The sequence below is a fragment of the Populus trichocarpa genome, chromosome 2, assembly GCF_000002775.5.
Source record: "Populus trichocarpa isolate Nisqually-1 chromosome 2, P.trichocarpa_v4.1, whole genome shotgun sequence".
Classification (NCBI taxonomy): Eukaryota; Viridiplantae; Streptophyta; class Magnoliopsida; order Malpighiales; family Salicaceae; genus Populus; species Populus trichocarpa.
Window position 1 is genome coordinate 15,325,026 of NC_037286.2, and position 72,089 is coordinate 15,397,114.

A 72,089-nucleotide genomic window follows, 5' to 3' on the forward strand; every position below is an offset into this window, starting at 1 on the left:
TGCTGACTTTGAATCCTTAATCAACAGGGAAACTTTGACGATTAATTTCTCCCTTTGCTGCCAATTTGTCCTTATTGAATATGGAAAAACTACCACCTATAAGATGGGAATTCTTGTTTTTTCATAAATCCATAAATTAAAAGAAAATATAATCTTACTCTAACTATAACTAACTAGAAAATTAATATAATTCTTGGATAATAACTTCTAAACTTTATTGTAAAGTTTTTTTGAACTCTGAGTATTACTAAATTTTAACCTTATAGCAAAAAAAAGACCTTTAAAATATTTTCATAAAATTTTAACATGATCTGTCAATTAGATTAAAAGTTATACTTGTTAATCAAAACTACCTATTAGAAAAAATTAAGCCCAAAACCTCCTATTTAATCTTCTTATCTTTTGACATTGTAATTGACTCAATTGACACCTCTAATAGCTCCTTTCATGGTGTTTGTTGGTTCTAATTATAGCTTCTTGCTCGGGATGGGTATCATGAAGATCTTGATCCTGTTTATGATGAGATAGGTGTGAATTGATATTTTTCATCAATTTATAATATTTATTTAGATAATGATTATGTTGATAATGATATCATATACAATGACATAATGGTAGTGATGATATCATTAATGGTCTCCTCGCTAATGATTTAGAGATTTAGTGCAAAGAAAATATGGAAGGTTCTCAACAAAAAATATTATTGATTTAAATTATATTAATATTTTTTATTACAAGTTTATTGATATCACATAGGTAGATATGTTCAAGGGCTATGTGGATATTGTTAAAATAATTAAGCTCAAACACGAAAAGGAGGCTAGAATTCTGAATAATATGTATATTATGAGTGCTTAGTCTTAACCTAAATACAAACAAAGTATATATAGGTTAAACTGAAAGTACTATTCTACCCTTAATAAATAAGACTACATAAATATTATTTAACATCTCCCCTCAAACTCACGATGCGGCAGCTACAAGCATCGAGAGTTTGCCAACCAGAAAACGAAAACGAGAGATGGAATGCGCCTTGGTAAAGAAATCTGCAATCTGCAAGGAAGAAGGAACAAAAGGCAAAGCAATGGTGCCATGTTTGAGATGATGACGAGTAAGATGACAATCGATCTCAATGTGCTTAGTGCGCTCATGAAAAACCGAGTTATGAGCAATCTGAATAGAACTCTGGTTGTCACAATACATAGGAGTAGGATGAGAAAAGGAAACTCCCATATCAGCAAGTAACCAACGTAACCAAACAATCTCTTTGGTAGTAGATGCCATGGCACGATATTCTGCTTCGGTGGATGATTGAGAAACAATAGATTGTTTCTTGCTCTTCCAAGAAATAAGAGAATCACCTAAAAAGATACAGAACCCGGTAACAGACTTGCGATCTGTGGGATCACTACCATGATCAGCATCAGAGTATGCACGCAACTCCAATGATGAGGTGGATGAAAGTAAAAGACTCTGAAAAACTGTACCCCGAAGATATCGCAAAATACGAAGAACAGCTGCCCAGTGAACAGTAGTAGGAGAAGCAACAAACTGACTAACAACATGAACAGCATATGCAATATCTGGACGAGTAATGGTGAGATATACCAAACTCCCAACAATAGTGCGGTATAAAGTAGGGTCTATCAAAGGTAAACCATCAGAAGAAGAGTACCTTGCGTTAACCTCAATAGAAGTATCTACAGTCTTGTTATCAGTAAGTCTAGCCCGCTCAAGAATATCTGCAACATATTTCGACTGAGAAAGAAGGTAACCTCTAGGTGAGTATGCTACCTCAATACCCAGGAAATATCGAAGATAACCCAAATCCTTCATTTCAAATCGTCTAGCCAACTCTGTCTTCAAAACTGAAATACCATCAATATCATCACCAGTAATAATCATGTCATCAACATATAAAGACAGAATGATACGACCTGCATCAGTGCACTTAATAAAAAGAGCAGAATCATGACTGCTAGAAACAAAGCCAAGAGACGAGATCACAATAGAGAATTTCTCAAACCAAGCACGGGGTGCTTGTTTGAGACCATATAATGCTTTCTTAAGCTTACAAACATATCCAGAGTCATGTGAAATACCAGGAGGGGGTGCCATATAAACTTCTTCTTGAAGATCTCCATTCAAGAAGGCATTTTTAACATCAAGCTGATAAATATGCCACTGACGAATCGAAGCTACGGCAATAAGAGTACGAATAGTAGTCATTTTTGCAACCGGGGCAAATGTCTCCTCATAGTCCATACCATACTGTTGAGAGTATCCTTTTGCAACCAGCCTAGCTTTGTATCGCTCAATAGACCCATCAGAATTAGTCTTGATCTTATACACCCAACGACAACCAACAACACTCTTACCAGGAGGTAGAGGAACCAGATCCCAAGTATCTGTCTTATGCAAAGCAGAAAGTTCCTCATCCATAGCTTGCTGCCAAAGCGGATCAAGAATTGCCTCTTTATAGGAAGAGGGCTCAAAGAGACAATGAATAGAAGCTAAAAAGGAAGTAAATGATGAAGAATAACAAGAATAAGCAAAATCTGGTAGTTTTGTGGACTTACGAATGCGGATGGACTGACGTGGAGGTGGATCCACAATCTCAGATGAAGCTTGAGGGGCTGTAGATGAGAATGGAGCTTCAGGTGTGCCAGAGAGTAAAGTACCAGTACCTGCAGAGTTATGAGTACAAATTGATCGAACATAGGGAGAGGTATCATTACCAGAATCCTCAGAAAAAGGATCTATATGAATAAGATCAGATTTTGTCAGGCTATGAGTAGTGGATGGAATAGAAAAGAAAGGTATATGCTCAAGGAAGACAACATGACGAGACACATAAATTTTCTGAGTTATTGGATCAAAACAACGATACCCCTTTTTACCTTCACCATAACCCAGAAAGACACAAATAGCGGATCGAGAGGATAACTTACTGCGTTCTACATGAGGACGAAGAACGAAACAAGTACAACCAAAGACTCTAAATGAGGAATAATCAGGGACATACCCATATAACTTTTCGAAAGGAGATAGACCCGAACTATGAGAAGATGGAATTGTATTAATCAAACTTACAGCAGTAAGAACAGCTTCTCCCCAAAACTCACTAGGAACAAAACCAGACAACAAGAGAGAACGAGCAGTTTCGACAATGTGCCTATGTTTTCTTTCAGCAACACCATTTTGCTCAGGAGTATCTGTACATGAAGTTTGGTGGATGGTTCCATCTAAGGCAAGCATTTGACAAAATTTATTAGAGGTGTATTCCCCACCCAAATCACACCTAAAACATTTGATCACATCAGAATGTTGAGTTTTGATAAGAGCTCGAAAAGCTGCATATATCTCAAAGAATTCAGAACGATGTTTCATTAAATAAACCCAACAATAACGAGTATGATCATCAATAAAAGAGACATAATATCGAGACCCTCCTTTTGTGGCAACATGAGAAGGTCCCCATACATCAGAATGAATCAAATCAAATGGTGAAGATGAAACAGAAATACTTCGATTAAAAGGTAAAGCAGAAATTTTTGCCAGTTTACATCCACTACAATCTGAAATGTCACAAGTTTTCAAATTTTCTAAAGCTCCTGTGGATGCCAAAAATCTCAAACGAGAAGACGAAACATGACCTAGACGGGAATGCCATAAATAAAAACTAGAAGATGAAAGACTCAAACGAAAGGAAGACAAATCAACAGTAGTAGTAGCAGCGGCAGCAGCAACAACTGGCACTTTTAACTCATCCAGAATATATAGTCCATTCTCCCTACGGCCTGTCCCAATCAGCTTCTGAGACTGCAGATCCTGTACATAACAAAAAGAACCAGAAAACATGACTAAATAATCACCAGAATCACATATTTGACCAACAGACGCAAGATTCAATTTGAGTTTTGGAATAAGATAAACATTAGGGAGAGACAAGTGAGGTGTGACAACAGAACCAACACCTGCTAAGGGCATAGGAGTGCCATCAGCAGTCATAACAGGAATGGAGGACAAAGGGGACACAGAGGTAAAAGATGAGGAATCTGGAGACATATGATGGGAAGCACCAGAATCCAGGACCCATTCAGAGTGTGACATACCTGAGGAACTATGAGGCAACTGACCTATGGAAGAAGCGGACATTGCTTGTGGCTGCAAGGAGAGAAACTTCTGAAATTGTTCAGCCAAAGTATTAGGATCGGTAATAGAGCCTGGTGAAGCTACTGCTGCAGTATTGTGGTGTGGTGGTTTATAACTCTGAGGTGGTCGATGAACATTAGATTGTGACTGACTGCCAGACTTCCAAGCTTGATTCTGTTGTCTCAACTTAGGACACTGAGCCTTCCAATGACCTTTCTGCTTACAGAAACTGCACTCATCGAAGCCAACCCTTGTGTAAGGCTTATTCTGATGATTAGATAATGGCTTAGAAGGTACTGCTAGTACAGAAGGATTTGAAGCAGAAAGAATTCCCTTTTCAGAATAAGACTGAAGACGTAGTTCTTCAGCCAATAACTCACTGACAACAGAGTCAACAGAAGGCAGTGGAGAACGATGCAGAATTGAACCTCTAAGTCCTTCAAAATCATTGCGAAGTGCTGTTAAAAACTGTACCAATCGTTGCTGCTCTCTACGTTCAATATAAGCACCACATGCTTTTAATTCTGCCGATTCTGTAAGAGCTAATTGATCCCAAAGATCTGTCATGGCAGAATAGAACTCCTGAATACTCATATTCTTCTGGTGAAGAGCTCGTATGTCATTCTCTAACTGATACTGTTTTGCAAAATTTGATTGCGTGAATAACCTTTGCAGATGATCCCAAACCTCCTTTGCTGTCTCATACTTCGCCAACTGTGTACCTATAGAATGCTCAACAGAATTGTTGATCCAAGTAATGATCTTTGCATTGTTTGCTTCCCATGCATCTATCGAAGCAGTATCTCCTTCTTCAGTATTCTTAGGTACCACATAAGCTCCACTGACATATCCCCACATCTTCTTACCCTTAAGAAAATTTCTCATTACATAGCTCCAATACGAATAGTTCTTCCCATCCAACCTCACACTCACAGACTGAAGCGAATCATCTCGTTCAGTAGCCATAATCAACAATCACAGAGAACCAGAATGCAAAAGCAGCGAAAAACAAAATACCAAATTGCAGAAACTGAACAGAGATTGCAGAAACTAAACAAATATCTTCTCAAAATTATACGATTACTCCAAAACACAGAACAAATTTGCAGAAACTGAACGCAAATACCAAATTGCAGAAGCTGAAGGGAAGACGAAATACCAAAATAATTGCAGAAACTGACGAAATATCAAAATAGTTGGATCCGCGAAGCTGTGTTCAGGATTAAGCCTCGTTCCATAAAACCAGCTCTGATACCATGTTAAAATAATTAAGCTCAAACACGAAAAGGAGGCTAGAATTCTGAATAATATGTATATTATGAGTGCTTAGTCTTAACCTAAATACAAACAAAGTATATATAGGTTAAACTGAAAGTACTATTCTACCCTTAATAAATAAGACTACATAAATATTATTTAACAGATATAACATATATTGATGAAGCAGGTTTGAGGTTTGTAATATAATACTATAGAAACCAATAGAAGCGAAATAATTTGTTAATTGTTGTTTCCTATACAAATTTTAAGATGAAGAGAGTAAAGTTAATGTCTAAAATTATTGTACATTTAAAGAGATTGAAAAAAAAAGAGGTTGAAGAGTCTTGATTGAACATCAACAGGATCAAGGCAATAGTAATTTAACAGGAGGATACAAAAGGTTTTTTTAAAAAAATATTTTTATTTTTTTCTATTTAGTTTACAAAATTAAATAATATACTTCTAGTTTGCGTAGGATATTCATTACTTTTTCCTTTATTTTCAAGTTTTTTAGTTTGTTTAGTTTAGTTTTTTAGGTTTATTTAAGAAATTATAAACCTTTTAGAGAATCTAACAACTTGAAAAGAAATATTTTGTAATAAAATTATGAATTAAAGTCCCTATATAATTTTTTTAAAAAAATCTTATATTTTTATGGTTGTTATCTTTCTTGTGTTGTTTATGTTTTTCATAATCTCAAAACTAAATTTATCATAACCATCCAAAAGACCTATAACTGAGTAGCTCATGAATGATTAGAAGACAGGCATGGAAATAAAAATAAGGATAAAAAACTATATTCCAATAATTATTAAAAATACCAAGACAGGCATGGAAAATAGTGATTTTTCTTACCAAAAAATAGAAACAAGTAGCAGTTCCTTTTCCCCTCTTCCCTTCACATGCGTGCTTACTGTCCACGGTTTCTGGCCAAGGCAGTGGAAACCCCAATTATTACAAAAATAGAAATGTTAACAGATGGCAGTACTGTATATATCCACGTGAACCTAATTTTCCAAAAACCTCGCCAAAGAACAACCTTGGCCACAAGAGAACTGATAAAACCAAAGAAATCACAATCATTGGGGGGGGGGGGGGGGGGGGGGGGGGGCATTTGAAATACAATTTCAAATGTTTTTTATAAAAAATATTTTTATATATATATTTTTGAATAGTTTTGATGTTTTAATATCAAAAATAATTTTTCATAGATAAAAAAATTATTTTAATACATTTCTAAATAAAAAATATATTAAAAAATAATTGTTATCACATTCTCAAATTCATGTACTTCACTTCTCTTTAAAGGTGTTTGAGAATGCAGTAACGATTGTTTTTTATAATGTTTTTCGCTCGAAAATACATTAAAATAATTTTTTATTTTAAAAAAATTATTTTTGATATCAACATATTAAAATAATTTAATAACACCAAAATAAATTAATTTGAAGTAAAGAAAAAAATAAAAAATAAAAAAATTTTAATTTTTTTTTAAACATAAAAAAAAAAAAACAGGGTGTTCAACTAACTAGCTCCAAATTAAATCCAGGAAACAGCTTATAGTAGTTCTAATGAAGTGTCAATCAATAATTAATAATACTTATTGGCCAAATACCGCTTACAAAGAAGAACGCAAGGAGAGCGAGATGAAGCGTGAACTTCCCTCATCTTCTGGACAAACAGTAATTCCCAAGGTGCTACGTTTCATGATTTCTTGCTTGTATCGCTTCAGTCGTCTCGCTTGCTTATTCTTGCCTGGTCCCTTTCCATGAAACGTATAAGCAAGAGCTCCAAACGCTTCTCTTGGAGTCATAATCCTTCCGAGCCCATCTCCCCTTTTGCTCGAAGTATTTTGTCATGTCATCATCATAATCATCGAACTTTCGTTGCTTTTTCTTGTCCAGAAGCTGAAGTGCACCTGCTAATCCCTTACCAATGGCAACGTCACGAATATTAAAATTATCGCCATCCTTAACCTGCGCCAACTTGCTGCTGCATAAGGTTGTCCCGCTTGTCAGCCATTGCTGCTGCGTCCCCGAGACGAGGATTTGTGGGTGAAACTAATTGAATCAGGACTCTGATTCTTCTTTGTTTTGAATGCTTGGAGGGGAATGAGAAAGTATACAGGCGTCTGTAAATCCATAGGGGAGGAGGGATAGCTACCGCCCCTGCGCCAAAAGGATATCCCCAACTGAACAAAATCCGGTGACGTCCCGAAAGCGTTGTTTTAATAGAGAGGGCAAAAAACAATGCGGTGAGCGTGGATCGAACACGCGACCTTCAGATCTTCAGTCTGACGCTCTCCCAACTGAGCTATCCCCGCTACTTGTATGCCTTGCTTACCTTTTATATCTATTTTATGTATATGCTGCTGCCTTGTTTTCTTTCACACACTCTATAATACAGCCGACTTTCCAAGGGAAATTACTATTAGGGTGCTGCATATACATGACAGATATCTTCAGCTCATATGCACTCAAGAATTGGCAGGCATTTTTCCTAGCATGAAAAGAGTTATGGACATTGAACTACCGTGTTCTAACTCCAGATTATACGCCCAGCTTTTGTGGGTGTAAAGAGGTGGACTTCGAACTCTCCAATCCCATTCAACAACCATAAGGGCTTTTCCAAGGTGAATGTGGCCAGGCAGACAATTCCAAACTTCCTCTTACAGCACAAGAAATTATTTCTGATCATATCTGTTGTATCATGGATTTCTAACTCAAGTTCATTGCCTACCGAGTATTTCACTTTCACGGCCATGCTTAAAACAACATAAGAATTATCAAATTGAGCCTCTTTCAATAGGTCCATTTAGGTCACAAATATCTTTCTTTTTTTGTTTCAGCACAGAAAAATGTTAAATCTCGAAGTAGAGCAGCTTAGTTCAGCAAACTACAACTGAACTGCCCATCTGCTAGAACAAGCTTCTCTGCTTTGATAACTACGTCAAGAGGGAGGGGACTGAAACTCCGAGAAGGGCCATAGAAATGAGGGAAGTTGTTGGTACCATCCACGACTTCATATATCAATCCATCCCCGAGCTGCAACAAACACGCACGTTAATTAGATTACCTATATTTCAGCGTAGAACTGAAATCATGAGACATTAGCACTGCCAAGGATTAACATTGCAACTATGCAATCCGAATTTTGGTATTATTGCTATGCAACTTCATAATCAATTCAACCAAAGGAAACTATAGATGCAACCAACTGATTCATGTACTCCAAAATAGGACCTGAAAACATAGTATTGCTCGCCATTCAATCCTTATTCCTTTCAAATCATGGCCTGAGGTCTGAACTGCTAAAACTCCCCACTCCTAATTCTACACGTTCCTGTTTTGACCGCTTGTCCTTCCATTAGCACCTTCAAGTCTCAGTAACTTGAACCTTCTGAGACTTCATTGGTGAGTTTGGAAGTAACCCTCAGGAAGCAATACCTAACATACGCTATTCCATGAATTCTGATAATAAAAGTGCAGTCCAATATCTGATTAGTATTTCTTTTTTTCTGCCCAGCTGATTTTTTCAATTATAACCAGCAAAACAAAAAACTTGGGATTAACCTCATCTAAAACTTTTATTACGGGGAAACTTAAATTTGCTTTATCCAAAATTGAAATATAAACCACTTATCATATTGTTGATTGAGTTCAACTGCCAAATAGAGTACAGTACAACTTAAAAACTTCAAAATGGGTTAAAAGTGTTAGACATGGAGCAGACTGGGCAGAAAAGCTATAACCTTTTTATCAGAATGTATCCTTAGATGCTAGCATTCATAAAGTACTTCTACACTTCCTAGTTACAATTGTTCATCATTCCCTAACATGAAATTCAGTGTGCTATACATTGCATCACATGGAAAATCTGTAGTCTTTCCCTTCCTATTAATAGCTTAATTATACCTCTGTCGAATCAATGAAAGACATAATAAACATAAAATGATAAAGTGCAAACCTTTTTAGCATCAATTTGAAGCAGATACAAATCCACCTTAGTATTCAGGAAAAAGTTTTGCAATGTTGACATCACCTGCATATATATATATATATATAAAGACCGTCCCATAAATAGTTGAGTATCCGTAAATCATCCCTCACTAAAAAATGGATAGATATCAGAAAATATAAATTGTCATCTTGGGAAGCAAGCCGCAGTTTGGATACTGAATACTAACAAAACCACCAAATATCTCATTTCATCGACTGAGTATTTTTGATCAACTAATCCCGCATTAAAATAAATCATAAGATTTTCCATAACCTCTACCAGTTCTTGGAAAAGCACATAAATGAGTAATTAAGAGCCTGATTTCTGTTTTTGTTTCCCGATTCTTGCCAAGATCAATGCTATGATGAAAATATGAATATGGAGAGGTTACAAAATTATTTTTAGACAAGTAATCGAAGCACAAGAGCAATATCTATAGAGAGAAGGGACGGAAGTGGAGGAGACCTGGTCGAGCTTGCTGAGATGGATGAAGCCAGAAGATTTGTCAAGTTGTCCACCAAAACAAGATCCATTTCTCTGCAACTCTTCCCACTCTTTGTCTGTGCTTATCCTATACACATGCTCTTCTTCTTCACCTTCCCTTCCACTCCTAATCCCCTCCTTTGCAGCCATTTTTCTAACTTACCTTTCAACAATCACCACCGCCAAACTGTTTATAAGTCAATGGAAATGGGAAGTGAGAGGATGTTAAAGTATGGATTAAAAAATATGTGAAGAAAACTAGAAATAAAATTAATAAATAATAAAATTAAACTAAGAAGAGGCAGGGAAGTTACTGTTATGCCACTGTTCATGCATATACGAGCATGTTCACCCAACTTTATAGAAGGGGTGTTACAAAATCAGCTTATATGTAATATTTATATTATTTAATTTAATTTAATTAATCAAAATTAGATAATATCAACATTACAAATAATAATAATTTAAAAAACTTAAAAAATAGATATTACGAGTCAATTGGGAGGTTATAATTTTTAAAATATGGTTAATCTCGTTCAATTTGTATATCCTATACAATTTACTAACAATTTAACCTTATATTATAGAAAGTTCTTGGTATAAATATTATTTTTTTCCTCTTTATTCAGTTTTTTCTTTCTCGTCACTTAGCCTCTCATTCTCTTATCTTCTTATCTCGTTGATAATAACAACATCTTCCGGATACCATTTTAACAAACTAAAATTATCAATCTCTTTTTTTCATCTTTATAATCAAAAGTCTAAACTTGATTTTAACAAACCTCATCTATACCTCCTTGAAAATCAAATCTTTTAAAAAAAAAATCAAAACCCTACCTATGAAGTCTAAAGTTTAATTTGATCGATTCTTTGCAAGAGACAAAAGTAGTTGACAACGATCTTTAATACTCCTAGTGGTTTTGACGAGAGTTAAAGGTATGGAATGATTCATATGTCTCACCTTTGTTGTTGCATCCTTAACTAACCAGTTCCACATCCTTGACATCCTTAAAATAAACATTTTTTTTACCCTAATTCAGACTTTACAATTTAGAAATGGTGTAATTATATATAATTTTCTTTGTATTTATATTTCGTACCCTAATTCCTTAACATCCTACTATTTATGTATACATTTTTAACATCCAATTTTAGCAATAAATGAGAGCTTAAATAGTTGCAGGACTTTTTTGTTATTATTTTATCTTCTTATGAATAAAGGGATTTGTATCAATATTAAACTGAAATTGACTAAATTTTTGTTGTTTTAGATGGAGAATATAAGACCTTATGTTCAAGAAATCAATGTTGATCCATCAAACTATCCTTTAATGAATAATGTTGTTCTTCCTTCAGCGAATGATGTTGTTGCTCTAGTAAAGACCAAACATGTTTCAGCTACTCTTGCAAATACTATTGTAACAAAGGTAACAAGAAAAGAAATATGGCCTTTAGAACTATATTTAAAGTTTGGCATCACTTCGATATAATAGAGGGTTTTGATCCATCATTAAGTAGAGTCGTATACAAGTATTGCAAACAAGATTATCTATATGCCTCAAAGACTCTTGGCACTAGTAGTAATTTGTGGACAAAGTTAAATAAATTATGTAAACATTTTCTTGGCAGGTTTAAGTTTGATGATAAAACAACAAAAGACATTGGCTCAAACTTTTAAGGGGGTTAAAGATGAAACTGTGAATATTCTTCATGTTATTAATTTTAATCAAGAAGCTTGTAGAAAAACACTTTGTAGGATAATTATTTATGATGAGTTTCCTTTTAGGATTGAAAAAGATTTAGGATTTAAATAGTTTTGTCTAGCCATGCAGCATGGATTTTATGTCCCCTCTCAAATCACTATTACAAAGAGATTGTCCAAACCTTTATGCTAAAGAGAAGAAAAAGTTAAAGAAAACCATAAAAAAAACAAGTATGTGTGTCTTATAAGTGACACTTGGACTTCCATCCAAAATATCAATTGCATGTGTGTCATAGCTCATTGGGTAGATAGTGATTGGAAGTTGCATAAAAAAAACTTTAAACTCTTATCAGTTCCAAATCACAAGGTTGAGACCATTAGAAAAGCATTGAACAATTATTTGACTAATTGAGGTATTGGTATAATTTTAACAATCACATTAGATAATGCAAGTTCTAAGAAGAGTGTGTTACTTTTTCGAAAAGAATGACTAACGATTGGAAGATAATGAGTGTATCCATGTTACGTTTTGTGCTTATATTATCATTCTTGTTGTGAGTGATGAGTTAAATGAGATGGATGAGACATTTATTAAAATTAAAAATGATGTTAAGTTTGTAAGATCTTCTCATGCTAGGCTTATGTCTTTTAAGAAATGTATTGAAAAATTAAAGGTTCAAAGTAAAATTTGGGTTTTTTTTAGATGTCCTAACTCGTTGGGATTCCACTTATTTGATGTTAGATACAATTGCAAATTAGAGAAAGTGTTTGATAGATTAGAGGAGGATGGTCTTGGATATTTGATGTTATTTTCAAAGGTAGATTCAAAGGGGGAAAAAAAAACACGTAGGGCATCCTAGTATTTTAGATTGGTAAAATACAAGAATCCTCGTAAAGTTCCTGAAAATGTTCTATGAAGTATTTTAATTTTTTTTTCGGATATTTGCATGTCACATGCAATTCTTTCTTTCATAAACTAGTCTCTATACAAACATATATTTCTAAGTTGTCTAAGAGTGGAGATTTCTCAACAGGTGAAATTGCAGCCGATATGATGTGCAAGTTTGATAAATATCGAGGAAGGATTAAGGATATAAATTCTCTTTTATTTGTAGCAATTATTTATATCCTTGTTACAAATTAAAATATTTGAAGTTTTATGTTAAGTCAAGTGTATGAGTTTGTTTCCATGGTTAAAGAGTTGATGGAAAAGGTAAAAGATATACTTATAAGGATTTTTTCCTACTATTCTAGCCAAGATATTAAATATGTGGCAAATTCTTATGTTAAAAACAATCTTTCTCGAGATTTGAATGCTAATAAGGTGGGAAAAGATGTATATTAAGCATTAGTCTTTCAATTCAAGAAGCATTTAAGGGAAGAGGATAATGAGGAGAGTAGATTTGAATTGGAGAAATACTTGACAATTGATACAAGTGATACTTTATTTGATATTTTAACTTGGTGGAAAGTTAATAGCTATAAATATCCAATACTTTTTATAGTTACAAGAGATGACATAATTATTCATAGGTCTACAATTGACTCTGAATCAGCCTTTAATAAGATAGGTCAGGTCATGTACTAGATACGTTTAGAAGTTTATTAAATCTAGCAACTATTGAAGCTCTCATTTATTGCTAAAATTAGATTCGCTCTTCTCCAGCATCAATAGATCTTTCATTAATGATAAATGATCTTGAAAAGTTAAAAAAACTAGAATAATATATGTTTTAGACTATTGTAAGGCTATATAGCTTTTAATTATATCATAAATATTTTAGATTAACTTATTAAGTTATAATTTACAAAGATATTTTATTATCTTTATGTTTTTTTTTAGTGCTAGTTTAGCCATGAATATTAAAAAGTAATGAGTCATTAATAACAATTTAAAATAGCAAGGAATTGTTAAACAATTATATTTTAAGTTTTCATTATTAAGTAATTGTTATAAACTTAAATTTATACATACGTGACAACTTTTTGATTGTTTAGATGAGTTGTAGGAGATGTTATATTAGTGTGTGTTATTGTTGCTTTCAAATAGCTGACATTGAATAATATTCTCGTAATAATAATGAAATTACAATAGTTCAATTCAAGTTCCTATTATATTATATTTTTTTTTCTTTTAGACAATTGATTCAATTAATGTATTAAGCCTATATTATTTGTTATAGCTAATAATAGGTTATGAGCTAATTTATTAAGCTCAAATCTTAGTTTTAATTAATCTCAACCCATGAGAATTAGTAATAAAAGTTCAACTCATGAATATTTATTGTATTCTTAAAACTTTTAGCCTAACCCAATATGAGAATTAGTAATATAAGTTCACCTGATGAATTAGTAAAATTAGGTTATGACACCACTAATTATTATGTTTTTTTTTGTTTTTTTTTTGTTCATTGTGCTTTGTTATTAAAATTTATTTCTTCTTATTTTCATCCTTATAATTTATAATTTATGTTGATTCAGTTTTATATTTTGGGGTTTGTTTTGCTTTGCAAGCTCACGCATATGTATTATGGGGAAATTATTTCCATGATATATTAAAGATTGTTATTAAATATTTTCTTAATAAATTAAATAAAATGAATTCTTTCTTTATAAAAAACATAAATATCATAAAGAATAATAAAAATATTATATCGTTTTTTTAGTATATATAACTACCGAATAATTTAAAAATAAAATAATATTTAATTATTATACATAAAAAAATGATTGAAGTCAGTTAATTTTAAAATATTTAAGATTATTCTTTTCTTTTAAATAAAATTAGTTCTCCATCTTAAGAATTATTATTTTTTCATTCGTTTTGAATTGAAAACAAATATACATTTAAATTGATTTTATAATAATTACTGTCTATTCTACAAAGATCAAAAAAATGATTTTTAAAATCATAACCAATAACTTTTGTTATGCACCAATATTTGTCAACACTCTATAATCTATATATATATTAAATTAATATTATGCACCAAAATAGAAAAAAATAAAAAATTATAATTGAATAATAAAATAAGAAATGTGTAAATTAAAATAAACTACAATGAAAGAATAATAAAATATTAGAAATCTCAACGGACTTATTCTTCGTATCGTGTTACCAAATATCAAGGAAAAGAAATATGAACAGTAATGATTTTCTTCATTTTTATTTATTTATTTATTCATGGACTCCTTGGACTATGGCTATGTTGGGTGAAATAAGATCCTTGAGCCCAATAAGACTGAGGCCCATCGCAACTCTTATTTTAATTCAAAGCCTCCCTCATTCCTTCCTCGTGTCATTTCGATCAGAAAAGTCGCGTTAATCTCAAGGCTCGCTCGCTCTGGCGTCGCAGCATCTCCGTTCTCCGTTCTACGGTCTCGAATAGAGAGCATAAGTAGCTAATTTGTAGCTTCATCTCTTCAAAATTCGACGAAAATCAAATAACAATGGCCTCGGCAGCAGTGAAACCAGGCTCCCTCACTTCTCTTCAATTTCACTCTTCTCTCAACAAACAACTCCCTCTTTTTGATTCCCTTTTGAAACCTCTCAAGTTGAAGAATTCTCGATTCTCTCAGTTTAACTTGACCCTAAACACCTCACGAAATGCGTCCATTATTCCTACAATTAGAGCCCAAAGCTCCTCTGTTCCTGGTATGCGTCAATATAGTTTTTTCTCCACATTTGAATTGAGAGATGGCATGAACATTAACGAGTTGTATGTTTGGGTTGTTTAGAGTATATTCCAGATGCCAAATTCTACAAGATAGAAGCAATTTTGAGGTAATCTTCTTCTTCGGCAGCATATAAGATATTACTGTTTATTGATTCCTTTTGGTTTCTCTAATTCCGTTGAATCTGGGATGAATGAAATAGGCCCTGGCGAGTCTCGCAAGTTTCCTCGGTAAGACTAGACGGGCCCGACCCAATGCATTTTACTATGATTTCTACTCATTGCTTCGTTTACTTGTATTTCCATATTGATATCCACCCACTACTTCTAAAAGTTCGCTGCCTTTACTTGACTTGATGCATCTAATATTGAATCAAGTTATGTCATAATAATATGTCGAATGAATAGCTAGCTCATTGCTGTTTGTTATTCATGCCTCTTAGCGTTCTTGTTTGGATACTGCAGGCCTAAATTTGATGATGACCCACCTTATTAGCAGGATAAATTTGAATCTTACTCGAGTGTTGTTTTAGTCTTTCTAGATAGAGAAGGATTCCAGGAATTTCAAGCTTGGCACTCTACTTTTAGAGCTTGTGTCATTCTTGGGATGATTAAACCATTTTCGTATTGAGTTCTAGCTACCACAGTTTTGGAATTGGGTGATTGAGAGAGCACAATTAGAAGAAAATATAAGTTTGGAACTTCGTACAATTTTCATTGGATCTTGTTACTAACTGAAAGTTTCTAATTTGGACTTTATCTTTCTTGTATGCAGAGAAACTGAGATGCTTTTAAGTTACATGAATTGATGATTTTGTACAATCTCATAATTGCAAAAAACAGGGTGCAAGTTTTATTTGACCATACGGATTTCTGAGTTCATTATTGCTGCAGCATTTTGGGTCATATCAACCCTTTTCTCTTGTGCTCCACAATTGAACTTCTTAAGACTCTTTGCTAGGCAACTTAGTTGATTACAGTTAGTTCTAATTTCTACTATTTTTTTTTTTTAAATGAAGGCTCTGTTGAAAATTGGTATTCGTGGTGTTACTGTTTCTGATGTTCGAGGCTTTGGGGCTCAAGGTGGTTCAAAGGAGAGGCATGGTGGTAAGCTTTTTTCTTGAACCACTGAAAGTTTCTCTTCTTTTTGTACCTCTAGATGTTCCATAATGAGATGACTTGATTATAGTTGCCTATTATAGAATCATCTCACTTTCTGTTTCGTCTCCTTTCGCCCTTGTTTTCTTGTTCTATCCAATTTTGGCCCTTTTGATGAGTACTGTCTGTTAATCTCTTCTATATGAGTGAGAGTAGTCAAAGTATTTATAAACCATACCTCTTGCTTTAACACCGTAGGCTCAGAGTTTTCCGAAGACAAGTTTGTTGCTAAAGTTAAGTTGGAGATTGTAGTGAGCAAAGACCAGGTATTCATGATACCACTAGCCTAAGTACTATTTCAAATATGATATGTGCACTTAGAATTGATTGTTGTTCTTCTGTTATAATAAAATTGTTGTTCATATTGCTGCACGTAAATTAAAGAATTTCACAGATGTCCATATGCTGTTTTAGGTTGAAGCTGTCATAGAAAAGGTCAAAGACGAGGCATGGACTGGAGAGATTGGAGATGGCAAGATTTTCTGTAAGATTCCGAAATTAATCTTTATGATAGCAGATTCCATGATCCTTTGATTTTCATTGCACTTTATCTTAAAGCTTTTATCTGTGTATATTATTACATGTGAAGGAACTGAAATTTTATCTGAACTTGGTTTGATTTGCTTTCTATTTTACTCTGCTTTAGTAGTTTTTGTGCTGTGTTTCTTTTTAGCATTTTCTTGTTGCTCTTTTTCTTGGCCTCATTCATTTATATGGTTCTTGGGAATATGGAGAACAGATTTAGTTAGTGAAAGTTTCTAGCAAGTATGCTAACTGCTAGCATATTGCAGCTTTAGATAGTTGTCAGGTATTTGAGAATCATAATTTTCTAATATAAATGGAAACTGCTCCTTTTCTTTGGAGTCTTTCATGGCTTCATTCTGTGTGTTTCTTACAACTTAGAAATACATTGTCGAAGACCATTGTGGTTGCGATGCAGTTTATAATACCCTTCGAGTATGCTTGTCTTGTGTAGGCTGTGTAAAACTACAGCTATTGGAAGTACAATTGTTTATAGGCAAATAGAAAAATAAGAAAGTGTGAACAAATGAATAAAGGTTATTTTCTTCTGATGGTATTATACTTGATAGCTCCCAGAGTAAATCTGTATTTCATATGTGGTTAGAGCTGTGTTAACATGAAATCCCTTAGCTGCAATTTTTTTTTCCTGAGTAATTTTGATTTCACAAGCTACAACAGTTTGGACTCGGATGGTAGGTTTTAACATGTGCCTTGTATTTATTTTCTCCCTTGAAGTCCCATGCACATTTTCTTTCCATGTGACTTCTTACTCGGTTACTTGTATGGACCCTTTAAAGGATTAAAATGTAAAAATTATTAATTGGAGCACTAGCAATTGAATAGATATCAAATAAATTTGGGTTGATTTTGGCAAGCTCTCTTGTCAGAAACCATAGTTCATAGCTGCATCTAAACCTCACCTTGTGAACTATCATAGAGCCACGCTATATGCATATCTCTTTTGCAGTCACACTCACCTTGGAGTTTAATAAAACTGAAATTGCAATGTGCAAGTCCAGGATGCAACCTTGCAATGTGAAACCAAGCTTGCTAACCATTACTTGGGATGAATCTAAACGATTGTGAATGTGATTTTCTCCATTATAATTTAAATTAATTATACCTATGACTGTGAAAAGTAGAAAAAGGTAACTTGATCTCTGAATTAGTAGATGGCTTAGATATATTATCAGCATTTCTAACGAGGTTTTGTTATTTTGCAGTGGTACCTGTTGCAGATGTAATAAGAATTCGCACTGGTAAGCCATTGTTTTCTTCCAACACTGATGCCTTTTTGTCTATACTATTCTGATGGATCAAGCCATGCATCTTCTTAATTATCCAAACCTTCCTGTTCTGCGAATATGATGATATATGACAACACTCTTTCCTTCCATGCACCATTTTCAGGTGAACGTGGAGAGAAGGCTGAAAGGATGACAGGAGGGTTGTCCGACATGACATTTTCTGCATGACTGGTTTAAAAGCAACATGCGCAGCTCAAGATTTGCATCTAACGCTTTCTTAGTAGCTAGTATAGTCAGGCATCCATCCTCCGCACCCCTTGTCCTAGTCCTTACTAGAAAATTTGATTCCTCCTTTTTTTAGCAGTCTATCTTGGGTTGAACGACTAGAAATAAAAGGAATGTCTATGAGCGTTTGTTGCAAGGAAGTAATAACAAGAAGATGGTTGTGTGTGATCACACGAAGGATTAGGTCGCCCCACAGTTGGCATGCGAAATTGTTGAGTACATGCTGTGGGGTTTGTACTGAGCTATGATATTAGTGTTAAACTGTATTTTATTCGCCGGTGGACACTTCCCTCATTGTCTCATCTTGTACAGCATGTTCTTATTCCTTTTACCTAGGCATTGATGGTGCTACAGGTGGTCATTGGATCATGTGCTTTCTTAGGGATTCGATAACCTGAGTTGAAAAATGGTTCCATTAGAGAGCGGCGTGATCTGTAGAGACTCATTATTGCCTCATTCTATATACGCAAATCCTGGATTGTTGAACCTAAAGTGATCCTATGCAAGTTTAGATTTGATTATATGACTCCCTTCTGCTATTTTTATCCGCGGCCCCTGTTTGGCATTGCTTCAGGGTTAAGCAAAATTTGAATTTTTTGTTTTGTTTAAAATTATTTTTTATGTTTTGTTGTACTATATTAAAAATGAGTTTTAAAAAATAAAAATATATATTATTTTGATACATTTCTAGATGAAAAATACTTTGAAAATTGCACCGCATTTCCTTAATTGTTTTAAAATTTTATTTTATTTTACTTAAAATTAATATTTTTTGATGTTTTTAGATTATTTTGATGCGTTGATATTAAAAATAATTTAAAAAAATAAAAAATATATTATTTTGATGTATTTCTGAGTAAAAAGTATTTTGAAAAGCAATCGTAATCACATTCTTAACGCCTTAAAACCGGTTAATGGTAAGGGAACGAAGCTCTTATTTATCATTGTGTTAGGGTTAGGATTTGACAAAAATTAATTTTTTTTTTATGTTTTCATGTATTATATTAAAAATAAATTTTAAAAACTAAAAATATTATTTTAATATATTACTGAGAAAAAATAATTTAAAATAAAAATAATTATTATAATATTTCCAAACATTCTCCTAGTGGATTAGGAGTGGCACGCTCCTAATATAAGGTCTTGCAACAATATTTTGATTGGTTGAGGATGTGTCTAGTGAAATTTCAAGTTTTCCTTTCATACATAAATATATTTATTGACTTTTAAAATTGTCTAAAATTTACAAGTTAACTTGTGATTTCAATAGTGTTGCGTGGAATGCCATTCATAATATTAAAAAAATATGAAAATTGTTAACTTATTATTATTATTATTTTATTTTAACTTTTGAAAGAAAAAAAGTGTATCAACGGATTGATGAGATCACTGATTCGGCAGAAAAGATAATAGTAAAAAAAAAATTGCATTCTTCATGCCTGAAGTCTGACAGGAGACTGAGCTTGAATTAAATAAGAGCCTGATAACAATGACGCGAGGCAAAGAGTTTCCAAGTGCCGGGATCAGAAAGGCCCGATCCCGAAATGGGAAACACACCTCCTATTTCCAAACAGGGTGCAATCTCCAACTAACGCAGGCCACCGCGTCGTGTAAACGGCGTAACAAGGGTAACCATCCATTAATAGGCAACCACATGGTCACAGATATTGACGGCGTATTGGACAGTTAAAAAAAAGAAAAAAAAGGAAAAGGATCCCGTTACGTCCTATAAATACACACCATCAATCTCTTGGAACGTGAAAATATTTTTCCCTTAAAGACAGCTCCTCCTCCTACTCTTCAATTTAATTCCGCTTTATTCTCTCTTCTGAGGTAGATCCCTCTCTCCCTCTCTCGGCTCCTTGATAGGCAAGTGTTTAACGATTCCGAAATTCCGAACTTTAGATCCTGATCTTGTGTTCGATCACTCTCTTAATCGAATTGTTGAATGTTTGTCTGTTGGATTCTACGTCCTGATCTAAGATTTAGAGCACGATTTGGTTTCGGAATGGCTTGATCTTGATCATGATGTGGTGTTGCCTTATGGATCTTCATATTATGCTTATGTTTTTGCATGATTTGAATCAGGTGATGATACCTTAGATTTGGAGATCACTAGATGCAACGCATCCTGTTTGGTACCTGATCTGTTGGAAATGCATGTCTAAGCTGTCGTTTTAATGTGTTTTGAATTGAATATCTGAGTCTTGTAGGTTCATCGTGATTTTTTTGTCTTTCGTATGTGTTGTTGATATGGCTCATTTATCAATTAGGTTTCTGATTTGTGATTGTTTTTTGAAATGTGAAATGTTTTAAATGAAGCTGATTGAGATCTAGTTTTTGATAATGGTGTGGAATTGCATTTGATTTAGGCTGGGAGATTTATATTTAGTGATTTGATTTTTTGATATCGGCAGACGTGAGAAAATGGGGCTGTCTTTCACCAAGTTGTTTAGCCGACTGTTTGCTAAGAAGGAAATGCGTATTCTGATGGTGGGTCTTGATGCTGCTGGTAAGACCACCATTCTCTACAAGCTCAAGCTCGGTGAGATTGTCACCACCATTCCTACCATTGGTAAGTCTCACTTTATTATGGAGACAAGATGTTAATTACCTTGATTTGAAATTATTTTTTATCCTCCGTATGTTCTCTGTTGGGCTTAGATCTGATGATGATGATGTTTGATCAGGATTTAATGTGGAGACTGTGGAGTACAAAAACATTAGCTTTACTGTTTGGGATGTCGGGGGTCAGGACAAGGTATGTGTGTCTTTTGAGTTTGATTTGGCTTTTTATCTTTTGCATGAAGGTTGTTATCATCTTGGGGTGTAGTAGTGATAGCATCCTTTTCTCCTTCATTAAATGGTTTAGAGTGGATTGGGTTGATCATAAGGAAAGCCATTAATCGTGTTCGCATCCAAGAACTCAAGCCTCTATGGTCAGAAAGCCATCATGTTATTGAACCTACGTAATTGAAAATGAGTGCTTATGGACGGTCTAGTGCTGATCTGATTTTCCTTCACCAGCACTTAAAATAATCATAAGCTAAACATGTTATGCCATGGTTATACTTTGCTACTTCCTTTGATTATCAAGGGAAAGGCTTTATTCGGTGCCTTACATTTTGAGACATTCACTAGTGCAAGTGTTTTCCAATTATACTGCTTTATCACTTGACAACATCATTTGCTGTATTGTGTATAGCCCTGTTTGCATAAATCTTTTTTTTTTTTTTGCTATTGGAACAGCCAAATGCATTACTGTGGCCTCTGCCAAATAATCTTAGTGATGCTAGCTGTCGCATTCTTGTGTTATACCTTTTCCTGCTGAAGTATTTATTGTTATGGTCAAATCTTAAATGGATAGATCTGTGCTTCTTTTATACCTCCTGTCTCCAAGTGCCACTGCAGCATAGCCACTGCAATAAGATCGTGCTCTTGATCTGGATCCTTTACAATCAGTCTAAAGATTTTAATATTCTAATCCCTTAATTTGTTTATCAACTGATGCCCTGTTATCTTGCTTCCCCAGATCCGCCCCTTGTGGAGACATTACTTCCAGAACACACAAGGACTTATCTTTGTGGTTGATAGCAATGACAGAGATCGTGTGGTTGAAGCTAGGGATGAGCTACACAGGATGTTGAATGAGGTACCAGACTGCTCCACATTTTATAATGATTAGCAAAATGTGGAAGCTGCAGATATACATGCTGTAATTTGACTTGTCACCTCTGCATGATTTGTGTGATAACAATGGCTTTTGTTGCATTTGCAGGATGAGTTGAGGGATGCTGTGCTGCTAGTGTTTGCAAACAAACAGGATCTTCCGAATGCAATGAATGCCGCTGAGATTACGGATAAGCTTGGCCTTCACTCCCTTCGTCAGCGCCACTGGTAAGCTAACTTATTACGGTCAGATGCCCTCCTTTTCCAGCAATCCACCATCCTCTTGGTAACTGACTGTCTAAATCATTCATTGCAGGTACATCCAGAGCACATGCGCCACCTCTGGTGAGGGGCTGTATGAGGGATTGGACTGGCTCTCAAACAACATTGCAAACAAGGTATAGTCATCCACTTTTCTTACTCATATGTGATGATTCATGATTTGGTGAACTTAATGTGTTCATCTGACTGCAGGCTTAGATGACACAACTCCAAGTTCGCAATCGCAGTGAGTGCTGGAATACTCGGTCTATATTTGTTTTGTATTCTGGATTTTCCTCCAACTCATTTTGTCGTCTTTACCTGTCTAAACATGTTTGTGGTTGCTTTTGCAAACTCTGCCATTTGTTTCCTGTAGCTTCAGAATATTCCGTAAATTTTCGTTTTCTTGGTGATTTTTATTCAAATAGCAAAGCCCAGTTCTCCTAAAGACGAGCCATCCTTGACATGGAGTCAGGGGTACCATAGTGCCTGCCTACCAGGCTTTAGTGCGTAAACAATCTCCTCCGAATTGAACCAAAAAACTATACATGTATATTATATGTGGTCATGTCCCTCGGACATCTCACCGTAGGAGTTGGTCTAACGCTCGCTGCCACACAACCTGAACGGGGGAGAAGCTTTTGTAGGGGCACACATTGCCACTACCAGACTTTTGTCTCCTAGTAGTCCCAGAATTGGAAGGTCGTTGACCACTTTACCCTTACAATGACACATGCACATAAGTTTATAGCTCTATAAGTAGCCTCTTAAAGTAAGACCATAATCTTATTCTTGTTTAATCCTAAATATTGTTAAAACAACTAAATACACTATTACAACCTTACAAAGCTTACATCACCAGCTTTAAATGACTTAGACATTGGAGCGCTTCCAAACCCACAGGAGAGGAGATTTGTTTTACAGGTCTTGCAATTATCCAAGCTCATTCGCCAGCTGGAATCTTTTTGTTTTTGCGGTTGGGATTGCTTTTGCCCCAATCACACTTACAAAAAAGCTAATACAAAAACTGGTATAAGATTCATTAAAAACCATGATCAGATCACTAGTTTTGCAAAAGCAACAAATACTTGCTTTTGATGCTTCTAGGAGATGGAGAGTAAATTAATTACTAGTTTTATTAAAATTATAAAAATAACACTTAAAAGCATGATTCAATCTTTCACCAACATACCATTAACTAGTAATTATCATGCGAAATCTCCATTCAACACTTAGGTGAGGATTCATATATAAATTTTGAAAACCCAACAAGCATTTAAGAAAATTCTCCATATAAAAATATCTAAAACAATAAAATTTATGCATACTTATTAGTTTAATCACTCACTTAAGCTTTAGCCATTTTTCATTTCTCTATTTGTTTCTTTTCTTTTCTAACCTCACAATCTATCTTTGGTTTCCTTAATAAATAACAACCGCAAAACAATGCGATGACAAATCAACGCCTGCAAGCATCCTCTTGCACGCTTTATCACTTATTTCTTACTGTTTTACCTTTTTTTTCTTTTTCATTTAATTTGAAATTTGATCCTAGAATGGTAAGTCAGTTTCATTTCCTCATAAAGATAGTGATTAGATAATTTTTGCATATATTATCTTTTCATTCGCTGCTTGTCAATGCTAAATCAATTGTAATGGATCTAGGAACTAATTTTGAACATGGAGTATTCAATCAAAATATAAATTTAAATAATTCACATCTTTTCAAATTTCATTTCAAAAAATATTTAAAATTCTAATTCAAATGTTAATATTAAATAAGGTAGTAGTATTTGGATTCCATTCATGAAGAAATAGCACGATCATGTAATAAAGAGTGAGCGATTGGAAACGTGGTTGTACTCTTATTTTTTAAAAACTTAATTTTTTTTATAAAGAAATTAATTTTTTTGTATGTTTTGAATTGTTTTGATGCGCTGATCTCAAAAATAATTTTTAAAAACATAAAAAAAATATTATTTTGATATATTTCGACATAAAAAACACTTTAAATTATAACTATAACTACACTTCCAAACAATTCCAAATAATACGAGTACTGATGATGTGAAATTTATTCCTAGCTTTTGCGTCTTCTCCCTTCACTTGCCTCCTAGACAAGCATCATTGATAATTTCAGAAATTGCAAGTTATAAATGTTTCTAGGAACACTAAAGACCTGATTCCATTTATTAATATTTTTTTCATAAAAAATTATTTTTTTGTTTTATTTTATGTTCTTTATTTAATAAAAATCAAAAGCAATAAAACAAATATATAAAAAAATCTGGACTATTTGAAATATTAAATAAGATTAAAAAAATATCTCTATAATTAAAACCTTTTTATTTTATTAACACACTCCATTTTTTTTTAGCATTTTTCTTCCATAATATTTGTCTTCAGACATCTTATCATAATAATAGAAAACATGTTTAACTATAAAAATAATACTCTTATTTTGACTCCAATGCACTATTACACCGCTCACAACTTGCCACAAAGAAGTTTTTGGTGGTTTTAGTAAACGCAGCCCGACAATAAAACTGGAGACCCCTTGACTTACATATAATTAGTACAGTTTTAAAATTAAATTATGTAGCTCGATAACATAGTGAGTACATATATTTTTTTTTAACATTAAAGATAAAACATACTGAGACAATAACATTTTGAATTGACCCGGATTAACCTGACAATCTTATGATTCGTTTCATGAATCTAATTAGATTTAATAACTTTATTTTATGAAATTTATTTTTTTATTGAATCACATGATAATAAAAATAGACATGCTTGGAAAAGCCACCGAACAAAATTAAAAGAAAAAAACATTATGAAGGTTGTACAAAACAAATGCTTACTAATATTATATATAAAAAAATACTACAATCATAATAATAGAAAGTAAAAATCAAACTATATTTAATAAAATAATACCCTAAATATATATATTTTTTAATTTTTAATGAATTATAATTAAAATTGAAGGAAAAAAATAAAAAAAAATAAAAAACACGAAGTTCAAAAAGAGGCTAGGCATTTAGGCTTGGGTGGCCCGAGACCATCAAAATTAAGGTCAAGTTATGCGTCATACCATTCTCTTTTTCCTATCTTTAAGAAAAAAAAAAAGCATATAACGTGTGGTTTATTGGCTTTATTCCAACCACTTTGCGACCACCTTTTTAATCTAAAAGATTATTTTTTTCAACTCTTTTTTACATGTAAACATTTAAGAAATATTCCACAAACCTCAATAAACTTGTATTTAACTTCAAAATAACATTTAATCCGTCAAAAAACCAAAAATCAACCCAACTAAAATTCTTGAGCCCTTATTAGCTTTTTTTTTTTTTTTTGGGGGGGGGGGGGAGAGATAAGGAGTCAAAGACATCTAAATAGAACTTTTATCCTCAATTGACACCAAGATTGACTTTTCTACTTGTTGAAATGTGGACAACAAACAACTTTCTTTATCCTCTCTTATTTTTTTAGGACTCTCTTTGTCTTCTTTTTAAACTTAAGGACTGAAAATGTAACCAAAGTAAGTTTTAGACTAAAACATAAAACTATAAAAAACTAAAAGGACCAAACATAGAAAAAAACTTTGGGATCAAAATTTCAAAATTTACACCTCTAGTACAATAAAAAGATAAAAAAAGGTTGCTTTTTTTTTTATGTCAAATTTGGTCGCATTGATCTCAGTTTATTTTGAATAATAAAATTGAATTATATTTTGTCAAATCAAGCTTTAACTTGATATGTGTTTTTTTTTACAACGCAAGAACCCAATACAAAAAACAATTATCAAGCCTAATCACCAATGTTATGTGGAAGGTTAGAATTGAAAAGAAAAATTAGTGACTAGAATATAAAATGCTACAATCACCAAAAAATAGAAAAAACGTGTTTTAATCCATAATGTTTTCTCTGTATAATATAGTGGAATACTTAGCATAATTAGGGTTTTTCCTAATTATCCTTCCTTTACCATGGACCCTAGAGTTTGAAAAGTTTCAAGAACACTTTTTTATCTTAAAAAAAAATAGTTTTTTTTTTTAAGAAGCACATTAGGATATTTTTTTTTAAAAATATGGTTAAAGACTTATTTTAAAAAATAATATAATTTTAAAACTTGTAGATTAACACATGTTACTCTAGAGTTATATTTGATATTTGTGCTTTAGAGTTGCGGTTTTCGTTTGTGACTTATTTTGTTTTATAATTAAATTATAGTGTGGATAGATAACTAATATCAACAACCTATGTTCATCCACAAGAAATTTGAATAAAATATACTGTCAATTTCTAGTTGAAAATGAATATACAAATTTCAACAAATTCCTTCGTATAAAGGACGAGATCGAGCTATTTAGCTGATTATTAAGCAAGGCTCACTCTATATTTGGGGAGTGTAGGCTGGACATTCCACATGATCCTGGAGATGTTGGGGAGGAGTCTAGAATTTCATCCTAGCAATCATTGAAGGAGAATCCAATTGCAGAGACTACACTTTTATGCAGATAGATGAGAGATCTTTTTAGTAAGATTATTATTGCCTCTCTTTTTAAATCCATTAATTATTTTAATGATTTTTTTTCAAAAATATGTCAATTTTATCCTGGAATGTGAGGGGTGCTGCGAATATTATGGGTAGGCGTCATTGTAAAGAACTTGCACAAAAATTTCAACCAATTCTGTTTGTACTCGTAGAAACCCATTGCTAGTTTTCCAAATCGGCCAAGTTCTGGGCACATCTTAGGTATTCACCTATAGCTAAATCTAAAGCTCATGGACACTCATAGGGAATATAAGTCTTATCTACAAGTGGTATTTTTAGGGTTTCAATTGTAGACATCATGACTCAATGTGTTACACTAAAATTGCATTCAGGTAATCAGCCTGTTTTTTCTCTGTTGTTTATGCCTCCCCAACCCCCAACTTGTGTTCTTTGCTTTGGGATCACATGGTCTCGATGAGTACAAGATTAAATGAGGCTTAACATCTTAGTGTGGACTTTAATGAGATTTCCCTTCCTTCAAAGAACATAAGAGGTTTATTCAATGCTTTTAAGGCCTCCACCTTTACTAGTTTGATGGATGACTATAACCTACTTGATTTAGGATATGTTGGACATTCCTTCACTTGGCACAGGTAAATAAATGGAATCAGACGCTTAGACAAAAGACTGGATAGAGCATTAGCAACGCCTAACTGATATTTTTTCTAGGATGCATTTGTTGAGAATTTGTGTAAGCTACATTTAGACCATAATCCCATCCTTTTATATTGTGGGGGCCTTCCTCTAAATATTTAAAACATACCTTTCAGATTTGAAGCCATATAGGCTGAGCATTAAATTTCCACACTATCGTGTATCTGGGGCGTGGAAAGATGGTGATCACAAAGTGGTGATGGGTACTTTACAATATATTCAGGAGGATGCTATTAGGTTAAATAAGAATACATTTGGTAATTTATTCATAAGGAAAAGAAGCATTAAAACTAAGTTAAATGGTGTCCATCAAAGTATTGAATTTGGTGCTTCACACTCCTTGGCTATTTTAGAAAGGGACTTAAGAAAAGAATACAATGATATTCTTCATCACGAGGAGCTTTTCTGGTTCTAGAAATCTAAGGAGAGATGGGTGAAATTTAGAGACCGCAATACCAGTTTCTTCCACACTTAAATTGTGATCAAGAGGAGGCACAACCATATTAATGGATTATTTATCTCTGGTGATAGTTAATGTACTGATGATAAGGTGCTTCAGGAGGAGGCCTTCATTTTCTATAAGTCTCTATTTTGCTTGAATCAGTATGTGGAACCTAGATCACATATTCTTCAAAACAATCCTAGGGTGTCCTATACAGGTATGACTGGCTTATTAAAAATCTATCATGAAGGATGAGGTGTTTACAACGCTAATGACTGTAGATTCTTTTAAATCGCAAGGTGTGGATGACTTCTAGCTTTTCTTCTTCAAAATATATTGGGATATTGTTGGAGATGATGTTTGCAGCATTGTTAGTAATGCCTACACTAACTGCTATTTTGACCAAAGGCTAGCATAGACTCTTCTAGTTTAGATTCTGAAGGAGGACAAACCTTTATATATCAAATAGTTCCATTCGATAAGTCTCTACAATGTAGTGTACAAACTAATTACAAAGACTTTGGTTAACAAATTATGCCCTTTTCTGGATGAGTTAATTAGTCATCTTCAAAGTAGTTTTATCCAAAGCAGATGCACCACAAACAATGTTATGGTGGCCTAGGAAGTTATGCACCATATACATAAGTCCAAAAGTAAATAGGGGCTTTTAGCAGCTAAAATAATCCTTAAAAAGGCTTATGATAAATATAGTTGGGATTTCTTACAGCTACTTTAGAAGATTTTGGTTTCCCTAACAAGACTATCCAGCTCATAATGTTTTGTGTACGTTCCTTCTCTTTATCCCTTATCTGGAATGTTACTAAGCTGTCTAGTTTTGTGCCTAACAAAGGCCTGCAATAGGGAGACCCTCTCTTTCCTTATCATTTTGTTTTGGGTATGAAGAAGCTTTCCTATTTAATTTTTAATAAAGTTGCAGGTAAGATAAGGAAGTCAGTGCATCTATCTTGTGGTGGCCCAAATATCTCACATCTTTTTATTGTTGATGATATTCTATTTTTCACAAAGGCAAAGAATTCTTAGATTAGTCTCATATCTAATGTCTTATTTGATTTTTGCAAAGCATCTGGACTAAAAGTGAACTTTGAGAAATCCAGGATTATATGTTCTAAATATGTATGTAGAGCAAGGAAGAACATATTCAGTCAATTATCTCTTATTCATTTTGTGAGTGATTTGGGCAAGTACTTGGGTTTCCCTCTAATTTAAGGAAGAGTTAAGAAAGACTATTTTAATTTTGCCCTCGAGAAAATTAGCAAGAGGTTTTCTTCTTGAAAAGACAGGCTTCTAAATAAGGCAAGGAGATTAACTCTGACATGCTCAATGATGTCTGTTATACCTATTTATCCCATGTAATATTTTTGGATTCCAAAATCTATTTGCTCAAATGTGAGCTTCATCTAGCAGAATAAGAATCTTACTCGTGGCTTCCACCTGGTAAAGTGGAACTTTATTGCTTGCCTTAAGATGTTTGGGGGGCGTGGTGTTAGGGAGATAAGACTCTCCAATGTAGCTCTTTTAGGTAAACAGGTCTGACACATGTTTAACAGTCCATATAAGTTTTGGGTTGGTCTCTTGAAGCACAAATATCTTTTTAATAAGGATCTGTTCAGTGTGACTAGGGCTCTAGTGTCAGCTTCACTAACTTGGTATGCCATCGTTAAAGCTTTTCTTAAATTGAAGGAGGGGCTCATATTCAAACTTGGGAAATACTTGTCTTTATGGTTTAATCTTTGATTGATGGAGGGGTCTTTTATCCTTTCTTGTGGATGTTATTAATATTATTGATGTGGACTTACAGGCTAGAGACTTATGGATAAATGGTTAATGGATTTTTTCTAAAATGACTACTATCATTCCTATTGTTTTAAAATTTGTGATTATGGTTGTTCCTTTCTTTACTTTTTCTCCTTTTGATGACTGTGTAACATGGGTTGCTAGTCCACAAGATGTTACAATTCTAAATCAGCCTACTTATGGTTGCTTCAACATCTGAAGGGGTCTGTAAATGGCTAGGGTTGACAATGGGTGTGGAAGCTACCTTTCCTTGAGAAAGTAAAATTTTGTATTTGGTTCATTCTTCGTGATTTTCTTCCTACTAATCTTTTCAGATTTCATAGGAAATTTTATAATACTACAGCATATTGCCACTGTAATCATGATATGAGGGACATACTGCATTGCCTTTGCGACTATGGTGTTGCTAGGAGGATCTGGATTAAAATTTGCTTTAGTCTTATAAGTGGTTTTTGGGTTAATGATGCAAAATAATGGTTGGCCTCCTTTGCCATAACTAGGAGATCCTCGTTATTCTTAATTGCTATTTGGTGGTTGTGGCGTCATCACAATAATATGGCTTATGATGATCACTATTTAGGAGAGAGTTTTTAATTTGCAATGACAAGGGTCATAGAGCTCCAAGGATGGTATCCTTGCAGCAACCTAATGAAGGCTTCGTCAAACTTAATGTTGATAGGAGCTCTCTTGGCAACTCAGGACGCATATGTTTTGGTGGCCTAATAAGGAATAATAATGGTGATTGGCTAATTGGTTTCTCTTGTTATGCCGTGGGATCTAATCTCTTTCTTGAGCCACTAGTTATCAAGTTTGGATTGCAGTTTGTTTAGGATAGCGGTCTGACTATGATCATTTGTAATTCAAATTCTATGGACTCTTTCTCAGACTCGTACAAGAGGATTCCATAGGCTTCCACAAATTTGATGCTATCATTGTAAAAGATTAAAGACTTGTTGTCAAGATCTCGAGAGATAAGTATCCAAGATACTCTAAAGGAAGCTAACTCATGTGCAGATTACTTAGCTAAACTGACTACTAAGAGAGAGGAGTAATTTCAGATTTGGGAGAGCTCGTCTTATGGGATGCGACATTTGCTCCAGCATGATATGATGGGTATATCTCATTTTAGTTTTAGTTTTTTTTTCCTTAGAAAGTTCTGTATTTTTTTTTTAAAAAATTAAGACAAAGAAATATTCATTTTATTTTACTACATATGACGTTTGCTTTTAATTAAAACTAAAAAAAAAAAAAAACTAAATATGAATCCATGATATAAATAATAATTCATTATATAAACAATAATTTATACATGAATCTTTTAGTTGAAATATGTGAAATATGATAGTTAACATTTAAACAACTTAACAATCAACTAAAAAAAAGTACACTCCCATAATAATCAATATATCATATATTAATTGCTAACAAGACAAACAATATGATGATTTAAACCTCGAAAGAACTGTCTTGGCATCTGATCACATCCGGATAAACCTACAACTTAATGCGGAAGAATCTTATCAACAATTATCAAAGTAAGCTCTGATAGTTTAATAACGTTGTGGTTATCAGTTGTGATGGGTGACACACTAATAGGATCTCTTTTATAAATATTTTCACAATCTATAACCTTGTTGGTTCCATCTCTAACCCGATCGATCACATCCCAATAAGCCCTGGCGTCTGATGAAGAGGAAGCTCTACGAAACTGCCCTAGCGCATCCTTGTAATCAGTCCGGCAAACTCCAAGTCGTTGCCTGCCAACTGGGTCACTGGTTTGACCAAGAATGCTAGCAATGTTATCCGATGTCGTTTGTAATTGATCAATGGTCAATGAAATAGATAACATGGCTAAACCATCCATGCTGGCTGCAGCAACACGTGGGTCGACGGCTAGAGTCCTATTGCAGAAGTCGGGGTCCTGGGACTCCTTGCATATGCTCTGAACTAACGCTGCATCGGCTTTCGTTTCAAACCTGATTGCTGCGGTGCGGGAAGGGCAGCATGCACAAATGACCGCCAAGGGGAGGATTAAAGAAATAAAGCAAAGCGGAGAAGCCATCTTCTTAATTTGCTTGCTTTGAAAAGTGAACGTCAGTCTAAGAATTAACTGTTCTGTGATGCGCGTGAGAGAGAGTCTGTGCTTGTACAAATATATACAGACGACTGAATTTAATGTAAGCAAATATAAGGAATTATTTGGGGGGATAATTTATCCCTAATATAAATCAAGGAAATCGCGTCGCATTTTATCAGGTTCAGGCATTTATATTGATTTTGCCATATTTAGAATCGTTGGAATCTGTCTGTATTCTCTTTCTTAGGCTACCCCCAATGTATATTATGAGATTTTGAAGTGCTGGTATTATACAGTGGTAAATATTCATTCTAAATAAAAAAGACAAATTCTTCAACAAAATCCCAAAAACCCTAAACATTACTACTGCTATTAATTAATAGACAATACAAAGATATGGATAACTGAGATTAATTAGATGAAATGGAGGGCTATGATTTAGCAAAAAAGAGCTTATTTGGGAATATAAAAGGATAAAACGTAGACAATAAAGAAAAGATCATAAAAAAAGAGGATCTGAAACCAAAAAAAAAAAAAAGATATACACCATAAGCGGTAATTTGAAACATTATTGGGTTTTTGAGTTATAATTGGAGATAAATATCTTAGTTTTAGGCATTCTTTAGCTTTTAAGAAGTATAAGATTTATGCCTAAAATGTTTATTAAAATTCCAAATTCTATTTGTGCCATTTTGAAGTTCAAAACATAGCCAATACAAAGATATCATAATCTATCCAGAAGTTCAGTACATCTAACCCTGCTTTGATTTTCTACCTTTATCTAAAGTTATAGAAATCAAAACAAAGCAATAAGACTATTAGATGATTTAGCAACATTATGATATATAAGATGTTTATGAAGAGCCCAACTCCAAAATATATTGTTTCAATGCTCTAAATTCATAAAAAATCACAGTAGAAACAATAGCATTTAACAACAACAACAACAACAACAACTCTCATCCATGTGAGTTTTGTTCTTTCTTTCTTGAACTAAATGGCCTTTTTTATGCCTTTTCTACTTCTATATGAAGGGAACCTTGGGGTTTAAATACCATAAGCTAAGTTTGCAAATCATGAAGTTATTATTTTGAAAATCCATGGTGAAACATGCTTAATGAGTTTTATTTTTCTTTTCTTGAATTATAATTCATGAGTGTCGGATTTGTGGTTTTAAGAGGGTTTGATTGTGCTTTAAATCTTTGTTTTGTTGGATAAGATAGACCTAGTTTGATCATGCATGATAGGAGATTTGTTTTTATCTTTCCTTCATGTTTATGAAGCCTATAACAAGCAAGTAAGAAAAACATCTTGTTTTGTTTTATCTTTTTATCTCTATGTTAGTCTTATGCCTTATATAACTTTAATATGTTGTTGTTTCATGTATATTGGGAATTTAAAATAAATAAATGAGTTTTTTTTTTTCATGTTAGCAACCCTTTTAAATTTTTTCATGAATGGCCTAATCGACAAATCTTTTTTTTCTCAAGGGACCAATGTTGATATTTTTGTGAATGACCTAATAAGAGAGTATTTTATTTTTAAGAATGGGCATCAAATTTTTTGAATGATTTAATTGGCAAGTCTTTTATTTTTAGGGATGGACGTCCATTTTTCATGAGTGACCTAATCAACGAATCTTCTGTTATTAGGAATGGATGTTAAATTTTTCAAATGGCCTAATAGAAAACTCTTTTATTTTTAGATATGAACATCAAATTTTTCACAAATTGCCTAATCAACATGTCTTCTATTTTTAAGGACCATCATTGAATTCTTCACAAATCATTAGAAATAAATTAAATAAGCTGTGAATAAGTTCAAAAAATAATTTAGATAATTAATGGAATTCATATAATAAATTTAGAAAATAACATATAGTTAAAGTAACCTTTCATTTGAAAAGATGCGATAAAGGTGATGTCTAGCTTTCCTTAAGCATAACCAAACTCTTACTTGAATATCGTATTCTTTCAAACGAAAAGATGCAATAAAGGTGATGTCTAACTTTCCTTAAGCATAACCAAACCCTTACTTGAATAACTTGAACCAAAACATAATTTAGAATTTTTTGTTTCATTTAATTACTAGGTTACAATTCCATTGTTTTCCATTTTCCTTTTATTTTTAGAGGTCTTAACATTGTGCCGAGTGCTACTACATGATGACTCCATTGAGGACTAGGTTAAGCCTATACGCATATGCTTTCTTTTTTGATACCTTTATTACCATTTTTTGTTCAATATTTATTTTATTTATGTTATTTATAATTGTATTAATTTTAATCTATGCATTAAATGTTCATGCATGCCATTTTTCAAGTTTTCACACACATTAACACCAACCAATAAAAAGCTTTAGATCTGTGATCATCCCTTTTAGAATTAGATATAGAGATTTAGGTAGGGAGTGTGACTTATATACATTGATGATCATATGTACTTTTTCTTAGATAAAAACTTACCATATGCACAATATTATAAAGCTACTCCCATACCCATGTTGTAAAAGGTTTAGAGACTGGTTTATCCCACTAAAAATTCAAACATATAGGAACCTTAAAAAAAATCTTAGGGGTGGTAAAGCCAAGCCAAAACCCTTTATGAGCTAGATCATATTTATTAGGGTTGACCTAATAACATGACATTTCATACATATCCTTTTATATGGTGATCTTATTATATCTCACTGATCCTTATAGAAAGTATAAGAAGGTGAGATATATTAATACCCAAAATACCCTATGCATGGTATTATGGAGCTACTCTCATACCCATGTTGCAAAGGTTTAAAGATCGGTTTACCCCATTAAAAATTCAAAAATATAGGAACTTTTAAAAAAAATCTTAGGGGAAGTAAAGCGAGCCAAAACCCTTTATGAGCTAGATCATATTTATTAGGGTTAACCTTATAACATGACATCTCATACATATCCATTTATATGGTGATCTTATTATATTTTCATTGATCCTCATTAAAAGTATAAGATGGTGACATATTACTATCGAGGATATAAGAACTAGGTTAAAGCAAGGCTAATATGATAAAGGAAATTGTCTGCCAATATGGTTTGACTTTAAGTTAGTAGAGCAGATAAGGTTTGAAAACATACCATGTTTTCCAATACATTATTGGAGTGTTGGGAAATGATATCCTTGTAGGACCATATTAGCTTCCAAAAGCAATATGGGTACATAACATAGTTGCATAAGATTTAGGCACAACACTCTTGTTTCTAAGAAAAAGGAAAGGATACCTTTTGGTCCAACTATAGTAACAACAACATACTTTCAAGAGCTATACGCAAAGTTTAACCTATAGTTAAAGGCAAAGAGGGAGCAAGATCATAAGATAATAGATATGGTACAAGCAATAGTCAAAGCTATAAAAAAAATTGCAAGAAATGAGCAAATAAAGATTAAATTGAGATAAATAAAATGGAATAAACAAGAGAGATGCTTCAAGAATAATGTCAACAACAAACAGGGTTGATTACACAACTAGATGACTATTTAGGAGAATTAGTTAGTCAGAAAGATGAATTTGACTTAATTAAGCAAACTTTGATAGATGAGAGAAATGCTGGAAAAAAAAAGGAACAATATTAGGATTTTAAAACCATACTCTATCATATAGAAGCTAAAGATATAAAACATTATGCTATAAAATTTAAAGGCATAGCCCAACTCATAGCAAAAGGTCAATCAACTTCAAAATAGAAGAATAGGATAGAATTGTTTAGAATAATAATTTTTAGAAAAGCTTGTACTGTATTAGACAAACTTTGTAATATGTTATTTTGTATTAATAAAAGACTCTTTGTTACATATTTTAGACATTTATTGCTTTTTTTTTATTGTATAATGCTAGTTTATGTTTGAGTTAACTCTTATCAGAGACAAATTGTTTTCCCCTAAATTGATCAAAGTTTCTATAGGTTTTGAGCCTTCAATGAAAACTTTCCAAGAAAATTTGATTTAGTTCATCCTCGTAGTCTTAAATAACAAGCATACATAATCAATTCATCCATTTGCATATTTTATTTATTTCTTTACATGCTACTTTATAGTTTTAGTACATGGAGAAATTAGGTTGCCCTGCTAAGATCTAATTTCCCTTAAATGTGCACCACATAAAATACATAAAACAAAATGTAACTAGAAGAAAATGCTCTATTTAAAATGAACCACCCGAAAGAAATTGACAACTTCAAATGAGAAGTCATAAAATTACAAGCCTACTTGAGTGAGCACTGCAAGCAATCTTAATAAGGAAAAGAACATCTAGAAGAAATCAAATACATAAAAAAACACAACCCCTTCCAAGCATGCAACCTTTACCTCAAGTACAAATATTACCTTTTAGTTTCACCCTACATAACCAGGAGGAAAATGGTGCCTCTCTAGAGTAATAATATTCTATGTATTTTCCATATATACAATAAACGAGGCTTAGGTACCTCAAACAACTAACTTGACAAATGAAAAACCATAAAAGCCAATAATTTAGACCATGAAAGATGTAAGGAAAGAGATTTTGGAAAAATAAAAGTCCTAAAATGAGGATTTGAATTCAAAGTAAGAAGTGTTGATGGCAAAAAAAGAAAAGAAGTTGGAGTCTAACTTAGCTACTCTAGAATAGACCTCAACTATAAAAGAAAAGGAGAGAGATAACCTATTAGCTTAGCTACAACAACAACAACAACAACAATAATAATAATAATGTACTTTTTCAAGAGTTACAGGAAAGTTTCAAAGTATTGTCAGTTACCAAGGAAGAGAAAAATTAAAAAAATGATAGAAATAATTGGAACAACATGAGAGGCTTAGAAAAAGATTGTAAAGAACAAGTAGTTGAAGGTTAATTTTAAGTAAATAATGGTGGAGTGGTTGCAAGATCTTTATTAAATAGATGAGATTCTCCACTATAAGTTCAGCAACAAAAGATTTCTAGAGGTGGCGTTTATATATACTTTCTTCTTTAATAAGAACTCTTCCTATTAGCTTTTAAAGTACATTAATGATTTGGTGTTAAACCTTCTTTTCAAAATAGAGTAATACTTTATGTACCTAAATTTATCTCCTATGGGTTTTGACCCAACTCAAGATAACCAATGTAAACATAAAAAGTTGGCATATATGACCATCAAACATAAATTGCATCGGTATTTGTGTCACATGATGCCTGTCATTGAAGAAGAAATCTAAGAATTCTTAAAAGCAATCCTAGACTATCCCTTACACTCTAACAAGCTTATTGTCATGCCAAATGCGCTAGTTAACCTCGTTGAAACAACTATTGTAGTTATGTACATTGGCAACAATTCCTTCATTGATACCGTATGAAAGATATTTAAGGATTTGTTAGAGCAGATAATTAACCTAGAAATATTGAGAGTACATCATATCACAGAGATGTATGAAATATGTTAAATGTAAAATCTCAAAGTAAATTTATAGATCTATAGAAAAAAAAGACATGGTTTTTTTATGTCTTCATTGATTATCAACTTATATACAGAGGTATCTATGGTCCGAAGAAAGAAATTGTATATAATAAAGCAGCTAGGGATGTATTGAACAATATTGGGAGAATATCGGAGGATAATAAGCATACACAAAACAAGAATGTGTTGTCGACTCTTTTTATAATTGAGCTTTATAAATAAGATCATTTTATATTATTTTTCACATGTTTTAGGATTATGTCACATCTTTTAATGAAATATCTTTTTCTATATCTTATTGTTATTTAAAAAACAAGAGATGTTTGTATGAAAGTTACTTTTAACATTTTATTTGCATTTATGATTAGACAAGTATAATTGTAGATTTGTATAAAAATTTGATCGGATTCCAAAATATATCATAATTCATAAATATACTAGGGGAAAATCCCACCTTGTGAAATTTAAAAATTGCCCTTTCCACTCCCAATAAATATAAAAAGACAAAACCTCACTCTTAACTTTATTTAAGTTATAAATGTATTCTATTTCCAATAAATCTTAAAAAGGAAAATCTCTCTTGAAATAATAAAGTTGTGTCCAAAATAAAATAAAATGATTTGAAGATATAAATGGTGGTAAATATAGGTTATTGCCCTACACGTCCTACTTCTTCTTTATGGTTAACCTTTTGGATTTCCTAATTAACAAAACTTATCAGCATAAGTAAGTTTGGATTTGAGATGAATAAAGACCATTTTTGGCAATCCCTTTATAAATATAAAACTATCCCTAGTTGTCCCTAATTGAGCCTAAAAATGTTTTCCTTGGATACAAACCCATACTAGGATCACTCCTCACATTAGGGGTAGAATTTGAAATTCTCTAAGTAAACAAAATGTCAAGAGGGACAAAAATATTGTAAAAGAGAGAATAAATAAATAGAAAGCTCTCTAAAATGTCCCTATTTGAAAACCAAATGTCAAATGATAAGGCACAAAAAACTTGGAGAAGTGAAGTCGTAATGAGGTTAATCACTAGAAAGATAAAATCCACACGGCAAGCTTAAAAAATCTTTGTATGAAATAAATGATCCTATGTCTTTCTTCCTTTAAATACCATTTGAGCCTCATGCATATTCATTATTTTGTATATATGAACCTCAGACTACATTACATTATTTTTAAAAGTCATTTCTAATATATATATATATATATATATATATATATATATATATATATATATATATATATAACTTGTTTGTGTTGAAAGGTGCTAACCTATATAAAGAGAAGAAAAATATTTTTCAAGCAAAAAAAAATAATAATCACAACTTGTTTATGTAATACATTCTTTATGATATTGAGTCATACGATAAATAGAAAAGTTCAACATAACATGAAGCAAGATGCTCCCTTTTTAAAAGTTAAAAATCTACTTTTATAATCCAATTTTTTTTCTTTCTAAAATAGCCTAATTTATCAAGAAATTTGTTTGAGTTATTCATAACTAAGTTTTGAGATAAACAATTCTTGTTTACAAAGCCCAACCAACACTCATTCCAGCAAGAACATCCAAAACTGCATCATGACATTGAGTGACATGTTTAGCAATCTCGACCAAAGAACTATAATTTTTATAAAAATACTTTCAAATTTTACATCACAATACATCATTTCAATAATTAGACTTTAATGAATATAATCCTTGGAATTTATAGTCTGATCCCAAAATAAATAAAAAATGAATTTGAAACAAAAGAATGGTCATTGACTGAATTTGGAAAGTTATTAGCAAGGATGATGTTGACACGTGTGTGCCTTATTCTGGCCATGTGAAATATAAGAAATCAAATCAATTTAAAGGAAATTTTGTGATAATGATGATGTAATTGGTGGCATTTATATCTAAAAGATTTTGATTGATGGTAATGAGTATGCTCCTCATCAGCTGAGGGTAAGGCTATTTGAAAAAAAAATATGACGATTATATAAGTGTGCCTCGTATTGGACACTATAAAGAAGAGTATTGAAATAAGTTTGAGGGAATTGATGTTTGAAAGAACCTCTTATAACAATGATGCATGTCCATCTATATTGATCAATAATTAGAATAGTTGGGTGCAATTTTGTTTAAAGATGATATTCATGATGACTAATACAAAGATGAATATAATTAGATTAGTTGCGAGATAATTTAGCTTAAAAGAATCTATGGTAATCATGTAGCCAAAATGATGACATGGAGAACTCCATCACAAGTTGAAATTGGTGGAGTTGATAACTCTTTTTATAATGAAAATTGAGTAGCATGAAATGAACATCTTCAAACTATATTTGGAGACAATGATAAGTAAAATCGACATGGGTTTAGCTAGCACAATGAATGAACCACACTAAAAAAAGAAGCTTCGGAAGGCAAGCTAATGGGAAGCATTGAATGTATCAAAATAATTCAAATCTAGGCAATCAAGAAGATAATCCTTGCAATTTGAAAGTAAATCCTATTGTTAAAATCTACCAAAAATACATGTAAGGAAAGGAATGTATAATGAAATTATGGCAACCATTATTGAAAAGGCCTCACTGTAGCAATAAAAGGAAGATCACAGACTGGGGGTAAGGTCACAATCCATATATAGTTGAGAACCATGTGTTTGAAGTTGAGCTCCAATTCGATTTTGCTAACAAATTACGAAAACAACTGTAGTCTTATTTAAATTAGTTGAGATATTGTTTTATTTATCTTTGAGTTATTATTAGGTCTTTTAGAGATATTAATACCTTTATTTAAATTTGGGTTCACTGAATTATTATTTATTATGTTTATACATATCTATTAGATATATCCTATTAGACTTTGGATTCTTTCTAGTGTAAATATTCTTTCGTAGAGACATTTTGAGGTTAGACTATCTTTAATAAGTAAATCAGAATTCTTGCGATCTTTTGTATGGTTGGGTGATTCTCATGGTAAGTTCTTGAATAAACATGTAAACTCTTTGAATGAGTGATCAATTTTATTGTGATTTTATATTACTTGTTCGCGTTTTTTTATAGGCATATGGTGGGGTTGATCAATGCTTATAACTTTAGTTCTTTAAGGAAGGTTCTTGTTGGGTCAAGTTGCAAACCATTCAAATATGATTTTAGCGTATATTATGAAGTATTCGCATCACTATCTGTTAAAATTAAGATCACTTTTTTTCTAGTTAAGATTTTAGATGGGAGAAAACCTAAACAAAGTGAGCTTTGGTATAAAACCCATGTTGTAACCCATTTTTGGGTCCCCACAAATAAAAAAAAATATATAATAATAATAATAATAATAATAATAATAATAAAGAATGTGAACAGTGTCGTTTTGACACTGTTCCTCTACCCGCCGCGCTCCATGCTGTTGGAGCCGAACCTCGACAGTAGCACCCAATGGCCGACCAGCCGCCGCGAGACCCGCTCCCATGCGCAACAGCAAAAGCCACACCCACTTGCTCTATAAATAGCACCCAACACAGCAGAGAGAGAGGGGGGAAAAACTTTTTGAAACGGAGAGAGGAAGAAGTTTAAAACGAGGAGAGTTTTGTTGAACGGGAGGGGGCTGGAAAACTAAAAGGGGAGGCGTGTTTTTGGAACGAGAAAGAGAGAGAGCACCCAAAAACAGTCCCCCTCCTGGCCATTCCCCTCTCTCGGCCATTTCTTCCCTGCACCCGAAACAGCCTTCTCTGTCAACGGAGCCCCAGACCGACCTCATTTTCTCCTCCATCCCAGCAGCAGCAACAACACCAGGAGGAGGAGCAGCCGCAGTCATGCCCTGCCACCAGCACCTCCACGAAGACGTTGCAGAGAAGGAAGAACATTGTTGACAGCAGAAAACACCATCAGCAACAGAAGGAGAAGACAAAACAGGGGCGAACAGAGGAGAAGAGAGGACAGAAACTGGAGTAAAACGGACCAGAAGGAGAGAAGACTTTGGGACAAGGGAGATGAAACAAAGACAGTGACAGAGAGTAGAATAAAAGCAGACGTGAAAAGGAAAAAAAACCAGAGGTGGGCACCTCTGCACAGGGAAGAAGAAGAAAGAACAGCTGCTGTCATCGGGCTCCCCAGCCACCGACCACCCTCCCGGCCATCCTCCGGTCAGCAACCACCAGCAGCACCGCCTTCAGAGCCACCACAGGTCAGCCCTCTGACCCTTATCTCTGTTTACTGTTCATCGTCTTGCATGCAGAACGTGCACTGTGCACGTTCTGCAAGCCAGAAAATAATTACCCGGTTACTGTGTGCACAGTAACCGGCTAATTAATTAACAGGTACTGTTCACCTGCACAGTAACCCGATTACTGTACCGTGAACAGTACCAGCCATGTTGGTTTTGGGCTGGGCTGAGTCCAGCCCTGTAGAAAGTAGGCCCAATTCATTTTGGGCTGATTTCGGCCCAGTTTCCTTTTGGGCCGGGTCTGGCCCGTTCGAACAAAAATTCTTCAAAAATTATTCCAAAAAATATGTGATTTTCTGTAATTTTATTACTGTATTCTGATCAATATCGGTTTGTATTTTTATACTGTAAAGATACAAATCCGGTATTAAAATACCTGGTTTTTGTCAAGTTTTTAGAAAAAATGTTTTGTTTTCATGCATACGGCCTAGTCTCTCCAATATATATATATATAAATATTATAACATCATATTTTCACACAACAAAGGAAATTTCAAAAACAATATATGTATTAACATGCATTTCGGCTTTAATAACCAGTTTATTAAAGCCATGAGAACTAGGCCAATATTTCAAAAATTCTAAAAAAATCTTTTTGTCTTCTTTTAGTATCTGGGATTATGAATTTATACGTAAAACATATTCCTGATGTTAAAAATATAGTTTTTATATAGATGTTAGAACGGTTAGGTTTTACCCGATAAGATAAGGACCTCCTTATTGAGGAGGACTTTTCTTGAACCATAGACGGACCAACAACTAGGAAACACAACGAGACCTTGAATTTTATCAGACAAATGAACAATGCAGCTTACCTTAGGTAGGGCGTATTTGGGGTGCTAATACCTTCCCTTTACGCAACCAGTCCCCGTACCCAATCTCTGAGACCAGTTAGGGTTCCTAGTGACCAAAATACTAGGTGGCGACTCCCATTCCATTTTCTACCAACAAAAGACAATATTTTCTTGTCTCCCCATATTTGCCAGATAGATACCATACACACTTCCTAGATTTAAAGTGGAATATTCGCCGCGACGTCGCGCACCCGCGACAACCCATATATATGTGTACGCGTGCAGTTTGATATGACTTGTGCTCAGGCCTTAGATTTTAGGTTGGGCCATCTATTTGAGTTTGAGTTTACTGTAAAGTAATTTTCTAAGCTATAAAAGATTATTTTTTTTCCAACTTAATTTTGTAATTAGGTCTAGTCTATAAATGATTATTTTCTCCAACCCATTATCTTATAAAGGCCATGGAATAAGTCTAATCAGTTTTTTCAGTTACTTTTTCTAGAACTGATTCTTTATGAACTTGGATATTTTTTGCAGCTTTTTAAAACAAAAAATTGTCATGAATAATTTTGATATTATGATAGGTAATTAAAGCTAATTGTGAAGGGAATTTATTTTGATATTAATAAGAATTAATTCATATAAGTTTTTGTTCTAAAAGAGTTTTTTGCATTGTTTTTCTCACTCTTTTCTCCATCTTAATTTTAGTATTTTCTCTTTTGTTTTGAACTTCATTTTTCTCCCAAATCTTAAGTTTATGTTTAGTCTTGTTAAGAGATACCCGAGTCATATTTTCTTAGTTCATTGACCTTGTTCAAAAGTGCAAAGAAACAAGGTGGGGGTGATGAAATCTTAGGAGGCTTATTGCAAACAATTCTTTGGACCAAGTGATGAATAATAAAATTTTAAGGATAAAGAATTTATCATTATAATTGATTTTTTTAAAGTAATTCAACAAGTACCCTTCTTTATTTCAATAAAATATATTATTATACAATTTAGGATTATGTTTATGTATCTTGTGTGTGTGCGCGCGCGCGCGCGCTTAGTATGCTTGATATAATCTTTATATGATTTTAGTTTTGATTGCATGTTTGCATAACACATATATGTTACATGCTTTTATATAAACCTTTACGTTCTCTAGTTTAATCTTGGCTATTCTATTTAATTAGAATGTTTTTGTTATGATAAACTAAACTTGCTCACTAGCTAATCTATTTTAATACCTTTATTTTTACAAAGTAAACAAAGAATATTTATTCAAAAACAAACTTGGTCTTAGATTTCTTACCTCTTTTGTAACCATTCAATACAACCCAGAAACACGAGGAAAGACTAAGTTAATGTTGAAAAAATATTTGATTTTTAAACATACATAGTGAGTAAATGTAAGTCATAAAAATTGGATTAATCCATTTTTAAGTTAAAATTTTGTTGAAAAATATTCTTCAACATGAGTAATATAACATAGAATAGAAAAAAAAATCTAAAACTAATTATAGATAAATGAGAAATTAATCTCAAAGAATCCTAGTTAGGGTTTGATAAGAAATTGTTTCTTTCTTTTTTTCAAGACCTTTAAGTAGCGTTTAGTTACTATTTTAGGACAAAAGATATAGAGACAATGAAGACAAATGAGACAAGAAAGAAAATGAGACAGAGACAAGATTATGTTTTGTAATGATGTACAAGATAAAATAATTGTTTTTGTATTCTATTTGGTTATGGTGGATAAAACGAAATAAAATATAAAAAAATATATTTTACCCTTAATATATATCGTTGCCAGACTTACATATTTTAAAAAGTAATTAGATGTTTTTTTACTTTATTTTATATTGAGTGTTGAAATTAATAACATTATAATAACCCTAGTTATAAAACCAGGACTGACTTGATAGGTTGACCCGGGGCCTAGATCAGTCCGAGTTTAAGAAAAAATAAAGGAAGAATTAACTCGACATGACCCAATCAAAAACCCAGGTCAACCCAGGATAAAACACATGTTAAAAACCCGTTGACTTTTTTGAAAAAAATAGTTAAAACAAGGTTGCTATGATTATTTAAAAAAAAAAATTCGGGTCAGCCAGGATGACCCTCCCGAACCGTCGCCTGAACCTTGTCTCTAGTCGACTCCCGGTAAGAGTTTCAAAACTATGATAATAACTATTTTTATTCATACGTTGACTTGGTCAATCCGTGTTGACCTTTTCAATCTGTGACCTAAGCCTTGCCTTGGTTGACTCCCGAGTTAGAATTTGAAACTATGATAATAACAAATTTTATCGTTACATTGACCCGAGTCAACCTGGATTAAATCAAGTTTTTAAACTATCATAATAAACCATTTTTATTTTATGTTGACCTGAGTCAACCCAGGTTGACCCTCTTAACATGTTGACCCTCGAGTTAGTTTTAAAACTATGATAATAACCACTTTCGTCCTTACTTTGATCTAGATCAATAGTCAACCCCACTTGTAAGCTAGGCCTTGACCCAGGGTGATGCCCGAATCGAGTTTTAAAATTATGACAATAATAATTTTTATTCATATGCTGACTCGGGTTAAGTTGGGTCAACTTAACCCTTGACCCGAGTCTCGACTAGTAACCCGAGCTTTGCTCTAAATTGAACCTCATGTTAAGTTTTAAAATTATAATAATAAATATTTTTATTCTTACATGTTTACTTAAACAAACAATTGAAAGTTACGTGTTCCCTCAATACTTCATATTTTAAAAGTAAAATTTATTATAAAAATAAATTTATCTATCTCTTTAACCAAACATTATTTTTATATTTTTATCTCTTTCATTTCAAAACAATAATCAAATACCATCCCTCTCTCTGTAGACACTTACTTTTAATTTTTATGGTTATTCTAGTTTTTTCTTTTTTGTATATGAATTAGATATAATATAGAAGTGCATCAATACCGAAAAACAATTTGTATCAATTGTAATTTATGTTGTGATAATTTAATATGTTTGATATTCTTTTTAATTTTTTTGTATGCATAGCTTTTCTTTTTAATTTATGTTGTGATAATTTAATATGTTTGATATTCTTTTTAATTTTTTTGTATGCATAGCTTTTCTTTTTATTTTTCTTTGTAGTTTTAAATTTAATTATTAATTTATCATTGAAAAACATAAACTTTATTTGAATTTAAATTGAATGAAAGTCCATGAAGAACCAAGAATTAAGGATAAAAAAACAAGAAAAGAGGGAGTGAATTAAACTAGGTAACACAACATATGTTTATTTGCATTAATTTAACAATTGCTCCACCCATAATCAGCAGAGGGATAGAGTGGAAAATAGAGATACTACCAAGAAAGAAGATAGTGTATCTCTTTTCTATACCCAAGAAATTACTATCAAGAGAAGGATTCCAACTTTGATCCCTTCTAAATCTATAATAGTGCTTTGATCCTTCTTTCTTCCCATCTCTAGGCAGCAGATGGGGCAGTGACATATTGAACAGCGCCGGCTTCAGAGAGAGCTGCAATGAATGGCTGTAAGTTCACTGGCTCAGCATCAGTAGTACAATCCGCCACAAGTTTCTTGGAGTCCAGTGATTCATCACTGTAAATGTCCCACCATTTCTTCACCAGCATCTTTATATCCTCTCTCTGCATGTTCTCTTCTTTGCCAGTGTATCTCCAAGGCTTCGAGCCCTACACATAAATGTATGCCAGCAAATTAATTAGTCACAAGATTACTAATTTTTACTCCTCAAAACTAAAAACAAATAATGCAAAAGGAGAAGTGGAATACTCACCGCAGCACAGTAGTGAACAACTTTGACCCTGTCAAGCTCCACATTTTCTGGGTGACGCCATAGCATGGCAAGAACAAGATTGTAAACTAGAGGAATTGGCGTGTAAATATCCTTGAAGTACATGTTCAAAAAGTCCTGCCAAAAGAAAGACGAAAAGGAAACGTTAGAAAAACTCTACAATCCTTCATCAAAACACAACATGACGATCAAATTCAAAATCATGGATCAGAACACCATACCTGCTCCGCAAATGGGGTAGGAGGAGTGACTTTGAGAGTCTTCAAGAGATCATGATAAGTGGCAATACTAGGCTCAAACACACACATGCCAGCATTGAAGTAAGGAGATGGTGGTTGACCCATCTCAGCTGGCCAGTTAACCTTGTCAGGGCATTGCTGGCAATAGCCAATCTTGTACTGCGGAGTGTGACTCCATGTTTTCTCACAGAAACAATCCATCACCGCATAAAAACGCCCATCAGGCAGATCAAATAAGTGGTCTATGTTGTCATAAACCTGGATATCTCCATCCAAGTATATCATCTTGCTGTATTCCACAAACTGCAATTTAATCAAACACCATACTCTTAACATTAACATATCAACACATTAAAAGTTACAAATAATTAAAACGAGTCATTAGCGTACGACAAAATTGAAAGTAGTTCATTTGACGAAGATGATACGGCCCTTCTTTAGTAAACAAGGGCATTTTCGTCCACAGGAAATTGGACAACACCATTTGTCAGGGCTAAGATGCAATGGAGATCAGGAAGTACTATCATCCCACATTAGATTGACACGTGTGAGAATGGGAGGAGCACCCAGATAATCCACGTGCAAGTAGCACAAAAGAAATAAGATTCTATTACAATCCTACGTCGTAAGTACGTACGTACCTCCCATATACGGAGCTTGGAGTAGTTGATGACATAGTAAGCCATGGCAAACTGGGTCTGGTTCTCTGGCGGGTAAACGGGTTCAATTTCCCGGACTATACACCCTTGAGATTCCAAGATCTGCCTGTGTTCCTCTGGCACGTCAGGTAAGACTGCCACGATTAATGGATATGCCGTTTTGACCTTTCTTAAGCCTTTGGCTAGCCCGACAACGCCTTTCACGTAATCTCCATCACCAGCCAAGAACGTTACATAAGCCCTGCTAGGTAAGCTAGCGAGCTTGGTGAACCCGGCTGGTTTCAAAGCAGACCGTACAAGCTCAGGAGCCATGTTGCGGTCGTCGAAGAGGGAGATGAAAGAGAGTGAGAGAGGAGGCTTTAAAAGAGAACTTAAGAGAAGAAATGGAGAGGAAAGCTGGCTGTTGTTTTGGGCTGGCTGTGAGGTGATGACTAGGGGGGGTTAAATAATAGCTATGAAGGTATTTTCCAGGTTTTTTTAATGAAATTCTTAAATGTGTTGTTGAATTGTGAGCCTTACACGTGCCAGGCGAGTTGATCCAGCGGTTGTGTTGGAGCCGACATGTTCTGGATAGGAACCAAAAAAAAATGGGGAGGGTATGGATAGGAAGGCACTGGAAGGAGCTACATTTGAGAGTGAGGTATAAATCATATGTGTCTCGGACTAGAATAAGCTTTTGGGCTGTTTCAGTAGTCGAATGAAAATAAGCCCTTGGATAGAGAAAGAGAGCATGCGATTTCTGTGCCAGAACACTTGGCAAACGACGTTAATTTTCCCTAAAACATTAAATATATTGAATGCTTGACTCGCGCTTCACTATATATCAGATATTTTTTTAATAAAAAATTATATATATAAGTTTTATTTGGTATGTTTTTATAATTAAAAAAATTCTAAGTAAAAAAAATAAAAATTATGCATACAAGTAATTAATTAAATAAATCAAGAACTATATGTTAATAAATAAAAAAAAATCATAACAATAACTAAAAATAAAACAAGAAAAATAAAAAGACAAAAATAGATCAAAATATTTAATCTCATAAGATGAAATTTTTGTCCAATTATATTTGTTAAATATATTTATTTACATAATTTTTTTATTCATTCAAACAATAATAAAAATAAATACACATTAAATTAATCGAATAAAATAAAAGTGAAAAAAAATATCATGCAAAGCTACAAGATAGGATTTTTGTCAAGATTCCAGCAACTTGCTCTCACATTTCTCACATTAGGGGGAAAAAAATTGAGACCAAAATTAATTTTCCTTTTAATTTTAAAAATTAAAAGAATCAAATATTAATAATTTATAAAGTACAAAAACAACAATAAACATTATGCTCAAACTTTTTAAAGCCACACATTCTATTCGTGTCTTTTAGTATGATCCCCTGAATCTCATCTTCCCACCAAATTGATTAATAATTTGATTTAATAAAAGCCAAATTATATATATATATAAAACACAATGACCAATCATTTATATGATATGATACGGTCCAAGGATCCACAGTGTATTTTGCATAATAAATTCCCATGACATTTAATTTTTTAGTTGATAATTGGATTTGTTGAAATGCTTAGGAACTTGGATTGGATAGATGAATTTATGGTTTGCGTACATGTATGCACGTCAAACGAAAGCCTTTTATCATCACAATTTAACGATACCTGCTCTTGAAATCCCTTAGTCTCAGTGATTTACTGAATGTTTGGAAATGCAGTTATTGTTATTTTTTAAAATATTTTTTATATTAAAATATATTAAAATGATATTTTTTTAAAAAAAATTATTTTTAAAATCAGCGCATCAAAACAATTCAAATCATATAAAAACTTTTATTTTTAACAAAAAAAAATTAAATTTTTAAAAAACACAAATACAACAGCGTTTTTATACAATCACTTATTTTGTCGAGCATCCTTCCGCTGAATGTGTGTATGTTCACATACACTATTTAATTTTGTTCAAAATTATGGAAAGCGAGAAGGCGATTCCATAGAAAGATACCTTGAGAGCAATGGACTCAGCCTTCCCTTCACGTCGAGATTTCTGTATTGATGCCTCCTCAGGTGGGAGCCACATTCCCTCAAATGATACTGTTTTTTTGTGGGGTCCATATTATCATGCACCTTTTGCCATGTCATATGGCTTCGTGGCCGTCTGTTTCTGTTTTTTCTTTCCCTCTGTAGCATCATCATCTTGAATTTTCCTTACCTTTTGCTACAACTTGTCATCACCAGATTTTAACTTTTGTTTTTTGACTTTTTTGAAAAATCTAAAAAATAATAAAAGTAATAAAAAAACCAAAAATATATATTTTTGATGTATTTGTGTTATTTTTTGCATTTTAACATCTTTTAAAAAGAATTAGAAATTAAATAATATTAGACCCTATGCAATTCATAAAGTATATTAGGCTTCTAATTATTAAAGAATATTCTAGTTCTAATTAATTTACTCTCTTTTCTCTATTCTTGGATAGATTTACACTTATATCAATTGATGTTTTGACAGTAATATTAATAGTTATAATAACTATTAACGTTCATATGAAAGTTATTCTTGACACAGGTAAATATATATCAAAATAGTTAACACCTTTTTATTGTCTAAAACTTTTAACAACAAGTCTAGCTTTATATTTATTATTAGTGTCATCAGTTTTCATCTTTCTTTTAAAGATCCACTTATGGCCTAATGGTTTACTTTCGGGAGAAAGATTCACTAGTTCCCATGTATAATTATTCATAATAGATTTAATTTCACTATTGATTGTCTCATTCCAATAAGAAGTTTTCGGATAGGATATTACCTCGAAGTAGGTTTGAGGCTTGTTTATTAATAAGTATGTTAAAAAATCATGACCAAATGTTTTGGTCATTTTTGCCCTTTTACTTTTTCCAAGCTCAACTTCATCATCTTCTAATTGATGATGATTACTTGAGCTAACATCAATTGTTATTTTAAATGAATGATTTTCTCGTGTTTCCTTCCATGGAAACACATCTTCGTATAATACACCATTTCTTAATTCAATAATTGTATAAGGATTAATATCCTCAACACTTTACTTGACTTGTATTCATGAAATTGATATACACTATTCTTGTATGCATATCCGATAAATACACAATTCACTGTCTTAGGTCTTATCTTGACAATATTATGCTAATAAACATTTCACGAGCTTTATCTTTACTTATAAGCAAATAAGTATAACAATACATTATGTAATTGTTTATTATAAGCAATATAATACTTTTTTCTACATGTAGTTTGAACAAACTTTAAATCACCAATATATAAGTGAATTAAGTCTAAAGGTTCACTACTTCTTTTAATTATTTGAAAATAAGGTTTTATAATTTTTATTCTAGGCATATTTCATAGTTATGATTTTTCTCAAAAATTATTCTTGGTAATAATTAATGGTTTATTAAAATTTTCATAGAATTCTAATTAATATGACCTAACCTGTTATGTTACACATCACAAGACTCAAGCAAATAAGAAGAAGTGACATTCTTCTTTTTGTTCTCATCCTTAGTTATAATGATCATTACATTTATTTTATATATAGAGGTCATCACACCGATATCCATTTTCTATAAACATACTACTCTTAGAGAGTATGAATTTATCACTCTAAAAAACCATTTTAAAACTGTTTTTGCTCAATAATGAGCCAGACATTAAGTTCTTACTAATATCAGCAACATGCAATACATTATTGAGGTTAGAAGCATTCTAGAGGCCATCTTTAGTATAAACTTTCCAACACCTAGTACCTTAGAGGTTGACGAGTTCTCCATATATAGGTTTTCTCCATCCACTTCTTTGTAAGTGGAAACATCCTCTTCTCAGTGCATGCATGTTTTGTAGCACTAGTGTCAACCCATCACTGCTAATATAATGATCATTTTGTCCTTCCATAAAAAAAATGCATGGACCAGGGTTATTTTGAATGCAAAGCATTGAATTCATTATAGTAAAGGGTATTTGGTTCTTTTAGCCTTTTTTTTTGTTAATTGTAAGTTTGGTTAACGGTAGTAACATAATTTATCATTGAAATAATAATTTTATATTTAAAAACTTGTTGGTGCGTGCAACATGCGCCAACGCATTGTAACTGCCACACACTTTGGGCAGCACGTGCGGCAGTAAAAAATAGGCTTTCACCGTCTCAGTTTATTCCTTTCCATTTCCTTTTCTATTATAGGCGGCGTGTGTTCTTCAAATATGGTCGGTGTATCGCTGGTGATCCTTTTTTTTTCTTCCTTTATTTCTCTCTCCTACCTTGGTAAATATACTACGGCCCTTATTGTTATAGTTCTTTCAGATTTAAACCGTTTAGTTTTGATTATGTTTGTAGTCATTTTCCTTTTTGTCGAAATTTTTTTTTGTTTTCAATTTAACTCTTAGTGTTTAATTTGTATATATAAGGTATTTCAATTTGGTCCTTCTACTTTTAATTTCTTTTTTTTCCTTTGTCATTTTATCAAAGCTTTTATGACTTTTAATTTTATCTTTCAAATGAAGTTTATGATTTTTGTTTTTTTAATGATAATAATGATTTTAAGTTGTTCCATTTTCTTTTGATTTCTTGTTGTTTTCCTTGGTCCTTTTATCAAAATTTTATAGTCTTCAATTATATCTTTCAAACGAAGGTCATGGTTTTTATTTTTTCAATAATAGTAGTAGTAGTTATAATTATAATAATAGTCATGTTAATATTGATGATGATGATGATGACGATGATGATGATAATAATAATAATAACAATATGAGAGAGAAGAAGAACAAAAATAGTGATGATAATAAAAATACTAATAATATTTGTTGTGATATATAATGACAATAATAATAGTGATCATAATTGTGGTAATGGTTGTTAAAATAGTAATAATATTAATAGAAATGCTACTATTATTACTAATAATGATAATGTTAGCAATAGTTATGGGTGATAATAATGATGATGATGATGATGATGATATTATTTATTAACAATAGTAGTGATAGTTATTTTGATTCTTATTTTTTGAATTGTTGTTTTTAAAAATTCTTTCGTATGATTAGATTTTTTATTTAATTTCATCATTTAATATTTATTTTTTTTACAAATTAAACTTCTTGATTTTTATAGATTAGATGCTTCAAGTTTACTTGGTCATGGGTTTAAAAAGTTCATACATTATATATATATATATATATATATATATATATATATATATATATTATACCAATTTTTAGTACCTAAATATTATTTTTTTTATTTTAAAAAATAACCCTTCCTCACAATTGAGTGCAAACATGAAGGCTAGTACAATACAAAAAGGACAATTTAGCAATTCACGTTGAGATGTAATATCTGTTTATATAGAAGTAGCTTGCATGTCGTGCTATGCTGGTGAGTACCAAATCTTTTCTTAATATAAGAAAATATTCAAATCTTTTAGAATTTTTTTAATATTTTTATTAAACTAAAAAACATGGTCATTTTGAATTTTTTATCCATCAAGATAAATTTTCATTTAAAAAATAAAACAATAATATGTGCATTCAATAAAATAAATCAGGAATTATATATATTAATAAGTAATAACAAATCTATTGATCTAAACCATACATGTAGTTATTTGATCTCGTGATAACAACATATTATGATAACAACATAATGCATGCATGTTAAGATATATTATCTCATGTCATATGTAGCTTTTCAATTTTTTTAATCTAATTATATAACAATATTAAAAAAAAAAGAATGTAATTCATTTTAAGTAAGCACAAAACATATATTTTTGAAGTCTAAAATCAAATTTTCAATTAACGTATCTTTTATTTATCTCAGTAAACGTAAGTTTTTTAACTGGAATAATTATTTCTATTAAGTTTTTTTATGATTGTTAAAACAAGTTAAAAACATATATCAAAATAATTCATCTATATTTTATGTGTGATTAAAACAAAAAAAATCATAAATATAATAAAATTATGTTCAAAATCTATTTAAAAATTCTAAAAAAAAATTGAATAGAATTTTCATGAAAAAATTATTATTACTATTATTATTTTCATATGAAATACATAATAATTGAAATTATTTAATTAAAGTTCAAATAAAAATTTATAATATTATTTAACAACAATATCAAAACTGAAGAGTAAGTGAATTAGCAACGTAAATCTTTTTTTAAGTGTGAAAAAAAAAAACAAAGAACAAAGGGAAAAAATAAAAAGATAGAAAAAGACTAGGCGTAGCGTCTAAGCCCCTAATAACAGGTTAGACACGAGCAGGCTTGGAGACCATCCCACGCGTCTGACCTTGATTTAATTTTATTAAAAGGATGGACAACATGTCATGCATCTTCATTTTTTTTTGAAAAAAGTTAAAGAAGATGACACTTCGCCAATTGTAGCAGACGATGAGTCATTTGCTTGCCTAGTTTTCATCCGTCAAAGTGGCTAGAAACTAGACAGAAAAGTGATTTTGTTTTTAACCAAACAACTCATTTTTTAACTAACTTTTCACCTGAAAAACATCTAAGAAACACATAACAAACCTCAACAAACCCATATATGCCCTTAAAGAAGCAAAATATTGGTTAAAAATTGAAAAATCAAACTGAGATCATAAATTTTTCCAAGTTTCGATCTATTTTTTTTGGAAAGATGAGGACAAAAAACCATCATTATTATATTTTTCTCATTGAATGGTACACTTTAATACCAAACTTGACCATTTTGTTGTTAGAATCGCAACAACTAAATACTTTTTTTTTTATAATTATTTTTAAGAGAGTATTTCTCTTATCAAAGGATTGAAAAAAGAAGAAGGTATTTTTCGACTGTTTGAAACTGTTTGAAACTTTTTACTGAAATAAATAAATGGTTTATAATTTTAATTCATGTTTCTACTTTGGAAATCACTAAATAAATCCGATCCTTTTCCATTTCCTCGAAAATAAGTGAATTTGTTTTCTTTTTTCTTTCTTTCTGATAGTGGAGTTTCACCTAATTTTTTCCCATATTAGTCATAGGTATATACTTTAACAATATATAAAAGAAAAACAAATCTAAGGTTGATTGAAAAAATAATAATTAATCTACTATTTTATTTTTATCCTCTTAAAAATATTATTATTTTATTCTATAAATAAGAGTTTTTTTTCCAGTATTGCAGTGTGATTTGAGGGTTTTCACCTCAGTAAAGATTAATGCATAAAAACTCCTAAAAATTCATGAAAAAATGAAACAAATGCATGAATGAGCCCAATGGACCAAGAAAAGTTCTTACCGTAACTTACTAACCCAATCTACAGCCGAAGCCTAAAAAGCCTTTTCCTTGTTCTCTTTTTTTCGTTAAACAAAATCAACTGAAAAGGCTAGCATCAGGTCAGCCATTGCTTTGTGTTAATTGAAGATCCAGAATCTGAGATGAAATGAACCAGTACTGAGAGGTAAAGATCATAAATCTTCTCAAATGCATTTTTCCCATGTTAACAATTAGCATCTTTCCCGTGTTCATTTCTCAGATCATGACGTTGCTTTGCAATTTTTCTTTTCACAGATAATTGATCTGATTATGAATATCTTTCTTTCATTGCAGCCCGTTGGAGAAAATTATGCGAATCCAAAGACATGTTTCTTTCACGTACTCTTCAAGGTTACTGCTTGTCTGTAATTTTTGTTTGAGGAATCTACACCACACCCACTTCCATGTAATTAACTATTTAAATCTTTAACAGGCTGCAGGCCTGGTAATGTACATTCTTTCAGCCCTGTTTTTTGATAGCTTTGTCATTATTTTTGTGGTCACGTTTGTTCTTGCTGCCCTTGATTTTTTGGTTGTTAAGAATGTCAGCTGCCGGATTTTAGTTGGGCATAGATGGTGGAATGGAATAAATGAGGCAGGGTGAGAGTGTTTGGAAGTTTGAATGCCTAGACCAACAGGTTTCAACTTCAAACGTCATACTAGTTTTAAGTTATCGTGATACTAATATTTCATGATTTCATGCATTTCATGGTTTTCTTTTTCTACTCCTTTTCTTTTATGCAGTCATCGGCTCGCATGAACAAGAAGGATTCTTGGCTATTTTGGTGGACATTATACCTTAATGTGAGTTCAAATTGGATGGCTGTTGCGTATAATCCTTACCGTACTCATGGTTCTAGTGCATTAATTTTCTTATAATGTGAGTTCAAGCATTATGCTCTTATTTTGGTGGACATTATATCAATCCTTGCGTATAATGTGAGTTCAAGCATTATGCTCTGATTTTATTCATCTAAGTGAAGTATAAAACTTTTTTGATATTTTGCCAAATACCAGGTGTGCAAGAAATAAATAAATAGTGGGATCTTTTACTATATTTAGATATTGATGTAGATGAGTGGTAAGATATGCTTGAAATGCTTTGCATGACAGCTTAAAAGCTGCAACAGTGGTTGAAGAACAAAAATTTTAATTTGTTAATAGTATGGAGCAGTATGGTTTCCACATTATATATATATATCAGGGCAATTAACAGCAGAAAAATTGTTGATTGATATGGTTACAAATGAAGTGATGGTGTAGTATTTCTTGAAGGGCACTATATATAGAGGCATCCTTGTGCTTGGACAAAAACTTAGTTGATTGTTTATCCAATGACTACCCTGGGAGAGGAAATAAAATGAAATAATATTTGGTAAATTTCGTGGAAGTCTGATGCATGGTGCCCTGCTGCTTGTACTGGATCCTGTATGCATTAAGTTAAAGACAAAAGACATTTCACTTGAATTCTCATCGTTTCTTAAGCTGGTACTTCCCATATTTCTTATTATTATAGGCTGCTGCTTGGGTCATCCTTGGAATATTTTCAGTCATAAGGTTTGAGGCTGATTATGTCCTAGTAGTCGCTGTTTGTGCAAGCCTCAGCATAGTAAACATTGTTGGATTCACCAAGTGCCGCAAAGGTTTGGATATTTTAAACTTTCTGTGACAGCAGTATCCATCTTTTATGCCAAGGTCAAAAAATGTAGCGAATGGTCTCAAAGTTGTTATTTTTTTTTAAAAGCCTTATCATATCAATATGGCCATGTTTGTTTTTAGTGGCATGTGCTGGAGATGAGATTTTAAATAAAAGTACCTACCATGCTGTTCTGAGAAGTCCAGTTGTGAATTTCTGCTTATTGGGAATATGGATACCTCATATTACTGTAATTAGCCGAACTGCATGTGACTTTTTTCTTAAGCATTTAACTATTACAATCTTTATTTGCCTTTGGCCAAGATTAAGAGCAGTTTCTTCTACTGTTTCGTGCATAAATACTTTGTGAAATAAATTCTTAGTTGCTCAATAAAATAATATCTTGCCTGCATTACTACAGTTTAGAAGTTGCATTTTTGGAAGTGTACTTTGCTAATGTTCTTGATTTATAATTGAAATTACACAGCATCAGTCGTCTTAACAATATTAGCACGAATTATTTTCCCTTCATATAACTGCATTTTATTTTTCTTGGTTGCTATGTGAACAATTAAATTTCTTTAAAGCAATCTTATCCATGGCGTCTTTTAAGCTTCAGTCGAAATCTGAAATTTTTTTATGTAATGAAGGGTAATCTAATCCATATTCAGATGCCAAGAAGCAAATTCAAGGATTTGCATGCCAGGCTATTGCGTCTCATTTCCATACGGTCTGCACTTAGTGCGGTGTAAGTTGTCTGAACAGAAATTTTCCAGATATGTTACATTCTTCTGTTATGGCCAATAGCGGATAACAACTAGTACAGTCACTTTGGAATTTCTAAATCCCTTTAATTTTTTCAAATACACATCCAATGTGAGAGATATATGCAAAGATAAAGAGAACAAAGAAGCTGTAAAAGGTTATCCAAATAGATTTGTTCTTTTATCAAAATGTGTGATTTACTCTTACTGTTGTTTTTGTCACTTGTCATAATGCATTCGAGACATGAAAACCAAATTGAGATATCTTTGAATTTGGCTGTTAGAAAGAGAGATCCATCCTGGTTGCGTAGGAAATAAATTCACCAGGCCATCAAGTGGATGTAACTAGTGAAGAATACAGATGACCATTTGTTCTGTAACTCTTAAAAAGTTTTTGTCTAGCACTGGACATCTTAGTTCTTGCCCATGATCTTGTCCTATTGTCTTGGAATTATGTTAGTTCTTGTCCTATTAGAAAGTGGGATTTGACATTTTGAAAATGGATTGTTTCACTAACATAATTCACTTGATTGTATGGCAAGGGATATATTCATGGAACACAAGGATTCTTCTTTGCTTAGTTGGGTTCCCTGGTGTTCCTTTTGTTTCCGAATGGGTAGTAAGGGATGTGAGCCCGTAACCTCATGTTGTTTTCAAAAAGGTCATCTCTGAAGTATTTTAACGTTCATATTTCATGCCATGCGTGATATTGTCGGCAGTAGTATTTCCATGGTCATTCCGACCAGTGACAAACTCATCTGCAGTGGTCAAACTAAGAGATCTTACCTTACCCCACGACTTAAGAATTAAAAAGAAGAATCAAAATCACAGCCCCTTAATTTTCTATGGGTTTTGAAAAGAATTAAAGGGTGTTGGTGGGGTCTAATGGTACATATAGCGAGCGAATAATGGAGTTAGTGGTGGGTTGAATAAACAAAAACTTGTGTGAAATACAATGTTTCCAGGCACTAATCGCGGTGTTAAAAACTTTAACTTAAACGAATATGCTCGTGGTAATTGAAGTTTTCTTCGCAAAAAATTCTAGAGCACCTTTTTCTTTCATGGTGGGGGCGGGGATTGTTCATCTGGGGCTACGATCATGTAAATAATTGCCTTCTCTTTCATTAGCCTAAGAGCATGGTTGCCGGACAAGACAGTGATTTCCTTTTCTTTTTTTTCAAGGAATGATTTGATAATCTGTGGAGACTTTACTAGCTGAGATTAACGAAGAGATTTTCACGAGTGTCTAGACAAATCTTTGTGTATTCATCCAAGTTATTTGGAAACACAAGTGAGCTTCGATAAATGGTGAAACTGTGGCTCGTAAATAAATGAGATACAGTAAAGCAAGCTAGAAAGATTTCCTCTTAGCTGTGGCCAGTGCGACACTGAGATGCCACTGAACCTAGTCCACTGTTGTACGCTAAAATAATGAAGATGCACATTTCCTGTTCGGAAGCTTCCACTGCCAATCCTAGAATTTATTCTTTATCAACTGAACTGCCCTTATCCTCAGCCGTCATCCTCATCAACGTCATCATCTTTTCCAGAAGCTGAAACTTTAAAAAAGAAAAACCGAGAAGAATCATTCTCCAAGGAGTGAAACAAAGAAACTGGAAAAGAGGAAAAAAGAAAAAAAAAACATATTCTGAGTTACAACTTACAGTACCAAAACCTACAATTAGTGGTGCTACTGCCGCTGTGATTTATCACCGGAAAATGAAGTTCATAGCTACTGAGTTACGATGTGTCCTCGTGGCACTTCATCCAAAACATGTCAACGGGCATGGACAAGCTTATAATTGAATAGCAAAGTTGCCCGTATAATTTGATAATTCATTTTATGAACTGTGGAGATAATTGAGGAATTCTATATCGTAAAATAATGGATTTCCAATGCAGCTCTTTGTTTTATTTTTCCTAAACAATATTAGGTTCAAAGCTTTGATGAATTTGATGATAATGCACATTTTCTAAACAATTTTTTCTAAACAAATGCACATTTTCTAAGCAATTTTCTTTTCAGTTATTATGTAACTAATATGTAATAAATAAATAAATAAATAAATTGCTCATAGATATTCAGTAAAAATAATTTTTTTTATAGATTTTTGACATGATTTTGTCACATTAATTAATTTTTTTTATCTTCAATTACATACAAAGTATTTATATATTATTTTAATTAAAACTTTCATTGAAATCTTGATGGGTTTTTATATAAAATACAATGCTTACAATTAAAAAATGTGCATTTGTTAAAATAATAAAGAGATGCATTAATAAGGAAATGGAGTGTAGAATGAAGATATACATTTTTCTACTTATTTCAAATGATTAAAAATTTTAACAAAGTTTTATTTTAATTGTTGTTGCCTTTTATTCAAAAAATATGCTGTTAATAAAAAAATTATATCATTGTATTTAAGAATATTAAGGCTTTTTTGATATTGTTGTTTTTTTTGTGGATAGTCATGTTTTAGCTTGATATGCAATTTTTAAATAATTTACTTATTAATATTGATTGAGAATAAAATATCTATTTTCTTAATTTTTCATTATAGATGTTTAATATAATTTCCTCAAATTTATTTTTTTTATATTTTTTTTCATATAGTTGCTGAGAGATGATGGATTCATGATTTTCTTAATGTTTTAATTGATACTTGCTTTTATAATTATAATAAGTTTTTTAGTTACAAAACAATGATTCTCATAAAAAAAAACATGTTTATGTGAAAATAAAAAAGAAATTCATGAACAAAAAAATTAGGTTTTTTTTATTAAAATACACACCTTTTTCTTTTTAGTTCAAATTGTTATACTTTTCTTGATTTTTTTTTATTGTTGTTGTTTTTTATTCAATGAACTATATATACGTTAATAAAAAATTGTTTTGTTGTGAAAAAAAAAAAGAATCAGAAAATATAATTTCAATAAAAAAAATAATTTTTTTTCTATAATTGTATTCATTGTCTTTCTCATAAATAACTGTTTTTATTATCATATAAAAAAATAAAAAAAATAAATTTAAAACAAAACTAAGTTATTAAACTCAGTTAAACTCATGATTTAGGTTATAAGTTGAGCGGGCTAACCTGATTTGACACAAGTCAATTCAAAACATTATCGTTTCAATATTTTTTCTTACAAGAGAGATGTTAAATTGATGTTTTTTTTTTTAATTTTTCTTAGAAAGTCAAACATGGTTCTAACAAGGTCGATCAAGTTGGCGAGTATAATTATTAAGTTAATTGAGTCATACCAAATTAATTTTTCTTTAATTTACTTTGAAATCTAGACTGGGGATAGAGTCAGGTAAGTAGATCACCATATTGATCCACTGAATCGAGTTGAGTATGATAATACTTGCTCTATGTTGCTGTTCCTGAACAGAACGCCAAGTGTCCAACATTTGCAACAAGTGAAGCATTTTCGGACGTTTTAGCAAAGATTTCCCTATTGTCAAAGATCATCTCTGGTTTTGCAATCTTCAATCTCCCTATACGCATATGTGATTTTATCAGGAGTCGACATGTCCTTCCTAACTCCAACAAGGAAAGAGGCCTAACACAGTCAAACCATACCTGGGTCCGCTGCTCCCTCCTGTGACACACATCCTCACTCTCTCCAATCGAATATAAGGTATAGATTAAATTTGAGTTAATTGATCTCTTAAAAAAAAGGAAAAAAAATAGAAAATCACCCTCAACACTTTAAGTATAACGGATTTGGGCTTTGACTCGATCCCTTAGATTTCATACTCTAAAGCTGTTAAAATAATAATAATAATAAAAGATTTCATATGCTAAAGACTGGAGTAGATTAAAATGTTTCAAGCGGTCATAATTTCGACTGTATATGGAGTATTCCCTTAAAAAAACTACAAATTTTGAGGTGCAATGTATATGCTTCCCTGATGATATCATCATCGAGTAGGTGCTTTTTTTTCTTTTCAATTTTATTTTGTTTTTAAGTTAATTGGTTTATAGTAAAATAATTTTTATAATTTAATTTTAAATTCAAACTAAACTAAAATTCAAATCTAAAATTTAAAAGTCGAGTACCGCTTTTAATAATAATATTAAATAATTGTTAATTGTTGTACTGTCTTTAGTAATAATAATAAATAGTTATCTACTACCTCAGTATTTTTTTATTAGGTTTAAGAAAAGATTTATCCGACCATAACATATTAAATAGTTGTTAATTGTTGTACTTTCTTTAGTAATAATAATAAATAGTTATCTACTACCTGAGTATTTCTTTATTAGGTTTAAGAAAAGATTTATCCGACCATAGCATAGTGTGGTCAGATACTGTATTATTTTTATACTAGTTGGTTGCTACATGGGCGTGATACAAGCATGGTTTGCGACTGTGCATAGCTTGGATTTTACAGATCGATCGTGGATGGTCAACAAATTCATAAAGGAAACACAGAATGAGAATATTAATTTTGAATATTTGGGCATGCATTGATCTCTTTTTTATTTTTGTTGAGAAATGATCTCTTCGATAAGTATGCATCTATCTCTTTCCCGCATGTTTGTAAGACTAATGGTGTAGAAAAGCAGCTCTTTTGCACGGGAGATATATTCTTTGTATAAGTTCTTGGACGTTCAAAGATATGGTCAAAATTACCGGATTCCTGTATCTCCCAAGTATCCAAAACAATATAACCTTCATTGTTTTTATGGTGGTTCTTCAGGCTAACAAAGTAGAAAGGGTAGAACAGGAGAAGATTAGTGAGAAAGAGATAGACTCCTCGGACGAGCAGCAGAGGTTTAGAACCTAAGATGAAAGGAAAACTTAGAATTGATGTTTTGCCTCGATTGAACGTGCGATGCATGGATGCATGACTATCATGATGTTTCAATCGTCTATACAAACACGAAAACAGGAAATGTAATTAAAGAAAACAAAAAAATGGATTGAAGAAGAAAGTTTTAAGGTATCTTCCTCCAAATTTACTTGCACGTAACGTAATCTTTGGAAAACCAATCAAAGCATGAGATGAGTGTGAAACGTCTTGGGCAAGCTGATTTTCCTTTTGACGGATAAAAAGGGAGTAGCAAAATCACGAAAACTACCACTACACCTCTAGGAAGTCCTTTGGATCTATTCCTACCTTAATCCTACGCACCCAATTATCTATCTTGGGGAACTTTCTTCCTCATCTGTTGTTGGGTTACTAATATTCTATTCGATCGACAATGCTTTCTAACCCTTTTTTTCCCTCCTCTTTCTCAATATAATTTAGTTTATTAAATCATAATTAATTAATTAATTAATTAATTCACCAATGGTGGTCTTGTGCTGGTTTATATATGTAAACCCCAGGGTTAAATTGATATTTCATGAATTAAAAAAAATTAATTAATTAAAATTATTGATTCTGGAGAATAAGTAAGGAATCGGCCAACTAATTTATTTAATAACTCAAACAATTGATTGGTTCATCACAAATAAATGAAGGGTAAAACTATAAATAGCTAAAAATTGGCAAAACAAATGACTCCTTAGGCAATGAAAACAAAAAAAGAGAAAAAATGGATTAGGGTTCTTCCTCTTCTTTCTATTTTTCTTGGAAAAGATTAACAAAAAATGATTAAAAGAGTTGTTGAGTGATCAAAATAAGAAATTAGGTGGCATAGAGGGTTTTTAAAGAGTTAAAAAGGTTAGGGCAAGGGAGTTAAGGAGAAAACAAATAGGAGAGTAGGGATCAACTTGGTTTGCTCCTGAATTTTTCCACTTGGATTAGCATTCAACTAAGGTGAGAGACTCATTTAAAATGTTTGGTTTGAATGACTAGGCAATATGTGAATGGATGAATGTGTTAGAGTTGTGTAGATGTTGAATTTCAAAAATTTGTTAGCTAAAATTTTAAATTGTGATAGAATAATGTTTAATGATATGATTCGAAGACCATTTTATAACCAGGTTAGGGGGGTTAGACTTAAATATACAAGCATAAAAGATTTCGAGTAGGAATTTATGCCTAATTTGTAAGTTTTAAGTTAATAATAAAATATGTGGGAAATGAAAAAATTATTTTTATTTTATGTAATTGAGATAAAAATGAATGAAAATAACTTAGAATATATACAAATGAAGTGGAAAATCATAGTGTTATTGAAAGGGGTTAGTGCTGGCATAAAAGGGAAGTGTTGAGGAAACTAAAACAATAAATAAATGTTATTTGTTTATACTTATTATAGCATGTGTTGTGATGTGGAGAATGGATTGAAAAGAAATGAAAATCTTGTGTTTCAAAGGTAATGAAAATGTTGTTTATACCTTAAATTACGACTATTGAAACTTTGCAGGAATTATTAAATTTTGAGTTGTGTTGAATAATGGTTCGATGAAGAAATGATAAAGAAAATGAATACGCTTTCTTTTAGAGAGTGTTAATTATTTCTAGTAGGATGTAAAATGGACAAATTGATTTATTATGTTGTTGTGTTTAATGATGTTATAAGATGTAAAAGATGGAGGTTTTGATAATGAAATTTTTATTAGGAGCTAAACTATTGAAGATTAAGTTGTAAGGTGAACTTACATTTGAATTACTAAATAGGAAGTGATGTGTATACTTGTTGGTACATAAGAGGTTGCTGGAGCAAGATCCTAGGTCAGAGAGGTAGGACCTTCACTAGCAGTAGGTAAGAGACCTTCACTGTTATAAATGATAATTCATTTTAGTTTTTGTAAAAACAAAATTAGAAGTATTTGGTTACATGAGAAGTGAGATGACTATGGAATGAAATATGAAATTGACTAGTACTCGATGTAGTACTACAAGCATCAATTTGATTGATGACGAAGAATATATAACTAATTTTTACTCGGTGTAGTACTAAAGACATCAATTTGCTAGATGACCGGGAGAACAAAATTAACTAATACTCGGTGTAGTACTAAAGGTGTCAATTTAGTTGACAACCAGAATATGAATTGATTCTGCAAAGAAAAAAAAAGATAATGGTTTAATAATTGGTTGACTATGTACAAATTAGGTAGCACACTTTCTTATCTTGTTATATCATACTGTAATTATTGTTAATTGTTATAAACTAAATTGTTTACGGGATCTTTGCAAGCTCGTGATGTGCAGTAGATCACCTTTGTAATTTTGTTACTAGATATTAAAGCTGTAATTAAAGAAAATATAAACTTCTTTTGTAAATTTAAGTATGTTATTTTGGTATATAAGTAAATTTTAATAATAGGATGCATGTATCAACTAAATTTATTAAATCCTTCTTTTCATTTACAATTACAAATGCATGAGATTTAAATTATAATTCTTTTACCTAAAAATAAATTATTATTAAATTACTAGGTGATAAATATGATATAATTATTGATGAAAGAATGAAACGATGGATCGAAAGAATAGACGTTGTCTATTGTTGCTAGTGTTAAATTGTAAAATTTGATCCAGAATGATTAGATTAAGTAATTGGAGATTAAATTTAAACGAAGGGTTAATATGAATAACATGGTATAATTCAAGTATAATTTAAGGTAAAAGAAAGAATCTTACGAAATGATTTGGTAAAGAAGTTGTCAAGTCAAGAACTTAAGTGCTACGCTATAAGTTAATAAATGAATAAAAGATAAATATAAAAAATGTCAAATTATGTTCCAATTGGTTGACCTATTGGATTTACCAATTAATTCAGTCAACCGTTTGATTTAATTGAATAGTCAAAATCATTATTGTCTCAATCGGTTTATCGAATTGATCGATCAATTGATTTTGTGGTAAGAGATATTATAGAAATATAAAAGTGATCGATTGATCAAATTATCAAGTCGAATTAATTCGATCGATTGATAGCGTGGGCTATTATAAAAATAATAATTACAAGTTTTGTGTTTATCCATTTTTGTGTGTGTGTATTGTTGGTGGGATTTTGTTTGTAGAAAGTACTGGTTTTGAAGGAGAAAGGGTGACACTTGAGATACGTGTCAAAAGAAGAGAATTTGTTCTCGCATTGTTGGCTTTTCATCCCATAGTTATCAAACTCGATCTAAGGTTAATCCGGCCAAAGAGCCGGGTCCCAGGGTACACGAGTTGACCCGGGTCAACCCGAAAAAATTTTAAAAAATATTTGAAATTTTAATATTTCATATGAAAAAATTAAGAAACAATCTATGCGAATATAGACTATACGTGTTATAAATAATATAGGCTCACATTGAAAAGATACTATGTTAGTTTGTTATCCTTTTAAGTTGAAGTAATTAAACAAAAAATATATTTTTTTTATCTCATATTGAAAAATCATAACTTTTTTATTGTGAACATAGAGTATATATACTATAAGGCTTCAAATCCCACATTGAAAAAATAAAATATTTTTCTAGTATTTAAATAGTGAACTTTGAAAAGAGTTAATAACCAACTTATATGTATATATAAAGGGTCTTTGGTTAGGAGAAAAAACACATTTGAAAAAAAAAGGTCTTGACCGGTTTTGTCGGGTCGCCCGGGTCACGGGCCAACCCGGCGGGTCAACTAGATTTTGTCGGGTTTTTTCTCATCCAAGTAGGGTCTTTGCCTAGGAGAAAAAACATATTTGAAAAAAAAAAGGTCTCAATCAGGTTTTGTCGGGTCACCCGGGTCACGGGTCACGGGTCAACCCGGCGAGTCAATTAGATTTTTTTGGGTTTTTGCTCATCCAGATCTTTTGTCTTATTCAGACCGATCCAGCCACTAGCTCAACTGATCGAGCCGGTTCGAGTTTAATAACTGACCTATCGGGTCGGTCCGGGTTTAATGACTATATTTCATCCTTCTATTAGCTAGTATTCCTCTCGGAGTAATTCATAGAATTAAATTTAATCAAAAAACAATTCATGATGAGACTACATTTGATAATTAACATATATACTAAATGATGGAGGGTTTTTTCTAGGTATTTCACTATTCATATGAACAAAAGCACCTTAAGTTTTTTAAAAAACTTTTTTTTCTTGCAATTAAATCATTGTATAACCTAATTGGATAGAATTAAGATTGGAATTATGAAAAAAAATAAAATAAAAAAATAAAAGATTGAAAAATAAAAAGCTGAGAAAATACTTGACTCACTCCAACTTCTAAATAATTTTTATTTTGGTTTAAAAGTTTATGTAATTCATTTTCCAGTCCTTAGGCTTGAGAGAAAAAAAAGAGTCGCCAGAAAATAATGAAAGAGATAAAATAATCGGTTGTCATGATTTCGGCAACCAAAATGACAGTTTGTTGTCAATGAGTTCTATTCGACTAGGAGAATTTAATGATGATGGGTTTCCTAAAAACATGCTTGAAAAAGAAGATTGGGTTTTATTTTGTTTTTTTTTTTCAATATGGTTGGTTTTAGTTTTTTTGGATAATTTTGGGAATATGTAATTTAAGAAGGTTTTTGTGATGTTTATTAAATGTTTTTAGATGAAAATAAGTTGAAGAATAAATTTTTCTAAAGAACGAACAATACTTTGTTCTCTTTGGCAAATAATGTATTATCCATTAAAGCATTTTGGAATTACCTTTTGTGACCAAAAAATCATTGTTTGAGTTCTTGGACTCTAAAAATTCATTTTCCAACTTATTTTCATCTAAAAGCATCTCAAAAACATCTTAAAAACATCAAAAAAGATATTTTCAACCTTAAAGCATCGTCAGTTAGTTCAAAAACTCAAAATTAAATCAAATCAAAACAAAATTCACGAGTTTTGATCTATTTTGTCAGCATATTTAAAGAGCAAAACTACCTCTATTTAACTAACTTCTCTAATACAAACCCATAGATATCAAGTTCTATCTTTTTTATAGTTGAATGTGTTCAATTATACACTTTCTCTCTCATTTTCTTTTTCTAGTGATTTTATCCCTCTCCGTTTAACATTTAGAGACTAAAACGTAATATGAATAAAGTTTCGAATCGAATATAAAAACCTTAAACAACAGGGATCAAGTATGTGTACTATGAAATTTGAAGGCCTTTTAAAACGTATCTCAATTTTTTTTAATATTAATTATGGTCCTTGTTTTTTTAATTTTCTAACTATAATATAAAATTCTATTATATCGATTCAAATTTTAATTTAATATTGAAATATTATATGGCACATCGAATATGTAAGAACATCTAAATATCTCAATGCATAAAACCATGTCAATATAACTTATAAGGATGAAATTGAAAAAAAAAAGTTCAATAACTAAAATGCAATGAAAATTTAGGGACTAAAAGATAAAGAAAGTGACTATAAACAATGATAGTTTATGCATTCTATTCAAGGGTATTAAATCCTTTAATAAATTTAATTGCTTCAAACTTATTTTTAAATATAGAATCATTCTTTAACATATTTTTATCTAAATTAATGAAATTACTCACGTAAAAAAATCAAATCCAACCTGATTTATTAAAAGTATATGTAAAAATATTTTTAACAATGTGGCAATTCTTCTCCTTCTTTTAAAAAAAATAATTTGTTCTAATTAATCATGTTGAATTTGAATTTGCCATGCTCCACTAATTTTTTTAATTTGAATGAAAATATTTTTGATAATGATGGATTGAAAAATGTAAAAACCATATATATATATATATATATATATATATATATATAAATTGATAGTAATTAAATTTATATAAACAAGTCATAAGAAAATATGACCAGACAAATTGAATTAATTTCTTCTCAAAATGGTCTGAATTAGAAAATCCAACCCATGGAAGGATATTGTGATATATTTATTTGACCAACTAGATTTAATTTCTCATATATATATATATAAAAAGACCATGTCGATGACGTGATTAGCATCCTTTCAAATGTGACTTGGAGGAAATTAAAGTGGGTGAAAATTTAAAGCTTTGCAGGAGCTTTGATTTAAGATGTTTTTTCAAAAAGGTAATTTTAAATATTAAGGATAATAGATGCTATGCCTGTGCGATGCCATGAGCTTGTGGTATGTTTGTGCATTATCGTGGATTTGTGGAAAAAATAAAAAATATATATATAAAGAAAAACTGTTGCAATTTACAATGTTTTCAATGAAAAAACTACAAATCTAAATTCTTAACCAGATTAATATTTAAAAAATAAAATAAACAAAGAAAATTTTGGAAAAAATCATAACAAAAAAAACCAAAAGGAAAAAAAACCATGCAGAGAAAAACTGTAGCAATCTATAGTGTTTCATAAGAAAATCTACAGTTGTAATTTTCAACCAACTCAATATTAAAAATAATAAAATCGATAAAGACAATTTAAAAAAAAATAATAACAAAAAAAAAACATGCGGGGGAACACTGTAGCAATCCATAGTGTTTTAAAAAAAAAAACTACGAAGCTAAATTATTAACCAGCTCAATATGAAAAAAATAAAATCAACATAGACAATTCTGGAAAAAAAATAAAAAAAGAAAAAAAAACCTTGTGGGGAAACACTGTAGCAATTCACAGTGTTTTAAAGAAAAAAAATAAAAAGCTAAATTTTCAACCAGCTCCATATTAAAAAAATAAAATCAACAAAAAAAATTCTGAAAAAAAAATAAAAAAAAAAGAAGAAAAAAATTTTGGAAAAAAACATGTGGGGAAATCTACAATTGTAATTCTCAACCAGCTCAATATTAAAAAAAAATTCGACAAAGATAATTTTGAGAAAAAAACATATGGAAAAACACTGTAGCAAAACAAAAACCATGTGGATAAAAATTGTAACAATTCACAGTGTTTTAAAGAAAACAATTACGAAGCAAAATTGACAAAGATCATTTTGGAAAAAAAAATAAGAAAAAATTCATAAAAAAAAAGTCATGTAGGGAAACATTATAGTAATCCATAATGTTTTAAAGAAAAAAAACATAAGAACTAAATTTTCAACTAGTTCAATATTAAAAAAAAAATCGACAAAGATAATTTTGAAAAAAAAACACAAAAAGAATAATAAATAAAAAAAAGACAAAAAAAAGAAGACAATGGAAAAAAAGAAAAAACAAATGTAAAACCCAAAAAAAGGGAAAAAACGAAAAAAAATATGGAAAAAAAAAAACAAAAAGAAGAGCATGTAGCGTGGAGAAAGGTACAATACTTTCCTTAGGTCTTTTAGAATATTTGTTAATATAATAATTGTTTTTTAAAAAAACATATATGTATAGTTGGATTTAAGATTATTATCCAATAGCTTAATCCTTGTTAACATTAGGAACCCTTTCATTAATTAAAGATCATTAAAAATATAAAGATTGATTAATCAATTAATCTTTGATTAACTGTATCTACTATAGTTATAATTAACTGATCATTTCCCTGTAAACATCTGAAACCCTTTGTTTCACCTGCTTCCAAACTTTTCTTTCTCAATTTTTTGGGCCAATCCCGTTTGTTCATGGAGTCCACAGCTTAATCAGGGGAATAAAAGAAATATTAAAAAAAAAAAAAAAAGAGAAAAGAGGAGTACTGTTTTAAAGCACCAGAGGCTAAGTAGCTTGGTAGTGGTCGGTCACCCAAAATGTATAATCCTCGTTGAAACCATGGTCTGTCACATGTTGCAAAACATTCCAAGACATTCAAGCACCTTGAAGAAAGAAGAAGAAGAAATAAATAAATAAATAAAGGAGGACGACGATGATCTTGACATCCTAGAAAAGCTTCACTCACAAAACAGATCATCCTTGGACCATGGTCTTCATAATATCTTTCAACTCGCGTGGTGTGGATGTCTTAGAAATGTTGAAAAGACAAAAGGGTCAAACTCCAAATATAATAATAATACTCAGAAAAACTTTATAATTTATACAATAATAAATTTCTTCTATGCAGTGTAATTAGCCTATTACGCGTTGCTATCTAAGACTAAATTGGCTCCAAGTTTATTCCCCTCTTAACCGCATTCTATATATATATATAATACTCCCTCGTTGTCTGTCAATTGCCCTTCGAGACTAATCTATCCTCTCTCCCCTCCCTCTCTTGCATACCAACCCAGAACTCAAACTCCAATTGTGCCTCTCTCGCTAAATTCTTTATATTAGAGAAGGAAATGGATGCTCAAGCAAGAAAGCATGGTTATGCAGGAACTTTAAGTGAAGATCAGGGTATGGGCATAAGGAAGGGGCCTTGGACTATCGAAGAAGACTCCTTACTCGCTCATTACATCACCATCCACGGTGAAGGTCACTGGAATTCTGCCGCTCGCTGTGCAGGTTAATATCACATATGAAACATAGAACTTGTTTTTTCTAAGCATTATAATTTTCGTGGGAATAAAGATTTTTATCAGTTCTTCATTGATTTGAGTGCTTATTGATTAGAGTGTATAACTATACATATGCAGGACTGAAGCGGACCGGTAAAAGCTGCAGATTAAGATGGTTAAACTACTTGCGCCCAAATGTTAGACGTGGAAATATAACTCTTCAAGAACAGCTCCTGATTCTTCAACTCCATTCTCGCTGGGGCAATAGGTATGTATATTGGGGTACTTTTTGTGATATAATTACACAATTTGTTCTGCTATGAAGCTTTCTCTAATCAATATTGGATTCTGCTTGAAATAATTTAGGTGGTCGAAAATAGCGCAGATGTTACCAGGCAGAACAGACAATGAGATAAAAAACTACTGGAGGACCAGAGTTCAGAAGCAGGCAAAACAGCTCAAATGTGATGTTAATAGCAAACAATTTCGAGATACCATGCGTTACGTTTGGATTCCCCAACTAATTCAAAAAATAGGAGCAGAATCTGAATCTCCCATGGATCAACCCACCATCAGCCCTCCAACTTACTATTCCAGCCAGATTGATATCCCAGCTGCTGCAAGTGAATCCGGTTCGGATTTGATAGACCCGAATTTCATGCCCGACATATCGGTCAGTAGTACTTTGTCAGACTCTTTGGATGCCCAGGTTTCTCCCTGGTCGGACCTGACTGATTATCAAAATCCACCCTGTGGTCAGTACTATTCAGATTGTATGCAAAACGGGTCTGGTTTATGCCCGGAAAATGATTCTGGTTCCTGGGGTTGGTGCCAGGATGGAGTGGATATGCAAGGCATGGAGCAGGAAAGATATGGTTTCATAGGCGGTGGTGACTCATTGGATCAGAGCCTGTGGAACGAAGAGAATATCTGGTTCTTACAACAACAGCTAATGTGATCATCGTGATATACATATTTATGGTGTGTGTACATAGATGAACGTAGCAAAATCAATAAAGTGCATCGATTATAAATGAGAGCAGTGAACGATCGCTTATTCTTAGATTTGTCTGCAGGTCCAATTAAGAGGATCTTTTTATGAACAAATTAAATTACTAATTATTTCACTTAGTTGAGGTCTCAGCAGTAAGTTCTTTGTTACTTGAATTTGGTTTGCAATAAGATCTTCATCATATGACTAGCAACAGTTATCTAAGTTGATACAATCGATCATGAAAAGAAACGAAGTGATATTCATGATCACAGCCATACTTTGCACTAGTGGGAGAGGCCGGGCCCCATGCTTGCAGGACGAGGTTTCGATCGAGCCTCGTGACGAAGTTTGAACTTAGCCCCGTAATGAAGCACGAGGGAAAAAATCCTTTTTTTTTTTTTTTTTCAAATTAACAAAATAAAAAACACAGAATAGCTCTATCTAGAAAATATTTAGGAAATCACATGTAACATCTTTGACCTGTGAATCATATGCATATTCTACGGCTTGAAAAAAAATATGGGTTGGGTTGTTTTTCCAGCTTCTCAACTCAACTCACTGTTATAAAAATTAAACCAATAATTCATAGTTAAACACTCAACACAATTAAAAAACAAACACACTTCTCAATTTAGAAGTTATCAAAATTCACAATTCATAATTAAATACAATTAACTCACATAATATTTTATTAAATTTAAATTAAATTTATAATTCTTATAACATTAAAACATATAATTTAACTACATCTAAAATTGCCCTATGCATCACCCCAACTCATACAAAATGGAGGAGTCAGTACCAAAATCGATCCAGCTTATAAACAAGTTTGGAACGCTCATAGATAAGCTTAGATCTCCTATGGACGAACCTACCTCCCTAAATACACGTCCTTGTTCATGAAAAACGATTTTATCATCTACCGATGCAACTTTGAGACGCTCAATTCCCCAACTTCTTTAAGTCCACCACAACACAAATTAAGTGTATTGTTGGCAAGGACATGTCCCATCTCATTGACTCCTTCTCGAAGTGTGG

At 32.0% G+C, this 72,089-nt stretch overlaps 6 protein-coding genes, 1 non-coding gene and 1 pseudogene across 9 annotated transcripts; 4 read left to right on the forward strand and 4 right to left on the reverse strand.

The window, feature by feature from the left end:
* Positions 1–7,665: 7,665 nt before the first annotated feature.
* TRNAF-GAA (transfer RNA phenylalanine (anticodon GAA)) lies at positions 7,666–7,738 on the reverse strand. Its single transcript has one exon. It is a non-coding gene; the product is annotated as a tRNA-Phe (tRNA).
* A 442-nt stretch (positions 7,739–8,180) lies between these two features.
* On the reverse strand, positions 8,181–10,258 carry LOC7460483 (uncharacterized). The gene is made up of 4 exons (XM_002301497.4): positions 10,212–10,258; positions 9,880–10,084; positions 9,382–9,456; positions 8,181–8,459 (listed from the first exon to the last, which is right to left on the reverse strand). The coding sequence occupies exons 2-4, from the start codon at positions 10,045–10,047 to the stop codon at positions 8,298–8,300; spliced, it is 405 nt and encodes a 134-aa protein (XP_002301533.2). The 5' UTR covers positions 10,048–10,084; positions 10,212–10,258; the 3' UTR covers positions 8,181–8,297.
* A 4,642-nt stretch (positions 10,259–14,900) lies between these two features.
* LOC7460482 (nitrogen regulatory protein P-II homolog) lies at positions 14,901–18,779 on the forward strand. Its single transcript, XM_002302753.4, has 8 exons — positions 14,901–15,254; positions 15,338–15,383; positions 15,477–15,504; positions 16,293–16,380; positions 16,630–16,697; positions 16,846–16,915; positions 18,177–18,212; positions 18,364–18,779. The coding sequence occupies exons 1-8, from the start codon at positions 15,050–15,052 to the stop codon at positions 18,426–18,428; spliced, it is 606 nt and encodes a 201-aa protein (XP_002302789.1). The 5' UTR covers positions 14,901–15,049; the 3' UTR covers positions 18,429–18,779.
* Positions 18,780–20,002: 1,223 nt separating this feature from the next.
* Positions 20,003–22,863, forward strand: LOC7481423 (ADP-ribosylation factor). Of its 3 annotated transcripts, none has more exons than XM_002302752.4 (7): positions 20,003–20,318; positions 20,903–21,060; positions 21,176–21,246; positions 22,018–22,137; positions 22,264–22,382; positions 22,471–22,552; positions 22,629–22,863. In XM_002302752.4, exons 2-7 carry the CDS (start codon positions 20,913–20,915, stop codon positions 22,632–22,634), a joined length of 546 nt encoding a protein of 181 aa, XP_002302788.1. In that variant the 5' UTR covers positions 20,003–20,318; positions 20,903–20,912; the 3' UTR covers positions 22,635–22,863. The 3 variants fall into 3 exon arrangements, with proteins under 3 accessions (XP_002302788.1, XP_006386700.1, XP_052306325.1); XM_006386638.3 differs by having other exon boundaries at positions 20,187–20,354; XM_052450365.1 differs by having other exon boundaries at positions 20,235–20,573.
* Positions 22,864–31,388: 8,525 nt separating this feature from the next.
* Positions 31,389–31,949, reverse strand: LOC7481422 (pectinesterase inhibitor 5). The gene has a single exon (XM_002301496.4). It carries the CDS (start codon positions 31,947–31,949, stop codon positions 31,389–31,391), a length of 561 nt encoding a protein of 186 aa, XP_002301532.1.
* A 13,709-nt stretch (positions 31,950–45,658) lies between these two features.
* LOC7460481 (galactinol synthase 1) lies at positions 45,659–47,555 on the reverse strand. Its single transcript, XM_002301495.4, has 4 exons — positions 47,105–47,555; positions 46,446–46,766; positions 46,207–46,341; positions 45,659–46,102 (listed from the first exon to the last, which is right to left on the reverse strand). The coding sequence occupies exons 1-4, from the start codon at positions 47,432–47,434 to the stop codon at positions 45,875–45,877; spliced, it is 1,014 nt and encodes a 337-aa protein (XP_002301531.3). The 5' UTR covers positions 47,435–47,555; the 3' UTR covers positions 45,659–45,874.
* Positions 47,556–54,403: 6,848 nt separating this feature from the next.
* On the forward strand, positions 54,404–57,057 carry LOC18096421 (Golgi apparatus membrane protein-like protein ECHIDNA; annotated as a pseudogene).
* A 12,726-nt stretch (positions 57,058–69,783) lies between these two features.
* LOC7481421 (transcription factor MYB108) lies at positions 69,784–71,188 on the forward strand. The gene is made up of 3 exons (XM_002302751.4): positions 69,784–70,064; positions 70,196–70,325; positions 70,424–71,188. The coding sequence occupies exons 1-3, from the start codon at positions 69,902–69,904 to the stop codon at positions 71,013–71,015; spliced, it is 885 nt and encodes a 294-aa protein (XP_002302787.1). The 5' UTR covers positions 69,784–69,901; the 3' UTR covers positions 71,016–71,188.
* The last annotated feature ends 901 nt before the right edge of the window (positions 71,189–72,089 follow it).

Bases quoted from the DNA above. Each gene is read 5' to 3' on its own strand.
- LOC7481423 (XM_002302752.4), top strand. From the start codon at position 20,913: ATGGGGCTGTCTTTCACCAAGTTGTTTAGCCGACTGTTTGCTAAGAAG. The intron at 21,247-22,017 runs GTATGTGTGTCT...TTGCTTCCCCAG, and splicing joins ATGTCGGGGGTCAGGACAAG to ATCCGCCCCTTGTGGAGACA. The intron at 22,383-22,470 runs GTAAGCTAACTT...CATTCATTGCAG, and splicing joins TCCCTTCGTCAGCGCCACTG to GTACATCCAGAGCACATGCG.
- LOC7481421 (XM_002302751.4), top strand. From the start codon at position 69,902: ATGGATGCTCAAGCAAGAAAGCATGGTTATGCAGGAACTTTAAGTGAA. The intron at 70,065-70,195 runs GTTAATATCACA...ATACATATGCAG, and splicing joins TTCTGCCGCTCGCTGTGCAG to GACTGAAGCGGACCGGTAAA. The intron at 70,326-70,423 runs GTATGTATATTG...GAAATAATTTAG, and splicing joins CATTCTCGCTGGGGCAATAG to GTGGTCGAAAATAGCGCAGA.
- LOC7460482 (XM_002302753.4), top strand. From the start codon at position 15,050: ATGGCCTCGGCAGCAGTGAAACCAGGCTCCCTCACTTCTCTTCAATTT. The intron at 15,505-16,292 runs GTAAGACTAGAC...TTTTAAATGAAG, and splicing joins GAGTCTCGCAAGTTTCCTCG to GCTCTGTTGAAAATTGGTAT. The intron at 16,698-16,845 runs GTATTCATGATA...ATGCTGTTTTAG, and splicing joins TTGTAGTGAGCAAAGACCAG to GTTGAAGCTGTCATAGAAAA.
- LOC7481422 (XM_002301496.4), bottom strand. From the start codon at position 31,949: ATGGCTTCTCCGCTTTGCTTTATTTCTTTAATCCTCCCCTTGGCGGTC.
- LOC7460481 (XM_002301495.4), bottom strand. From the start codon at position 47,434: ATGGCTCCTGAGCTTGTACGGTCTGCTTTGAAACCAGCCGGGTTCACC. The intron at 46,767-47,104 runs GTACGTACGTAC...ATTAAATTGCAG, and splicing joins CCAAGCTCCGTATATGGGAG to TTTGTGGAATACAGCAAGAT. The intron at 46,342-46,445 runs GTATGGTGTTCT...TTCTTTTGGCAG, and splicing joins CTACCCCATTTGCGGAGCAG to GACTTTTTGAACATGTACTT.
- LOC7460483 (XM_002301497.4), bottom strand. From the start codon at position 10,047: ATGGCTGCAAAGGAGGGGATTAGGAGTGGAAGGGAAGGTGAAGAAGAA. The intron at 9,457-9,879 runs GTCTCCTCCACT...ATATATATGCAG, and splicing joins ATCTCAGCAAGCTCGACCAG to GTGATGTCAACATTGCAAAA. The intron at 8,460-9,381 runs GTTTGCACTTTA...TGTTTGTTGCAG, and splicing joins TTCAAATTGATGCTAAAAAG to CTCGGGGATGGATTGATATA.